Source organism: Nelumbo nucifera, chromosome 1 (genome assembly GCF_055504915.1).
Source record: "Nelumbo nucifera cultivar China Antique chromosome 1, China Antique-T2T, whole genome shotgun sequence".
NCBI classification, from domain to species: Eukaryota; Viridiplantae; Streptophyta; class Magnoliopsida; order Proteales; family Nelumbonaceae; genus Nelumbo; species Nelumbo nucifera.
The window spans coordinates 81,630,394-81,691,341 of record NC_142649.1 but is presented as its reverse complement, the minus strand read 5'-3'; the positions used below and the strand labels follow the sequence as shown (position 1 = coordinate 81,691,341).

The window sequence follows — 60,948 nt, the reverse complement described above, 5'->3', positions numbered from 1 at the left end:
CTAAAGGGTCAACATTCAACCTATAAGTTATGATAGAGGGGTCTATTCCAGGCATTTCTGTTGTCGACCAAGTGAAAACATCTTAATTCTGAATTAAAAAACTTACCAATTCATATCATAGTGGCTCCTTGAGGTAGTTTCTGATCTACACTGTCTTCATGGGGTTGGTGTCTGAGACCAGCACCAGGATGGTGTCCTCCATGGGGCAAGCTTTCTCGTCACCATTCTCTGGGGGCGGCTCCAAGTCAACGTCAACAGCCTGCTTACCTTTCCCTTTCAGCGCTGCAACGTAGCACTTACGAGACTCGAGCTAGTCACCTCACACCACTCCAACTCCATAATCTATCAGAAATTTCGTCAACATATGGTAGGTTGGCACTACTGCTCTGAGGGAGTGTAGGATCAATCAGACCAAGATGGCATTGTAGGGCGAGGGAGTTGTGACCACTAAGAAGTCATAGTCAAAGTGCACCTAGTTCGGAGTTGAGCCTGCTGTCACTAGAAACTTAATTTGGCCTGAGAGTAGGTCCTTCCTCTCCAGCCCCATCTGCTCGAATGCCTCCAGAAAGATGATGTCTACCGAGATGTCAAAGTCAACCAGAATCCACTTTACCTCGAAGTCGTTTATCATTAATTTGACCACGAGGGTGTCACCATGCGGGCGCTTCGATGGTGAAGTAGATAACTTCCTCCACACGAGGACGCTTTGACAGGTTCTCCCGTGATCATGTTGATTACACCACAGATAGGCCACTCTGATGTTGGTGGGTCTCGTGGAGGCTGGTCCCTGTTCTGGTCCCTGCTCAACTATGGCACTTCTCGTAGCTGTTTAGAAGGTCAATTTCAATCTTCCTGCTTGATGAATTTCAAGTAACCTCGGTGGATCAACTCATTGATCTCATCCTTGAGGTTACGAAAATTCTTTGTATCGTGGCTGATGTCCCAGTGGAAGTGGTAGTACTTGTTTAAGGTTCCTATTGGCGGGGTTCCCTCTCATCCAAGGTGACCATCTGACGTACTCGGTTGTCTTTATCTGCATTAGGATTTTCCCTCTCTTCGCATTTAGTGTGGTGTAGCTCCGGTTCTAAACGGGAGGGGTGTGAGAACGTCAGCCTGAAGATCTACTACTCCGGTATGGGGAACTTTGTCGATTGCATGGGGACTTGCTATGCCTCAGCGATCTACTCTTCTTTCTCTGTTTGTTGTTCCCCAACTCATCCTCTGATCTTTTCTACTTTCCGCTCATCTCTAACTAAGACCCAAGCACTTCTTCGACCTTTGTGAACTTAGCAGCTTGGTTGAGGAACTCCTCCATAGAGACTGGAGGGTTCAACTTGACCTCCCAACACAAGTTAGGGTGTTGGCGACGTTAACTGCCACGGTGAGTTGGACGGTCGGGTCGAGGTTCGAGATCTATAATCGCTCCAGGTTGAAACTCTTGATGAAATCCCAAAGCTTCTTATCAGGTCGCTATACCACATTTAGGAGGTAGGTCGCTGACTTCGGACACTGCTTTCTCATCTCGAAGTGGGTGGTGAGGAGATCGGCAAACTGGCTCCAACTCTTCATTGAGTCCACGACCAATCCCAAATACCACATCCGAGTTTTGCCCCAGAAAGTGGTCAAAAAGGCCATGCATAGGCTCATGTCACTGTTCCCATGAAGCTACATCAAGGCCTAGAATCTATCGAGGTGGTCAACCGGGTCAATTGTTCTGTCATAGGACTCCAAGCTAGGGGCCTTGAAATTCTTAAGCCATGGAGCCATGAAGATCTCGGGGGCCAGTGGTGAAGTGTGGATCATTGGCTGTGTTGACGAGGTGGCAATCTAGCTCGCTTCCTTTTCTTCTTCCTTCTTTGCCTTCTCATTCTCATTCAGGATGAGGTGGCTCCTTCCTACATGGTGGCGTGTATGTCTGCGATGTCTTCTCCTAGACCCCTCAGTGGAGTTGGTGGCCTCAGACGTCACAACTTGAGTTGATTCCATGGCGGGAACCTGACTTTGATCATCGTAACGGCAAGGTGGGTTTAGTACCTAGTTCTGGTTCTAGTCATCGGGTTGCTGATTTTGGTTCACGTTCTATATGATGGCTTGTTGTTGTTGTTGTTGCATCCCGACCATTGCTGCGAAACGGCCCTCCCATGTTCTCATCTATAGGTCTACCCTGCGAACAAACTACACCAGCTCGTGAAACTGGCAGCCACCAATCCCAATGGGAACCACAAAAAACTCAACCACTAGAAGAGGCGCATTCATGGTAGGCAGAGGGAGGTTGGGATTTTGCATGATAGGAACGCATGGTAGGGTTAGGGCACAGTGAACGAGGGGAACTCAATGTGCATGGCGGACTAGTCCTGTCCCTTGTGACTGCTATGTCAACACATGCATTGTTGTTGTTAGCGTTATTGATAGGGTTGTTGCATGTGGATGCCATTAGGTCGAAATCTTAGTAAGAAGGTGAAAACTCAGCTTTGTGTAATGTGTTCCCACATATGGTGCCAATTGATGTAGCGTGATTTGACACTCCCTACAGGTGGGCAGCTCGGACGTCGGATTAGGTAGGTCGTGTAGCCGAACTACAAGAAGATAGATATCAGAGTGTCTGGGTTTCTTGACCCGAGGTGGGCACTCCAATGCTTAAGTTAGTGAACCGGTATTCAATTGTAATAAAGCAAGAGAGCTAGAGTGCTAGAGAGCTAAATCGTGAATACCTTTTCTGGTTGTTGGGACGCCTTTATATAGGCAAGCTGTCGTGAGCTCCACAAAACGTGTCTGAGATCTCCGACCCATTAGATTTGGAGGTGGTTCCACGCCCAAAGACGGACTTTGTGTAAGCTGACAATGCTTATCTGGTCTTGTCTGAGGTGGGCAGGACTGAGATCAGCCCCGTCAACGTGTCCTCTTGATCCCTAGGGAATCGGAGAAAGTTACCTACTTGAGAAGGAATTTGCTCGCGACATCGGGCAAGTCACTAATTAGATCTGGGCTAGGTCAGCGGAGGCAGATTGCCTCTTTATGCTGACTTGACATCTCCCGAGCTGTCCATAGGCCATCCTACCGAGGTGGGGATGAGGACATTGAAGCAAATGGCAGGTGTCCGAGCTCTGTTTGCATGGCACCGAGATGTCGGTGGATAGTTCTATAGTACCACCATGTGTCGTGATATCATTAAAAGACCAAATCACCACTCATCAATTATGATCAAGTGATTTTTGTTTGACAATAGGAGTGTAAGCCATTTGTCATACATTTTTTTGTTCGATAGGGATTCTAATCCCCGTCTCTACTGGCATGAACCAGCTAACGTACCAAGTGAACCATCCCCCAATTGGCTCGTTTGTCATAAATAGATACATCTAAATAACCCCCTTCCCAACCCACCCAAAAGATTTCTAGGGACTCATTGTCCAAGTAAATCCCTAAACCAAAGTCCCGATTGGTTGCTATGTAGATTTGGGATTGATGGATGTCATACAATACACAAGTTTTTGAACCTAGCAAAATGCTAAATACCAAGAGTTAGAACTTCGGAATGTTTTTAACCATTGCTCACGCGTGGTAAATGTGAGCCATTCGCATCCTACTCCTACAGTCCTACCCTATCACAAGAGATGGAACTCATCCATGTAAACACTTCTAAACCTAAATATAGTTTTCGCTCTTTGAAATATTGAATATATAACGAATTTTCAGATGCATTGATTTTAAAGCAAGACTAATCTACTTACATCATAATAGTTATCTATTCCATAGGCCTGGAGAGAAGTTGCAGACTTGCAGTAGATCATAAGCGGAAGACCAATCGAATAAAACACAGACTTGCAGTAGATCATAAGCGGAAGACCAATCGAATAAAACTACTCCCCAGTGAGTTGTATTCTTCAGTTGGGAGTCTCGGAGATTAAAAAAACTAGGGTTAGACAGAAAGTAGTAACAAATGATTTAAGCACCCGTAATTAACAATTGGATATGGCACTAAATAAAATGGGATTACAAAACAGGATTCATGCAGCCGACCCCATATAGTTGGGACAAGGCTTAAATGATGATGATGAATGGCATTTATATTGCCATTCTTGATATCAATATTTTCAAAAAGTGACCATGTTCAGTTTGGAGTAAGAAATTGTTTATGCAAGTTAGCTGCGGTTTAAACTAATTAGGGCAACTGCCAAAGCTAATACTCATCAGTGTGAGGTATGAATAGAATTTTTCTTCCTTTTTTCCATTTTATTTGGGTATATCCAAGGATCTGCTCATAGCAATTCAGGGGAGGGCCAAAGCCCCCGATGACAAGACTCACCGGAGCATCAACCCAATTGAATCATCCCTTAGATGGCGGTTACAGCCAATCTGCTATCTGATATTGCTGTTGTGCCTATCTTTACGAGTAATGGACCTGCCCATACGAAGACGCCGAGTTGTAAGGGCTTCCAATAAGACCTCCAAGGCATCCTCAAGTGCTGCTGCCTGTTTGTCTAGGCCATGTGAACTAAACTGATTAAGCAAGTGCAATTCTGATAGAAGGCCGATGGCTGCTGCTGCTGTACAGGTACGATCCCATGATGGTTGGGGCCTGCTTCATAATGTTTTAAGTTGTAAGAAAAAAAAAAAAACATGAAGACAGAAATTTGCAGGAGAGAGAGAGGGATTTCGACTTGCAACTTACCGAAGTTTATGCATCGCAGACACGCCTGGCAAGGCCAGAGAAATGCAGGGGATGTCTTCCTCTTCCCAGATTAACTTCGCATGCTCCTGTGTGCAAACTACTTCTGTGGGTAAATCTTGTCACTAGCAGCATTTCTCTGTAGCAAAATGTGGCAGGTTGTCTGAAACAATCAACTGAAAAAACTATTGACTGTTCTTCCTCATTTTAGTATTGCAGGGATCTATCATGTTATGTTTTTTCTCAGGTCCCTGTGCAACTTGACTGCATATGGAGACACGTAGACCAATATACAAAAGATTGGACAAGACCCTATTTTCGGATTAACTAAGACAAGACCCTGAGACCTTTAGTTTGGGAAGAGAAATATAAGAGATTATATAAGAGAAAGGGGAGAAAATTGAAGAATTCATGTCAAAGGGGTGAGGCTGAGGAGGAGCTAGCCTCGCATGGAAATAGCGACAAGAAAGCGTGTGCTAAGAATCAATTTGAAGAGGAGGGGTAAAGGAGTTTGGTTTCTGGGGACAAGGAAAAGGAGGGAACGAATGAGGCTTTGGGAAGAGATGGCTGTTTGGTTCAAGGAATGGGAGAAAGGAAGTCAGGTGGTGTGAGCATTAATTTTATTGTGGACGAGGGAGTGGAGGTTGGCTAGCTTTTGGAAGGAAAACGTGAAGGAGGTTTGGATGTGAAGATACTTGCAGATGGGGATGTGGAGATTGGTAAGAGTTTGGGATTATTTTGGGAAGTGAGGCCTTTGCTAAAAGAGCCTTCGAAGAATTTGAGAAAAGAAGTAGGGAGGAGACATGTAAAAAGTCCATTCTAAGGAAGAGGGAGAGAAGTGGACCAAAGGAGGTCAGGAAGAGCTCAACGGGGAGGAATTATCCTGTCTTTGAGTGGTCTTGTTGGAGTTGATTTGTTTGCTTTCTGTGTTAGTGTGGATGAGAGTTGTTTCTCCAAGTCATGTCTGTTTATGTGAGTCTTGTGTTCAACTTGTGTATTGCATCTGTTGTTGGGTTGTTCTTTCTTCTCTCGGGGGATTTCTCATCACCTTCCCCCTTTACTTTCTTTTTCGTTTTTAATGAATTTTTATTTTATTATCAAAAAATTAATAAAAGCCACCATGTAAAAATTAGTTCAAAGCCCAAATAAGTCCTTTTATTGGGGATGGACATTTTTTATGAATAAAGAATAAGAATGTGATGAGGATCTAGAATCAGGATGCAGGATCCAAAAAATCCTTTCTCCTGCCATTACTGCCTAGCCATGGAGTTTCTCTTTGATGTATATTAGGTTCCTCAGCATTTTAATAGGTATCCAAGGCTTGCCTCATGGTGAGGGGCAAGAAAAATGTCATAAGGTACACCATTAGAAATCCATGCCCCATGTGAAGTTTGGTGAACTACACATGAAAGAGGCCTTCATGTCAGGCTTTTCTTTTCTGACATTTATTTCTCTAGCATTTTTTCCTTGATAGACAATGTACTTCTATTACATAATCAAATAAGATGGACGAAAATCCCATTTACAAGGCCTACATGGTCCACCCTTTGTATGTATGATGTATAAATAGCATATACAGCCCATAGAGCATCTTTAGATTGGAAATTAATACCTTGTCAATCCTTATAAAGGTTTGAGAGATTTTCAAAGACCTGGTTTGGAACTTAAAACTTTTCTTGAGTAATCCAGGACTTTCAAGAGTAGGTGGTGTTTTCAGGACTATGAAGAAAGGTTTTACAGGTTTGCCTTGGTCCTGCTGGTAATGGTGATTCCATTAAAGTTGAGTGGATGTCAATTTTAGTGGTTCACATCTCCATCTTGGATTTTATAGTGTCTAGGGGGAGGGAGAGAGATCTACAAGTGGTTGCAAGTTGGTTGAGGAGTACAATTGGCTGGTGGGAACACCTCATTCTGCTTGATCTTGAGATCAGCCAATCAGCTAGCTGATGGTCTGTTAGCCAGGAAGGAGCACATTGGGGCTCCATCCTTGTTGCAGTTTGGGGGCTAAGTATTTCAGTGGAGAGTTTTTCTTTCTTTTCGTGAGTATTTTCTATTCAAATTTTTCCTCTCCTTCACTTACTTGTTTGAATTACTTCAATTGTCATGTATAAAAACAAAAAGTTCGACTCTTTTAGACTGTACTTTACCTTATTTCAAGGCCTTGAAGCTGAAGAGTTGCTGATCTGCCATATGGTTTTCTATGGCTTTTCCACAACAGCTTGTTTATAATTTATATCAACATAATGATATGTGATTATCATTTGATATTTATTAATGACCTGCAATTCTTCAAAATTTTCTACAATGTCCTTTTTTAAATAAATATTTGCATTGGAAAATAAGTGATGCATTTCTTCAAGCATGCACAAAGAAATATATGTAATAGAATATTTCAGTAACTTCTTCAAGCTTTCTCTACGCCTTTTCAGCTTATCCCATTGGAATAAAATGTTTATTTTGATAATTGACATATGAGGAAATGATGCATCAAGGTTTATTATTTTTTATGAATATAAGAAATATTAAATGAATTTATTGCATCAAGGTTTATTCTTGATGCTGGGCCTAATGACTTTGCCTTTTAATACACTAGCAGAAGTGTTTACATCGTACCTTCAAACGGCTGAACATTGCAGCTGAGTTGCTCCATGTACCATCTATAAGCACAAAGTTCAAAGGCTCATCTTCTTTCATCTGTGCTTGGAACCAACATGAAAGTTACTATGCCATGGAACTGAAAGAAGTAAGAGATTTCGAAGTAAGAAAAGGCAAAGGCACTTGCACAAAGAGATTTCATGAATTCAAAACAAAGGTTCATTTCACTTTTTATTTATGCTGTTAAGGTGACCTACTAAGGTTAACTTCAGATCCTAGCAGGAATAACAAATCACTGTATCCTAGGCCAAGGACCCATTGTCGGGCCTATTAATTTATGTCCATATCAACCAAAGAAGAAAGGGTTTTATGCGGGACAAAGGGTCTAAAAGAGATAGAGGCATGCCCAAAGAACATGGGTTGAGGTTGTAAGAAATGATTTCAGGGCTCACAATTTAACAACGGATACGGCCCTAGAAAAAGTGTGATGGTAAAACAGGATCCATGTGGCTGACCCCATATGGTTGAGATTAGGCTTTATTTAGTTAAGTTGAGCATCAGAAGAAATGCCATCATACATTACTTCCCAAAAACCTTCTGTTAAGATAAAATATGCACATTCATACATAATCATTTTAATATCCAGTGATGTATACAACTCATAAAGACTACCCTGCCTCAACAAACACTGATATAAAAAACAAATTTTTCATCTCCAGGATCTAGAGTGCAGCAGTAAGACTGTTATGCATTGATGTATTCAGTTCTCAATCTTATGCTATGCTCTTTCTTTCCCCACAAAAAAAAAATACAAAATTTACAAGTTCAAATAATATATCACTAAAAACATGGAAGTTGAAAAAAATGGCATTCGGTACCATGACTTTATGATGAGAAAACTAGCATGACTCAACATATCATAACGTACCAGTGGTGACTGGCCTTCTAAATTTGCTGAACTATGAGAAAAGATATCATGAACTGATTTGGTAGCTGCATTCTTGTTAGGATAAAGACACCAAACCCTTCTTTTACCTGAAGAATAATCAGTTGTCAATCAAGGTCTCCCAATGTAGACTTTTAGTATGGAAAACATAAAATTATAAAGAAACTAAATTAAATGACAAAAACCATAAAGTGAACAACAATAAAGCCACACCGACTTGAAAGCTCCAGAAAGAAAATCAAAATAATCAATTTGCTAAATTGCCAACTTGCATTTTAAATTGTATTAACCAGCAATAGTAATTTAAGAAACAAAAGGACATTCTCATATGTTAGTGAAGGGGTATTTCGGTCTTTGTACCTGTTGAGAATGCTGATGTGTACTATTATGTTAGTTCGAGTGCCTCTTACTTAAATAAGGGCACTTATGTCTTTTCCAATTATATTAATAATATAATAACAGGTCTGGCCGAAACTAGGGTTGACTTTTTCCTAATTCGAACCAGACCTTTTCTCTTCTTCCTCTTTCTTCCTTCTTGCTGTTTACTTTACTTTTCAGCTAACAAACAAAACAGACTTCTAGGACAGGCCGAACTTCAACATGGTATCAGAGCCACATTAAACAAATCAGACTTGCTAGAATTCTGTTTTCTGCGCATTCGAACTAGGGTTTCTCTTGGATTTCTCAGTCGTTGGTTGGAGACTGGGAAAAGGAGTGATCACCCTCTTCCCTTGGAGGTTTCTATGCCTCCGGTGGTGTCGTTGGTGATTGGTTGTTGTGGTTTCTAAGCCCTCCCCTAATTAATGTAGGGCTGGTGCGTGTGGTGCAGTGGTGTTTCATTCCTTCGTGTGGTTGGCCTTCAGGCGATGAGGTAACGAGTTTTTTTTATGCATAATTTCTGTTATGGAACACATGAGAGGTGTGGTACAGATCGTATGATGGGTTTTCAAATTGCAGTATGCTAGGGTTTATGCTGGTTTGTGTGTGATTCGAAGGGAAGTAGTGTTTACTTAATGGTGAAACTTCCGGTAGCTGTAGAGTAGGGTTTGTGGTGTTACAAGTACGGCTTTCAGCCTTTATTATTGCTGAAATCAGTGTGCAGATTTCGGTGAAGTGTCTGTGTGCAGTGTGCAGTGTGTAGTGCTCAGGATTCAATGATAAGGGAATTCGACAATGGTAGATAACAGTGATAGTAAACCTAGTGTGATGATATCTACTGACTACCTAAATGTCCAAATGACCTCCATTAAACTAAATGGAGAGAATTATGTCCCTTGGGCCAAGTCTGTAGAGGTTTTTCTGAAGGCGAAGAAGAAGGTAAAACACATGAGAGGAGAAACCCCCCACTAATTCTCAGGAGTACAAAGACTGGGAACAGGAAGATGCACAAATCATCACATGGTTGTGGAACAGTATGGAACCCAGAATCAGTGTGAACTTCATGTTTCTTGACATAGCCAAAGAGGTGTGGGATCATGCTAAGAAATTGTATTCTGGTCAGGATAATACAACTAGGGTATATCAACTGTATCAAGAATACTTCAATCTGCAGCAGGGAAATCAGAGCCTTGAGGAGTACTATGCCGGTATGAGAAATATTCGTAATGAGTTAAATGTCTATCATCCTCTCACCTCTGATGTCAAGGTTCAACAGCAACAGAGAGAGCAGCTTGATGTGACTCGATTTCTGGTGGGGCTGAAGTCTGAGTATGAACCAGTATGAGCCCAGATACTAGGAGGATCTGCCCTTCCATCTTTAGAGGAGGTGTTTGCTCGTCTTTGGAGGACTTCCATTGGATCTATGGAAAACTCTAATATCTCAAATAAATCAGCATTTGCAGTGTCGAGAGGTCGAGGTGGCAGAAGTGGGGCTCGAGGAGCCCGGCCTAGCCGTGGTGGCAGTAGTGGTCCAGTGTATGGCCGGAGTGGTAGTGGTGGATCTACACATATCTGTGGTGGTGGTCGTACTAGAGGCAGAGATTCAGGGGGAGCTCGTGGTAGAGGACGTGGCTCGGGTCCACGGAGGTGTACTCATTGTGGTTTGGATGGACATACTATTAACTACTACTATGACTTACATGGTCCACCCTCGACGTGGGCCAACCATGCCATGACTAGTGACACCAGTTCCAGCTTTAGACAGGAGAACCGATCAACTGACCAGATGCCTTCTACCTCTTCAGATGGTCCAAGCAAGGAGATGGTAAGTGTTCCTCGTGATGAGTATGAAAGGTTTGTTCAATCCACGTTGCAGCAGAACACAACTACCTCTGCACACTCAGGTATGGCTTGTTTGGCATCCACACCCAACCCCTGGATTATTGACTCTGGAGCCTCCGATCACATGACGGGAACTCCAGGTGTGTTTTCATCTCTCACTCATTGCTCAACATCACAATCTGTTACCCTTGCTAATGGCTCCACATCATCTATTTGTGGTGTTGGTAATGTTGACCTAGACCCTGTATCCCTATCCTCTGTTTTATATGTACCTAAGCTTCCATTTAATCTTATGTCTGTTAGTAAGCTGACCAAGTCCCTTAATTGCTCCATTACATTTTACCCCTCTATGTGTGTTTTTCAGGATCTCAAGACGGGGATGAAGATTGGTGGAGGGCATGAAGCCGATGGACTGTATTATCTTGATGGTGGTGGAAGAACGTCAACAGCCCTCCAGTCATCTATTTCTCCTCTCTAGTGGCATTGTAGATTTGGTCATCCTTCGCTGAAAGTGTTGAAGTCCTTGGTCCCTTCATTGAGTCAACTTTCTGTTCTAGATTGAGTCGTGTCAATTTGGGAAACACCATCGTGTTCCCTTTAGTTCTAGGGTTGATAACCATGTGTCGAGTCCTTTTTCTTTAATTCATTCAGATGTTTGGGGTCCTTATAAAGTGATGTCATATAATGGATACAGATATTTTGTTATTTTTGTTGACGACTTTTCAAGAATGACGTGGCTCTATTTAATGAAAGAAAGAAGTGAATTATTTGTCATCTTCCAGAAATTTTATGCTGAGATCCGCAATCAATTTGGCGTTCACATCAAAATTTTCCGTTCTGATAATGGCCGTGAATACTTGTCTTCATCTTTTCAGGAATACTTGGACCAACATGGCATTATATACCAAACTTCATGTACCTACACCCCACAACAAAATGGGGTTGCTGAGAGAAAGAACCGACATCTTGTAGAAACGACACGCTCACTCATGCACCGCATGAATGTTCCCAAACCCTTTTGGGGTGATGCAATGTTCACCTCTTGTTTCTTAATTAATCGGATGCCCAGTCTATTCTTGATGGCCATTCTCCTTTTAGTGTCTTGTTCCCCAACATGTCTCCGTTTCCGCTTCCTTCTCGGGTATTTGGGTGTGTCTGCTTCATCCATAATCTGGGTTCCGAGACTAACAAGTTAGATGCACGATCCCTTAAGTGTATCTTTCTTGGCTATTCACGAACTCAGAAAGGGTACAAGTGTTACCACCCCAGTTCTCGTCGTTCCTTGATATGTGTTGATGTTACTTTCTTCGAGTCTACTCAGTTCTTCGTGGGGTCTGGTGATGTTGCTTCCTCCATATCACCTCCTCCTCTTCCCCTTCTTGTGGCTGATCCTCCTGCTTTGGTTCTAGTCGTGCATACGTCCTTGCCTCCGGTGCCACCGTCCACCTATCCATCACGTGTATACACATCGCCCACGTGTACCGACTACGACTCCTCCGGCTTCATCACCGTTGACAGATCCAGCTCCAGATCCGACACCAGCCTCCGACTTTGATCTTCCTATTGCCTTACGGAAAGGTAAACGCACCTGCACCCTTCACCCTATTTCCAATTTTGTTTCCCTTGCTCACCTCTCCGCCTCTCATCGCCAGTTCATCTCTTTGTTATCCTCAGTGGTTGTTCCTAAGGATGTCCAAGAAGCCCTTACCTCTCCAAAGTGGTGTCGTGCTATGGAAGAAGAGCTCTCTGCCCTCCATCATAATCACACTTGGGACCTCACCGCTCTTCCTCCTGGGAAGCAGGTTGTCAATTGTAAGTGGGTGTATACCGTTAAGTACTTGCCAGATGGTCGTGTTGAGCGCCTGAAGGCGCGGCTGGTTGCAAAAGGGTACTCCCAAACCTATGGCATTGACTACACAGAGACATTCTCCCCAGTTGCTAAGATAGGGTCAGTTCATGTTGTCATCTCCCTTGCAGCTATGTATGATTGGCCTCTATATCAGCTAGATATCAAAAATGCCTTTTTGCATGGTGATTTGCTCGAGGTCTACATGGAGCAACCACCAAGGTTTGTTGCTCAGGGGGAGGATGGTAAGGTATGCAAACTTAAGAAGGCTATATATGGACTTAAACAGTCCCCTCAAGCATGGTTTGGTAGGTTCAATGAGGTGGTTAAGAAGTTTGGTATGAAACAGTGCCAAGTTGATCACTTTGTCTTCAGTCATGACTCTCCGACAGGCAAAATACTACTGGTGGTGTATGTAGATGATATCATTGTGACTGGAATGATAAAATGGGCATTGACAGATTGAAGGCATTCCTACAGGAACACTTTCAGACAAAGGACCTTGGCAAATTGAAATACTTTTTGGGCATAGAGGTAGCAAGATCTAAGCATGGCATTAATTTGTGTCCAAGGAAATATGTGCTTGATTTACTGGAATAAACAGGTTTGTTGGGTACTTTGTTGGGTACTAAACCGACTGAGACACCTATGGAAACAAATACAAGGCTGAGCAGTGATATAAGTGAAGTATTTGAAGACCCTGGCAGATACCGACGACTTGTAGGCAAACTAAACTACCTAACCATTACTCGCCCAGATATTTCATTTGCGGTTAGTGTGGTGAGTCAGTTAATGTAGAAACCTTTGGTCCCACATTGGAATGCAGTGCTAAGGATTGTGAGGTACTTGAAAGGAGCTCCTGGTCGTGGTTTGCTGTACAAAAGTGGCGAAAAACTGGAAGTAGAAGGATACACCGATGCTGATTGGGCAGGTTCTATGTCTGATAGACGGTCTACCACAGGCTATTGCACCTTTCTGGGGAGTAACCTGGTAACATGGAAAAGTAAGAAGCAAACAGTTGTGGCAAGAAGCAGTGCAGAAGTAGAATATAGGGCCATGGCACATACTGCTTGTGAATTAGTGTGGTTAAGGAACCTTCTACAGGAGATAGGATATGACATCAGTACTCCAATGAAACTCTATTGTGACGATCAGGCAGCGGTTCATATCTCTTTCAATCCAGTGTTTCATGAAAGAACCAAGCACATCGAAGTTGACTGTCATTTTGTGAGAGAGAAGGTGCTGAATGGAGTGATAGAGACTGCATATGTTAATACGGGAAACCAGTGGGCAGACTTGTTTATAAAAGGTTTGAGTCGAGGGAGAGTGGACTACATATGTAACAAGCTGGGATTATATGATATATACTCACCAGCTTGAAGGGGAGTGTTAGTGAAGGGGTATTTCGGTCTTTATACCTGTTGAGAATGTTGATGTGTACTATTATGTTAGTTCGAGTGCCTCTTACTTAAATAAGGGCACTTATGTCTTTTCCAATTATATTAATAATATAATAACAGGTCTGGCCGAAATTAGGGTTGACTTTTTCCTAATTCGAACCAGACATTTTCTCTTCTTCCTCTTTCTTCCTTCTTCTTTCCTCTCTTCCTTCTTGATGTTTACTTTACTTTTCAGCTAACAAACAAAACAAACTTCTAGGACAGGCCGAACTTCAACATCATACTAAGGGATTTGACAAGTGCCATTCCCAAAACGAAGATTTCCTTTACTGGAGTAGAAAAGCAAAAACTTCTTCTGAAAGAAAGGATATTCACTTGGAATATCCTTATAAAGTTACCATTTGGTCTGCAATCCTAAAGTTACCACTTCGAATATCCTATAAAGTTACCAAATGGTCCTCTGCACAAAGAGATTCTATAGATCAGACACATGTTAGGGACCCCCAAAAAAGCCTAATTCTCAAAAAAAAAGAAGAAATTCCTTCCCTCTAAAGCAGTTTAGAGTGGAAAACCAGTTCTTAAGCAATGTTCAAAAGTCCAACCATTCCTCAATTGCCAAATAGCCCATAAGCCTACAAGAGGCATTGTTGCCCAGCTTTTTTTTAGATCAATAATTGTTGCCAGTTGCCCAACTATTCACTTTATGATTTTTAATTAATGAAAACTAATGAAGGATTAGATGCAAAATTAAGTTTAAGGACAAATACCTTAGAAACAAGAGGTTTTAAAATAATTAGGACTAAAACAGAATATGTGATACGTAAAAGAACAACCCAGTAGATGATCAAAAAAAAAAAGAGCATCCCAGTGCATGAGGCTCCCACCAATGCGAGGTCTAGGGAGGGACAGATGTATGCAGCCTTACCCCTGCACATACAGAGAGGTTATTTCCAAGATTTGCAGGTCACCCAGGTCGCAATGGAGCAGCTCAGCCTTTGTGCCAAGGCCCACCCTCAGAATATGTGATATGTAAATTTAATAATAATAGAAGTGGAAATCATGATACATTTAGGATTGGAGACCAAGAGATAATTCAATGTCTTTTTCTGCTACCTTAGTTCATTAATTCATAACAAGGGAGAGAATGAGGAGGATGTTGCCCATAATAGAGCAGGATGGGCAAAATAGAGGAGTGCATCCTGAACCTTATGTGATAGCCAAATACTACTTAGATTAAAAAGGAAAATGCTATTAAACAGTTGTAAAGCCAGCTATGCTGTATGGAGCAATGCTGGGCAGTCAAGAAACTACATGTCCAAAAAAATAGTGCAGCAGAAATGCATATTCTGAGATGAATGAATGGAAAAGCCAGAAAGGACAGCTAGTGATATGATCATTTGAAAGAATCTGTGAGTAGCTCCAATAGGTGATAATATAAGAGAAGCTAGACTAAGATGGTTCAATAACATGCAAAGAAGACCTTTGACAGGACCCTATAAGAAGAATGATCTGTTGCAAGTTAAAGTGACTAGAAGGGGTAGAAGTAGACCAAAAAGGACATGGGTAAAAGTAGCAAGAAATGATTTAAGCACTAATAATTTAACAATGGATATGGCATATGATGAAAGGAATTTCACGATTTCACATGGACATAAAATGTATCTTGATTTGCAACAATGTAGATTGATTTTACCAAGAAGTACCCAAGTATTGGTATTGTATCATTTTCACCACTAATATATACATTTTACACTTGACATTCTAACCTATAATATTGTTGACAAATGACATTTGACCAAGAGAACCTCCAAAAGTTACATCAGATTTAACTGGAAATTGAATTATTTATGTGCATATCTCTACAAATGAGGATTGAAATACAAAAAGGAAATAATTTTTTTTATTGGAAATGGAAACTTCATTAAAGAAAATTCAAGTTACAACTGTCAACCCCTAGAGTAGGGTGTTGAACCCAAGAAAAGAGGATTGAAATACAAAAAGGAAATAATTTTTTTTATTGGAAATGGAAACTTCATTAAAGAAAATTCAAGTTACAACTGTCAACCCCTAGAGTAGGGTGTTGAACCCAAGAAAACAATTTAATTATAAACAAAGCTCAAAACATGTTCTCCCTAACAGTCCCTTGTTTTTCTCATGTATCTGCTAACCCCATTAGCAGACCTTCTTGTCCACTTGAAACAAGCACCAATCTCCCTTGTTATGCTGAGTATTTCCCTTTTTTTTTGATAGATAAAAATTCATTAGATTTCATTAGAAGCAAAGGATAAAGAGTTTGTTACAAGCATCCCAGTATGAGGCATGAGGTACAGCCTCACTCATTAATACAGAAACAACATAAAGTTACAAATGGTCCCAGTACAACTGATCCCTAGTTACTCCTTGCTTAGCTAGAGAATCAGCAAAAGCATTTGCCTCCCTTCCCACCCATTGTATAATTACATTCATCTGCTCAGTTATCCGTTTGAATTTCTTCATTGTATTTTCTAAATTCAGCTTTTGAAAAACCTCACCTTAAAATATCAAATGAATGCATCATAAAAATTATTCAGATAGTAAATGAAGGCATGAAGATTAGTTGCATCATGCATCCAAGTTCAAGCCAGAGCAGCATGAACATGTTGAAGAGTGGCTGAAGGACATTTAATTCATGATAAACATGAGTAGGACAACTCTTCGAGTGAACAAATACCAGTAGAAAAGGAGGATTTCCATTTAAATTAGGTCCACAGAACAAGTATCTGTGAAACAGTAATATCATTGCATTGTTGTGTTTTCCTTCTATAAAGTATATCATTTTAACATGACAAATATAGCATATAACTAGATTCATCAAACCTGCAACTTTGAATGCATTCCACATCACTTCTTCCTGTTCAGCAATGCCAAATAGGCAAAGTGTTGCAGCATGAACACCAAATATTTGCCACAACAGCTTTCCAGTATTGTTTTGCCGTAGAAAATCCTGTAGGACAGTTGATGTTACCTGAAAATTATATGCATATATGGAACATGTTTAAGAAATGGGTAAAAGATTCAAACCTTTGGATGCATATACAACCAGAACCGAATTCCATTACACAGAGAGCAGGGTGTGACTTTTGAACACATACAATCTTCCATAGCAAGCCAACACTACAACATAGTTAATATAACTAAAGTCAATAACAACACTACTGGTATTAATATTACTATTATTTTTCATATAATGACACTTCAACACCAATTCTTCATTATGTTAGCAAGAAACACTTAACCAAGGATAAAAAAAATAAGAGGCCCATTATATATTTTATCTTAATATTAGAATAGATGTATACCTTCTGACAAAGATAACCCCTACTTCCAAGCAAACGACATGCTATCTGTCGAGCTGTGAAGAATTGGAGCTTTTTTTCAGGATCAGCAAGAGCCTGATATGTTGCTCTATGTTTTTTATCCTCTTTAACTTTGAAATCTCCCTGAAATTACACTGTAAGATCAGACGAAGAATATTTTCTGGCCAAGAGTACCATACCTATATGATCTAGAATTGTTAACATTTAACACGCGTGTGTGTTATAATAAATGCATTTACACTCTTTTTCTTTCACACACATACACAAAAAAGAGTGAAAGAAAAGAGGTTAATAAACTGTAAAATAATTTACAATAAATGCGATTACTTGGAACAACCATATGCTACCAAACTATTCTACGTGTAGCTCTCCTTATCCTAAGACTTGACAACATGCATAGTGACCCTCCATACAAACTCCCTAACTCAATCCTAGGCCAGATGTCATTCTTATATGTACTATAAAGCAAGCATGCACAATCATCTCCAATCTGGACAAACTTCCCAAGACAATTTTGGGCCCAATGCAATCCTTAGATGTAAGACTTGACCAAATCAAAATTCTGTAAGTCAGGCATGACATGCTGTGTCAATGCAACATTGCAACATTTGTATAATGTTTTCCATGAATCGTGATAATATATATGATAGGAGAGCCAAAATCTGCTACTAAAAGGAGGATTCTGCTGTGGGCTTCATGTCATTCATAGGATTAACAGGCTCATAAATCTCATATATGTCATAAAAAACCTTAGAAATGTAAAAGTCTAGCCCTCTCCTAATCTTTTTTCCATTGTCACTTCGAAATAACTGAATCATAGCAGGCAATCGTCTATTAACTTTAACTTCATCAACACAGGCATTCAGTCACACCATGGTATTCAAGAAATCAGAATAAATTAAATGTCCTTTGACACTCTATAAACTGAACGCCAAATAATTATTTAAACGAGCGCCATAGGAGACACCTACCCACTAAATGAAAGAAACAGTAATAAATACCTCCAGAAAAGAAACCCTTTACATGAAAAGTTTTTTGAAGTAAAACAAACCCTAAATCTAAGGAATGGCATTCACTCATTTTATACAATGCATGGCATTCCCTAATACTAGCAAGAAAAATAACATCAAAGATAATGACAATTCCTCCATTAACCCTTCCCCCAGTCTAGGAAAAACAAATCACATCAACACCCATCTCAAATTTCGTATTGAAATATCGGAGAAAGAGAGTGGGGATGGGAAATAAGAAACAACTTAAAAATCGAACAAAGCGCGTACTGTTTTATTTTCCACTCTTTTACCTGAAGCTTCCCTCCATTGCCACCGAAGCTCATCCGAGCATCCATGTCCTTCTCTAAGGCCTTCAAGTCCTCAACCACCTCCTTGACCTTCATGGGTATCTGAGAATACGTACCCCAACCTTGCCATTCTTCCTGGGTAATAGTGGCGTCATGGCTGTCTCCTTTCAAAGTTTCCCCGGGAGGCGAAGAAGAAGAAGACCTCGAAGAGGAACCACGAACTACCCTAGGTCGACAATCCATCTTCGTTCTGTTTCCAGCTACTAAGGGTGATGCAGAACCCTTCAAGCTAAAGGCGCGAGCTGCGGAGAGCATCTCACCCTGCGCCTTTGCGACGGTGCAGATCGCCCTTTGTGTTAGGAATTAGGACAATGAGAGCATCCGCCGCGACCCGCGAGTGACTCATTCTGTGACAAGACCCCCTGTACTATGTTTTGCGACAAAAACCCCCTTCCATTAACCTTCTGTCCAAAAAGATGAGAAATTTGTCATTACAATATTTTTAATTCCCATACTATCCTTATAATAATTATTTAGACAATTTTAATCCTCTTTTCGTGTTTTATACGTTTTCTCACCTTATTTCTCCTCCATTACCGAGCCGGGAGTTACAATAGCAAAGGATATCTCCTTCACGAGTTTCAGCCACACGGATTTCTCCTTCACGAGTTTCAGTCGCAAATTCCGAATTACAGTAGCAAGGGTCGTCTCCCTCACAAGTTTCAGTCGCACGAGATTTCTCCCTCACGAGTTTCAGTTGCAAGGGAGATGTACAGATCAATATGTTATTGTTGAGTGTAGTGTGTACTGTGTACAAATCAATATCTTGAAATTAATTAGTTACCATTCTTCCTTCCCTCCAATGGGCAGCTTTAGACTCAACTAGTTTTGCGCTTTCATGGGGGTTTTCGCCCATTGAGAAGGATTAGAATCCTCAGCATTGATTGAAACTCCGAATCCCGTAATGGGTTCTCGGTTTCAGCTTCTGGTTGGTTTTTTGTATTTACAGTTCGATAACAGTGGTGTCATAGAATGTATCAGGAGGTGGAACTATTGAAGGTAGTGTCTTAATTAATGGAAGCGCTTCCATTGGGAGGATAGACAATGTTTTTATTTGTGCCACAATGGACTGGTGACCACCAGAGAAATGTGACTATGGGACTTGCAGTTGGAGTCATGCTTCTATGCTAAATCCGGCAAGTTCTATCTACTGGCTATCAATTTCATTTTCCATCTAAATTTCATGATATCGTTTAACTGGAATTGGGCTAGAAATTTCATTAATCTATAGTTCCTGTTATCAAATCCCATACCCTGTTTAATATGGGTTTCTCAATCCGTTTTTCTCTCCCCTCTTTGGTTTTTATTCCTGGTAAGATTGTTCTTTTCTACCTCATTTTTCTGGTTTTATGGATCAGGATGTTAGAAATCATAATATTTGACTTGGGTTTGGTTTTCAAAATATGATGATCTGCTCTTTTTCCTTTCGTGAAAGTAAAAAAAAAAAAAAAAAAAAAAAAAAAAAAAAAAAAAAGTTGATATAAGTTATTAAATGAATTCTGAGTTTGATGGTTTTCTGAAATCTGCATATTTCTTCTGCTCTTTACAGGATCTTAACAACACAGTTTTGTTAAATGCAGTGAAAGGTACAGAATTCTGATAGTACTTAAGAAACACTTTCTGATGATTGAATTTATTAATTTTGTTCCTCGTTCTTTATGAAAATCTGAAGTAGAACTCTTCCAATCTTTTTGCAGCCTTTTCACATTTGAAACTTAGATTAGGAGGCACCTTGCAAGATAAGGTCATATATGACACAGGAAGCCCTCCACAACCCTGCACCCAGTTCGTTAAAAACAGTTCTGAGTTGTTTGGCTTCATGGGATGAACTGAACAATTTCTTCAAAAAGGCTGGGTAAGACGATTTACCTTACTGTTTTATTATTCCTAGACCATAGATCCATTTTCTTCTATAATTATCTTTACAATGCACTTCTGTTTTTTTTCATAAACAATTTCTTTTGCAGGACCAGATATCCATTTCCTAGGTTAAATAGGTTTTAAGAAAAAAAAAAGGGCAAAAAAAAAAGAAATTTGAAAAAGTTTAGTGAGGTATTTTAGTAATTTAACGCTTTTCGTCATTTGACTTAACGGCCAAGGGGATCTTTGTTTAATGGCTAAAGTTCAGGGGGGTCTTTGTTGCAAAAAAAAATGTACAGGGGGACTTTGTCACTAGCCCCATAGTACAAGGGGTCTTTATAATTTTTAGTTTTTAAAATTCACATCATTTTCGAAAAAAAAAAAAGAAAATTCTGAATTTCTGATCAGCAACTTCTACTGCTATGTTTGATTGCAATACAAACGCAAATTTGTACATTACATATTTACCCTTTTTTCGGTTCATGAATGCAAATAAGGTTCAGATTTTAAACTGTTTTTATACTCATCTTGTTTGTTTGAAATCAGTGCTAAGTGTGAACGTCATCATTAAATGCTCCAATGCCTTAACTTCAGTTAAAAAATTGATTATCAAAAGAATACAAAATTGTATCCAAAAAAATAGATACAGTAATTCTCTCTTTTCAGAGTATAGAAATGTCAAAAAATACATTTTTAGTATGATAATCATTACTTTTTTACATGTCAAGCAAATGCAAACTGCAGTACATAAATACCCCTAAACTCCATTTGTTTGCGATGCAAAAACCGAATCAGGGCATTTATGTATACCCCAATTCAGATTTGTGAGCATTTGCTTGCCATACACAAACGTGTCAGTTCAGATAGCAAAAATGTTTTTCTGACATGTTTGTGTCGTGAAGATAGTATATTTCTGTATCCATTTTTTGGATACAAACTTATGCTCTTGAAAACCAAAGTAAACAGACTTATTCATTGTATCAATCGAGCAATAGGAGAGACGCCGCTCCCAGGGTTCCACCAACGGTAACTTCTCTTCTTCTCCGACAGATGCATGGTCATCACCATCCATGGCCGATCTCTCTTCTCTTCCGCTCAGCTGGTGTGGTATTTTTTATTTTGCAGACTTCCTCCAGTAGAGACACAGTCGATCTCTTTCTATGGCTCAACCACTACTATCAAATCCAACCTCATTTTTTTCTTTATATAGATCTGCAAACAAAGACATTGCAGATGTATGTTTGCCAATACATAATATGCAAACCATATGCATTTGCCGATAGATATAGACGGTGGGTTGGCATATCAGTGATTTAGTTTTTCTTTTCTTTTTTATTATTTTGTTGATTATGTGCGGAGACGCAGATCAGTGGTTTTCCCTCTATCTTTCATGATCTGGAACTTAGACAACCGACGTTTGCCCAACTCATCTGTAGTCGTTTGTGTGTTTGAGTTGTAGAATAATGGTGTTTGTCTTTTGCAGGGTTTAGATATGGTTTCTATATAATCCTATTTCAGATGTTTGTCGCGTTTGACCAAATTTCAATGCACCAAGCCATCGTTAATTGGTGCACTTAATGTTTGCTCACATAATTCTACCAAACACTAACAATTTTGTATAAGTATTTGCCTCAAATGATACAAACGGCAAGAGTATAAAACAGGTGAACCCAAATTGCATTCATGAACCGGAATGAGTGTATTTATGCACACTACAAATTTGTATTTGCATCGCTTTCAAATGGAGACTTAGGAGGTGTGTCAAGTTAGTCCCCAAACTTCAAAATGTGTCCCTGCAATATCCTAAACTTTCAAATTGTATCTAACAGGTCCCTATCCGTTATAAGTGAAATTATAGAAATACCCATTAGGTGCCATCTAATTTTCTTTATTTGCCGCTTCCACATAAATCAATTCAAGAGCTGAGTAGCTTGAAATGGTAGCGCTTCAGGTGCAGCGACTATAGCGGAGAATTGTTGCTTTCATTAATGTTGAGTTCCTGCAAACTCAATGACTTATTATGTGGATGACAAAAATACACAAACCTTCACTCTTGATTTCTCGACTGAGCTTACCAAGTTATCATATTTCTTTCTTGTCTCCACGTTATGACTTTTGAAAAGCTCGTTAGTGATTAGTAAGGTATGGATAGTCATCAACTCATGTCCCAATGTGCTTGGTCCCATAAATGACCTTAACACTTATATGAAATGGGTAAAATGGTAAAAAAAATATCATAAAGGGTAATTTTGTTATTTTAAAATTATTTAATGTGCACCTATGTCACTGACGATGTTGATTGACAGTCAACTAACAATGGGGACCTATTAGACACAATTTGAAAGTTCTATAGAGACATGTTTTGAAGTTCGGGGACTAACTTGACACAACCCCCAAAGTACAGGGTACTGATCAGGAGCATCATTAATTCACCATTAAAATGTGCATGACGGTGTTGATTGACAATCAACTAACAATAGGGACCAATTAGACACAATTTGAAAATTTATGGTACTTTAGAGACATGTTTTCAAGTTTGGGGACTGACTTGACACAACCCCAAAAAAACACCAAAAATAAGAGTGAGCATCATTAATTCACAATTAAAATTATCTCCTATTTCTCAAATTAACTCATCCAAGCATCTCTCTTCACTAATCATATCATTAACTCTCCACTAATAATTCATGCCACTAATTCTCTCTATTCTCAATTACTCTATTAAATTTTCTAAAATTTATCAAGTGTATTTATATTCTATATCTATATTCATTAGATATATTTACATTTAATTATAATTATTAATAACAATTTAAATTCAATCAAAATACAATTTAAACATAACTAGCTTAATTAAATTAAATTAGTTATTATATACTTTATAATAAAAATTGTCATTTCATTCGAAAATAAAATTATTAATGTTTGAAATTTAAAATTGCATTTAATTACACTTATAACACAATTAAATTCCATTTCAGACTTAAAATCTTGTTACGCTTCCATTTAATTATCAATAAGGTAAATTGCATATTAGTACCATGTACTTTTGGCCTAGTCTCACTTTTGCACTTGCATTTCAAAACGTGTTAATCCAGTATTTGAACTCTCAAAACATCTCAATTTAGTCCAAAATCGTTAACTGTCATTAAGCGGTACACAAAATGACTCAAATAACCTTCAGGTGTCATCTAGTTTTATTTATCAACCATCCAAATGCCTAAATCTCTTAGAAGCTGATAGAGAAAAGCAATTTACCAAAAACTGGTTTGATAAAGCCCACGATCTACCCATGGTTTTTAAAACCAGACCGGACCGGATGGTTGGACTAGAAAAACCAGGACCGGTTCTGTTTTCCCCAAAAACCGGATTTTTCCCCAAAACCGTTGATTTTGGTCAGCGAACCGCTGAACTGGGTAATTAACTATTCGAACGGTTTTGATCATTTTTTATTTTATTTTTATTTTTTGTCAGAATGGGCTGAATGTTCGGTTTGAACGGTCAGACCGTTCGACCCGGTAACCAGACTGCTGACCGGTTCGGTTTCAAAAACCATGAATCCACCTACTGTGGACCTGGCTTGTACTGTGGCAACTGTGGAATTGTATTGGGGAAAAAAATCGATACAATTGCCCTCAGTCCATGGCCCACTGAACATATTGTTTTCTTCCTCCGAAATCTGGGTAGTTGTTCACCAAGCTCAGAATCAGACAAATCTCATGGCTTCGGAAATCACCAAGTCCAACCCCTGAAAGCCAATCACAAATTATATCCTGTATAGTAAAGTGGTTGAGGTTGATTATATTGGGTAGCTAATAATCCTCCACACATGAATGTACCTTGAACATCTCCTTGTTACAAGTATTATTGAAGGATTGCAATGGACTTGAACCTCCATCGCTGAAAGCTCAGGTTCTCTTTGCTTTCATTCCATAGTTTGTGGCTTCTTGGAAAACAGAGGTGACATTAATTTCCCCTCTCCAGAGGATTCGATGTCATTAACACATCATCCAGTAAGCGTGAAGCCACTAAAATATAAAGGATTCTCGTTTTTTAGGAAATGGATATTGTTCCTTCTTGCAAAACCGGTGACATCATCCTCTCTAACCCGGTTTCCTTATTCACCATTGCTTTGGATTGGTGGTGATTTTGGGGTTGTTTATCATTGTTTTGGTTCAATATTGATTGTTTAGAAAAATAATGATGAACAATGCCTTATTTCGTAGGGTCATTTTGATATTTTCAAAAATTTTAAGCCATACATGATATCACGTAATACAGATAACTGACGGAGTGCTAACAGTAGGAGCTAAATTGGGACGTTTTAGGAGGTTCAGGCATTGGATTGGCATGTTTTGAAATTCGGGTACTAAAGTGAGACTAGGCAAAGTACATGGTAATAATTTGTAATTTACTCTTATAATTATTAATAAAAATGTATAATTATTAAAAATTATTTTTTTAAAGATGGCATTATTATTAACAAATTCAATTTATAAACAATAGAAAGCATTAATAACAAAAATCCATTTTAATATTATTTAATAAGAAAAATTAAATTTAATTAGTACAAATAAAATATCATAAAAATTATAATTTATTTACATTTGTTTTGAAAAATAAAAGTTAATCAATAATATTTAAAACAATTTAGTAATTTATTTATATAACATACAAAGCAATTATTAATTGTTACCATTGATAAAATTAAAATTTTTATCATAGAATAAATACATTAATAAACTGTAATAAACTGAATAAATTTAACAAAAAATAGTTTCTACTAATAGAAATTCTGAAATTAATAAAACTATATTTTTTTAAATTATTAAAATTTGTTTATCTTAATAAAATAGTAAATAAATTAAATCCTAATATCCATTAAAAGTACTTTAAAATTATTATAAAATTAATACAAAATTATCTAACAATAATAAAGCTATTACTTTTATTTAATTTAAATCTCACAAATGTTAGTAAATCTAAACATTAATAAATTTATTGTTGGGGTTGGACCGTTGGAGTTGAAATGAGTAGGCCTACTTAGAATGTTACAAAAATCGAATTTAAGTTATGAATTGACAAAGTTTGATGAGAACAAAATGACTATGGAGTTCACGGACAATTAAGGAGAGAGAATGAAGTATGGTTAATCATGGGTCGAGATGGGCTTAACACTCGTGATAAGCCTTGGTCCAAGCTTGATTATGGCATATGACATATATATATATATATATATATATATATATATATATATATATATATATATATATATATATATATATATATATATATATATATATATATATATTATGAGTAATATGTATTATAGGTGTCAACTAAAATATTTAAATATACAATATAAAAAAAATATATGCATATTTATGAATAATTTATACATAAATATGTGTGGGTCATGCTTGAAGTATTGAACCCAAGCCCAACTCAGGGCCATGCCTTTGTTGGGCCAAGCTGAAAATGATCATCCCTTAGATAAAGGAGACAATCATTTTGCTAAAGCAAATAAGAGAACCTAGAACTAGGGCAATGTTTTAAAGTTAGTTAGTCTTGCCTTAGTTTGTTCGTTTTTTGGCTAATCAAAGTTGTAATAATTTCATAATTTAAATTTATTTTTTATTTTGTTGATTGACTGATTAATATTGTCATAAGGTTAGTTAAACATAACCAAAACATGACACTTTTGGACTTAGGTGGCATTTGATAATACTTTTTTCTAAAAAACTTGCTTTTCAGACACTAAACCCGTTTAATGTTGTCTGAAAATCGATCTGAAATCTGTTTATTGAATTATTAAATTTAATAAATAATTAATATTTTCAAATTTAAATAATGAGATTATTTAAATAACTAAATAATATTGCAAAATGACTAATTTCACTTATATTAATTAACAATTCTAGAAAATAACTTCCAAAAAAATTAATGTTTATTGATAATAATTTTAAAATCATAATCTATATTTATTATATATTAATATATACTAAAATTAACATTTACTATATTTTAATTATTTATTTATTTTTGTGATAAATTTATTTTAAATAATTATGTATAAATCTATTTTGTTTTTTATTTAATAGAATTTTTTCAATAATTTTATGAGATTAAACTACCGTGTTTAACTTTTTAAGTTTAATTTATTGTACTTATTGTATTTATTGTACTTATTGTATTTATTGTAATTTTGTTATAATTTATTGATTAATATTTATTATATATTAAACTATTATTTGATATTACATTATTTATTGACTAATTTAATATATTTTTAGTATTTATTGTATTTTTGTAATTATTGTATTTTCATTATCAATATATTTTCAATAATTATGTATTTTTGAAATAAATTTTCAATTATTATTGTAGATTAAACTATTATTATTTATTAGATACATATTAAACTATTAATTTAGCTAAAATTATGAGTGTTCATGGGTTGGTTTTGTTTGGTTGTAGGCTGGTTGGCCAACCAAATCAACCTAGTCAAGTTGGGGAGTTGGTCACCCGAAGTTGACTGACAATTAGTGAAAACCAGACTAACTTGGGTTGTACCAGTTTGGGTCGTTTTTCGGTTTGGTTGATCAGTTCAAAAGATTTAAACTTAAAAAAATAAATTTAAATTTAAAAAGTTACAATGTCATTATTAAAAAAAATAAATTTATAAATTAAATTTATGATATAAAATATTTTAGACTAAGAAATATGAGAATTTTTCCACTATATATATATGGCCATGTCATTTGATATAAATGGCCAAAGTGAAACTGATCCAACCTGGTTAGGTTAGAAAATTGTTGAATTAAAGCTAACAAGAAATACTAGAAAATCAACCAACTTGGTTCAAGTTGGTTAGGTTGGTTGGTTTCATCAGTTTGGTGAACAACCCTAGCTGAAATTAATTATTATTATTTTTGTATTGTAAAATGATTACTAAAAGTAGTACATAAAATATAAAGGAAAATCTATGATGCGGGAAAGATATGGTATAAGAAGAGTTTTGATTAATCAAAATCCACCCATGAATTTTGATAAATAACACCTGATTGGCTACCACGTTTATGATACCTGTTGATTGGTCAAAAAATTTTTAGATATCATATCTTTCCCATATCGTAGTCGAACACAGAATATAAATAATTATTAATTATTTAAAAATTAAAAGTATGTGTTTCTATTGTTTAACCTTCGCTTAATAAATCTCGTGCATTGCACGGGTCCCTGGTAGTAAAAATATAAAATATATAAAGTATATAACTATATACTTGAATAGAATATCCAAATTCAATCCATTATTATATTCGAATTATTAGAATTAAGTTCATACATCGTAAGGGTCTATATTCAATATCTTCTATAGTCGCTACATCGTTGTACTTGCCTTAGTGTTAGGTAAGGATACAAACGGATTGGATCATATTCGAATCAGGTATACTCGAATCAGATTTGGCATTGTTCATGTCGAATCGGATCCGATCGGATTTGATAAGACTCGATTTGAATTTGAATTCTATCACTAAGTCAAATTTGATCCAATCCGACTTGTTTTCTTTAAAAATTAATAAATTATTTAAAGAAAAATAAAATATACTAATTTAAATAAAATAAAAACAAAAAAAAAAATAAATATTTTTTTAATTATTTTCATGATATATACATGTTTTTTATAAAAAAAATAAATAATATAACAAATTTATAAAAAATATATTTATAAATAAATAAACAACATATATGTATTATATATTTATATTTATAAATATAATATATATCGGATCAAATAAGGTAGTGATCTGAATCCGATCAAATTTCTGATCGGATGCTATTATCCTATTCGATCCGAAGATCCGTATAGGGGTGATCGACCAAATAGGATGGGATTAGACTTGTTCATGGGCTGGACTGGGCCGGGCTCGGGCTGGGCTTTTACTCTTCATAAACATGACTTTGTAAGGCCCGAGCCCGGCCCTAATAAAAAGCCTGAAGCTCAACCTAACAAAAGAAAGAACTAATTGCTGGTGACTGTGTTCGCCGGTGCTGAGTTCACATTAGAGAGAGAGAGAGAGAGAGAAGACTCACCATCGGTCTGCCGGAGTTGTTGCACCGGTGAATGTTCGTCGATTCTGTGGCTGCTTGAGAGTGTGAGGAGGATGTGAAGAGAAGAGAGGTTTGACACTAGGCAGTTCGGCTAACTGGAAAAGTGGAAAGAGATGAATAAGAAGGGTTACTTAGGATATTAGGGTTTTTGGGTTTAGTATATAGGTCGGGCCGGGTCGGGCTAATTTGGCAAATTCCGAGCCAGCTTGAATTTATTGTGGGTCGGGCTTTTTGGCCCAAGGTGAAGCCCGCGGGCTCATTTGCGTGTTCAAGCCGGGCCAGGCCGGGCCGACCCGTAGGGCCACCCGGCCCATGAACAGGTCTAGATGAGATCTCAAATCTCAGATCGGATCGAATCCATTTGCATCCGTAGTGTTAGGCCGAATTATATGCACTTGGTGGTTGTATTTAGTGGTTGTTTAAGCAATAATAACACCCCACATCAGTTATACAGCCCAGTGAGAGATTAACTTGATGGATGACGTGGTGTCACGGGGCTAGTCGTTGGGACCCCGTGCGGCACTCGAATGCGACGAGTAAGCCTAAACAACAAGCAACAACACACGAAAAGGCAACAGAGATGGCACACGAATTAGAAAAATGCTACTTGTATTGCATTAATGGATGGCAAGCATAAGCACACAGTTCGGTGTCGAGGGGATCTCACGCTTAACCATTACATGCTCATGACTCACTCGACTATCTACCTCCCCTCAAAGAGTATGTTAAGCTTTTGGGAGAGTGACAATAAGAAACATCAAAATGATGAAAATTCATACTAAGTAATTACAATAACACCACTGGCGGTCCCCCCTTACAAAATACATGCAAAGCCGACCCATGAAACACATGTTGACACCATGAAGGCACGCGGTTGGCACTCTGATGGCTCACGGTAGGTGCTTGATGGCACGACGAAAGAGTGACCTGTGACATTCTCCCCCACTCAATTCGATCTACGACCTTGGAGATCGGGTTCGGCTGGTCCCTTAGAGTCACTGTTGCGGAAGGAAGGTTCTTCTGCTGCTCCCCGAACCGGCTGTCGTCCAAGGCCGAGGTGTATATTTTGGTGGCATGGCTGGGTTGGCTCATTCTGTTGGGGTTTCCTATGGCTAAGTCCTTTCCTGGCAGCCTCAAGGTATGTTAGTGGCTGGTTCAGTTTGGCTAAGGGGTAGGTTTGGGCCAGGTAAGGATCAAAATGGTGTTTTAGATTATTAAGGTGTGGGTTCCCATACATTTTTCCCCAAGGGTAACTCACAGGGCTACTGCGGGAATTAGCCTGAGGGATGATGTGAATATGGTCCCTAGATGGCTTGGGTGACACTCGCTCTCCCCGGGGGTTGTGGTAGTAGATGTGGGCAAGGTTTGATACGGCCTTGGGTCTTCTGTTGGGCCCATCACTTGCGGGTGCTTGCAGCTTTTGTTGCGAAGTCGACTTCTGCTGATGTGGTTGGTGTTGAAGCTGATGTTGGTGCTGACTTGGGTGCTGGCATTGGCGTTGGCGCTGAAAATGGAACAGTCTTGGGGGTGACTTCTTCCTGGTGACGACTTCCCAACCAGTTCCAGTGTCACTGTGAGGTACTTGACAGGGGTTCTTCCTTGTTGATGCGGCGCTGTCTTCATGGTTGCTGGTTTCTTGGTACAACTGTAAGGCTAAAAGCTGCTTCCCGAGTATCTGCAAGGATGATGAGACAGGAATCATGCAAGGGGAGTGTTCATCCAGAATAAGCAAGCTGTTGATGTGTGGCATAAGTGCTGCTTCCGCCTGCGTGAGGAACTCCACTCCAAGAACAACCTGAAAATCATCCAAGGGAACCACAGATAGATTGATGGGTCCTTTCCATGGTCTAACTCGGAGTTCTACTCCACGGGCCATGCCCTCTACTGCTTTGGCCCCGGAGTTGACAGCCTTGACCCACCCAGTTTGTTTGGTGGTGGTTAAGCCAAGTCACTTTACCTCTGCAAGCGAAATGAAGTTGTGGGTGGCCCCAGTGTCCACCAAGGCTTGGGTGGGCCTCCCGCCGAGGGTGATGTCTACATAATTCAGCCCCTTGTGGGCTTTGGTGGGCCGCTTGGATGTGGCATCTTTCTTGACCATGGCGTTGATGAGCTGGAGGGCACCTACTCTTGGCACCGCTGTGGGTTTCTCCTCATCGCTCTCTTCACTATCGCTGAGTTTGGCAATGAGGGCAGTTATTTTCTTTCGGGTTGGACAGTCACTCACCCAATGCTTCCCATTGCAAAGGTAACAAGGTGCAAAAGGAGGTCTCCTAGTGACTTGGTGGCCCTAATAGCTTGGGCCTCCTTGTGGCTTCTTCCCTTGTTGGTAATTGTAGGGCTTGTCTGCAGGCACTGGCTTCTCCTTTATAGAGGTTGATTGTGGATCTCCCCCACTCAGACTCATGGTACCTGGGCTGGATGGTCTTTGCACATCTTCCTTAGGTGTTCTCAGATCAACAAGCTGCTCAGCTACAACCATAGCGGTGGCGAGGTCCTCAACCACGCGTCGCTGGAGTTCGAGCTCAGCCCATGGCTTGAGACCATCCATGAAATTGAACAGGAGATCCTTGTCCGACATGTCAGAGATCTCCAATGTCAAGGCCGAAAACTCCTTGACATAGTCATGCAGTGATTCTTGATGTCTAAGATTCTTCATTCTTCGGCGCACCATGTACTCAATATTTTATGGGTAGAATTGCCGCTTGATCTCACGCTTGAATCCAACCCAGGTGTCGATGATGCGGGTTCCACATTCAATGTCTTGGCAACACCTACGCCACCATAACATTGCGATATCAGTCAAATACATAGCAGTTGTACGTACCTGAGTTTGGTTGTCAATGATGCTAGTGGCGGAGAAATATTGCTCCAATTGCCACAAGGAATTGTCAAGCTCCCTAGCATCCCGAGCACCCGAGTAAGGTGTTGGCTCTTGGATCTTGATGTTCATGGAAGCTAGGGTGGACATAGTGCTAGGTGCGTTGGCCACCGCCCTCTTTAGGAGTGTCATCTCATCTCTCATCTCATCCAATTGCGCTTGAAATCTGTCTAGCAAGCCCTGTTGGCTACTTTGGGAAGGCCCAACTCCCGAATCCTGTATGGTGGTGTGCATGTCTCTGAAGGCGCCATTGAAACGTCCTTCTAGTTCCACCACTACATTCTCAACCGTCTCTAGGTTGAGGTGGAGTTCATCAACCCGATCTCGGGTTTCTCCCACTGTCACCTCACAACGTAGGAGGCACATGTCCACGGTAGCTAGTTGGTCGACTGGTTTGTTGTGCTTGCTAGCTTTAGTTGTGCGGCCCTTCGGGGCTTGTGTCTTGGTAGGTTCGTCAAGTGGAGCTTCATCAGTGTCGTGGGCTTGGAGCTGCCCATGTGGTGTGTCATTGACAATGCCACGGTTGCTCTTCATTGTGTTGATGTAGGGACAAAGACAAGGTCCAGAGTGTGTGTAGGAACTCCTGCTCTGATACCAACTGTCACGGGGCTAGTCGTTGGGACCCCGTGCGGCACTTGAATGCGACGAGTAAACCTAAACAAGCAACAGCACAAGAAAAGGCAATAGAGATGGCACATGAATTAGAAAAAAGCTACTTGTATTGCATTAATAGATGGCAAGCATAAGCACACAATTCGGTGTCGAGGGGATCTCATGCTTAACCTTTACATGCTCATGACTCACTCGACTACCTACCTCCCCTCAAAGAGTACGCTAAGCTTTTGGGGGAATGACAATAGAAAACATCAAAATAATAAAAATTTATACTAAAAAATTATAATAACGCCATTGGCGATCCCCTTACAAAATACATGCAAAGCCCACCCATGACACGCATGTTGACACCGTATTAAGGCACGGGGTCCCCCTTAATGGCGCGACGAACGAGTCACCTGTGACAGTGGGCGTGGGGCGTTATTATTGGTTGAATAGCCTACAACATAGCCATATGTTCTGTGTCTTCTGGCTCTCACAAAATTCTCTCTCGGTGCGACTCTGCGAGTTGCTCGTCTATTTAGACTGATTGTACTCTCTTCTGAGACATCTCCAAATCTCTTAGATCTATCCTTATCCGGTGACGCTTCTGTAAATCTTTCTCTTTCTGATTCTATTCAACCAATTCGATATTCTCTTTTATTCTATATCCATGACTACGGTACTGGAATCGATGACTATTCCTCGTTGCTCCGGCTTCCTTTCAACCCTTTCGCCGTCACCGACGGTTCCATCGGTTTCGTCTACTTCTAGCAGTCCTAAAGTCGGTATTCTGCCGGAATTTAAAGGCTTGAGGATTCAATCGCGTCCTCTGAGGAGCACGTCAGCCTCGGTAAGCACGACGAGTGGGGGGATTACACGATGCAGAGGAAGAGTCGTCTGCGAGGCTCAGAACACAATTCTACACGGTTGGTCTCTACCTTTCCCGCCATTTTTGTGCTCACTTGAATTGATAGCTTAACTTCGTGATTGGTTTCTTATAAAGATAGTTAACTTCAGGAGTTTGGGTGATTCTGTTCTGATGGTTGTCTGTTGTCACGATTACTGAAAATCCATTTGGTTTATAATTTACAGTTATGGGTCCTTCAGATGAAGCTAATATTGTTTGAGCGCGAAGGAGCTTGTGTTTTGGTTATAAACTGAAAACAGTTCAGAGGTATTAGTTAATCATTGTTTAGTAGCTTCATTGAGTTTTTGAAAGCGAATGGAGTTTTACTATTTGGTCAAATGCCATAGTGAGGATATGCTTTTTATTTGTATCTTAGATTAGTCATTGAGATAACTCAATTGAGTAATCAACGACCTCATTTAAGTAAATCTTGAAACAATTCATGGATTACTCACAAAAATGAAAGTCAGAACGTAGCCTTAGCTGTTGAACCTCAAACAGCTAGGTTTAGTAGCACACTAGCACTGTATTTGTGGTTTGTTTAGTTTAACTAGAGCTTAAGCTCTTGTTTAGTTTTGAGCTATTTCCTAGAGCATAATCCAAACTGAGGATTTTGCATGACTCGTTATGTGATATTTTGGGATTTAGAAGCTCTGCCTGATTCTGGCTTTTGCCCCCGTTTCTTCTACATTCTCATGTTTGCCATTTTTAGTTTCTGTCTTTTCTATCGTCTTTACTTGAGCTCCAATTTGATTGTAAAGATCAGAACAACACAGACAAGGAAGTGAGAAAATATGGACATGAAGACTCTAAAATAGCAGGGCATAAACTATTAATCATTTTTGTCACCCTGGACAAGCTTTTGAGGTGAAGATCTTTTCCAAATCTCCTTTTGCTGTTTTTTAATGATTTTTGTATTTCTCAACTTCTATTATAGCTAACATAATTAAATTACAATTAGCTTCCTGGGTTCCATTTAACCATTACCTTTTTCTCATAATTGTTAGGGAAACCAAAGTGTAATAAGTAAAATCAAGATGCTGTACAATATTACATTATTACCAATGCCAACACTATTAACACTGAAAAGCTGAGGACTTTTTGGTAGCTGACCAACAAGCATATCCTTTTTTTTTTATTTTCAAGTGAATTTGAATATCTTTTAAGCAATCAACATAAATTAAGAGGAAATTGTTGAAATTTGTCAAGCTTATCTCTAGATGAGTTCTCCATTGCATAAGAACTAGAGAACACTTTATGATATTTAGCATTTATGACTTGTAGAGAGACTGGGCCGAATGGGCCCTAGTCTCTTATTATCTTGACTTCTTTTATTTGTTATGCTTATGTTTATGGGCCTTGTCCATATGGACATGTTAACCATTTTTTTATTATTTTAAGTTATGTTTATGAGCTGGCCACCCCATTAAGGGCATCATTGTAATTATTCCATTGAGATTAGATTAATAAAATTGATTGGCAGAAAGGAGAAAGAACTGATCGAACTCTCTTCTCCTCCTCCCTTCTTCTTCTTCTTCTTTTCCTCGATGAGGACCTTTTCTCTCTTCCTCTTTGCGTTTTTGGGATGTACTTGCTATATTCATATTCATAGCCACCAAAGGCATAAGTTTGAACCTAAGGTTCATAAGTGTATTTTTCTAGGATATACCTCCACACAAAAGAGATATTGCTGGTTTGATCCGGTTCGTGGCACCCGCTTTGTTTCTAGGGATGTCACATTTGCAAAGTCCATGCATTTCTTTTGCACTTTTTTCGAGGGTGAGCATTTAGTGGAAATATTTGTAGAGTCCCCAACTATTCTTTTTCCCATTCCTATTTAGACCTCAGTTGAGTCACTTGCTTCTTCTGTTGAGTCTTCTTCACATATTCTTGCTCCTCCTCCTTCTCATCCTCATACTTTGATCTCTCATCCCATTGTTCAAAGGTGGTACCAAAGGCAGCTCAAACATGAACAAGTTGTTTCCACACCTTTAGTTGAGCCTCTTCACCTCCCATCACTAATGAGATAATAGGTTATCCCTCTTTTGCTCTCACCGACAACTTCCCAAACCTATACCTTCCTATTGCCCTTAGAAAAGGGAAACAAAAGTGTACAATCCATTGCATCTCCAAACACCTGTCCTACAACTTTCTTTTTCCAACATACTATTCCTTCTTAGCCTTTGTTTCTACACAAGCTATCCCAAATCTGTCTCAGAAGCTTTATCTAAACCAGAATGAAGGGATGCTATGATGACTGAGATAGATGCTTTGCATAAGAATATTACTTGCGAAATTATGGATTTACCTAAGGGGAAGGAACCTGTCGGTTGTAAATGGGTATTTACCATTAAGTACCATGCTGATGGTACTATTGAGAGGTTTAAGGCCCGTTTGGTTGCTAAAGGTTACACTCAAATGTATGGTATTGATTACTTGGAGAACTTTGCTCCTGTGGCTAAAATGTTTTCAGTTCAGGTTCTCATATCCTTGGCTACTAGTTTTGACTAGGCACTCTATCAATTTGATGTCAAAAATGCCTTCTTAAATGGAGATTTGCATGAGGAGGTTTATATGTCTTTGCTTCCATGAGTGTATGGGAGAGAAATGCAAGGGAACATGTGTAAATTGAACAAGTCTGTTTTGGTCTCAAACAATCTCCTAGAGCTTAGTTTGAAGGGTTTTGTATTACTCTTGTTACCTTTGGATACACACAAACTCAATAGGATCATACTCTCTCTGTCAAGAGGAGAGCCTCTTTGGTGACCTTTCTTATTGTTTGTGTGGATGAGATTGTAGTTACTGGTGATGATGCACAGGAAGTTCTCCCACGAAAAGTTTCTTAACATTGAGTTTATCAAAGATTTAGGGAATTTAGATATTTTTTAGGAATAAAAGTTGCTCAGTCTAAGGAAGGTATATTCATTTCTTAGCGCAAGTATGTCCTTGATCTTCTTACCAAGATTGGCAAACTTGGTATTAAGCCTGCTTCTACACCTATAGACTTAAATCACAAGCTCTCGACCATTGATGGTGAATTGTTGGTTGATAAGGGAGTGTTCTAGAGATTGCTTGGGAAGTTATTGTATTGCTGTATAACTCGACCGAGTATTTCTTGTGTAGTGAGTGTCATTAGTTAGTTCACACATTCTCCTAGAGACATATGGCAGTCACTAAGAGGGTCTTCTGTTACCTAAAGGGGACTTTAGGGAAAGGCGTTCTTTTTACTAAACATGGACATATGAAACTAGAGGCATATATGGATGCAAACTGGGTTGGATGTATTGCTGACAGGAGATCTATCTCGGATTACTGTGCTATGGTGGCAGGGAACATTGTTCACGGAGGAGTAAGAAGTAGTTTGTGGTCGCTAGATTTTTTGCTGAGGCAAAGTACAAGGCGGTGGCCCATGGAGTTTCACGGGAAGTTTGCTTGTCATTTATTGCTTCTGAAGAATAGTTAGCTGATGTCTTGACGAAGGAAGTTCCAAAAGGAAAGCTACTACATTATATAAGCAAGTTGGGCATGATTGACATCTATGCTCAGCTTGAGGGGGAGTGTAGAGAGGTTGGGTTTGTTAACTATTTTGTTTTATTGTTTTGAGTTATGTTTATGAGCTGGATGCTCCATTAAGGGCATCATTGTAATTATTCCATTGAGATTAGATTAATACAACTGATTAGGAGAAAGAATAGAGAACTGATCGAACTCTCTTCTCCTCCTCTCTTCTTCTCTCATCATCTTCTTCCCTGTCCGATTCACATCTTGACGTTTTTGAGAGGATGACAAACTGTAGGTTGTAGTTTCATCTTTTACAAGAAGAAATGAGGATTCGGCCTTCAGGCATAGCTCCCTCTACAAATGTACTCATAATTCTAATTTCTACTAGTAAACTTTGATGGTTGCACTCTTAAATAATCCTGGTGACTCGGATTTTTGGGGCTGGATGGCTTTTGGACCTAGATCAACTAGCAGGAAGAGGGCTTTATGGGACAATTATATTGGCTCTGTCTGAGGTAAACTATTAGGTTCTTAGTACAGTATGTTTGTATACTGGGGGAGAATGGAAAGACCACTTGAGGACTCTCTCTCTCTCTCTCTCTCTCTCACACACACACACACACATTCAGAAATATGCAAATAATGACCTTGAAGAAACAACTCGCAAGTCACAACAAGCCAAACAACTAGTTGGGAAAGAAGAAAGAGTTAATAGCTTAAAGTAAAGGGAGAGAAACACTAATAGATGGAACATCTATCACAAGGCACCTATATGTTGCAGTTGTGGTGACAACCATAAGATCACTTAAAGATTTTGAGCAAGCTTGGTTGCACCCACTTAAGCCTTACTGGTTCTCTATTAAAATTATGCAACTTATCTCATGTCCATCAGGCCTTATCAAGATCCATTAATTAATGACCTTGATCTTATTCCTTTATATGAAAAAGGATAGAAATATGAATTTTTCCACTTGTATTGCTATTTTGTTTTCTTTTTCCTTTTTATGTAAAGAAGGGAATTATGACTAGTTAGGTGTTTCAGTTGGTTAGGATTGGTTAAATCAAGATCTTCTTGCCATGTTTAGGCATTTGGCTTCCAAGGGTAATCCTCATGGGTATTGTTAACAATTAAGAAGTTTATTAAAAAAACCTAAGACATTGAGATCCATTGATTTACTATCACATTTTTATTGTTGAAAATAAGAAATAAATTGTTCTTGCCACAATAATGTTTACTAGCCCTTCCCCCATAAAAAAATATGAAAAAGAAATCTTTTAAGGGAACAAAAAGCATGGGAGGATTTGAAACAAATGCCCAAGTACAGGATAAAGGCAATGACATGAAGAAGCAAAAGAAGTTTAGTATCAAGTTACAACATATAAGATTTCATAAGTTCAGAAACCACAGAAACAGTCAAGTCAATTTTTTGAAGGAAAACCCCTGTTTTCCTGGATGCTCTGCCCCTGTCTTCACTTCCTATATGCATGCACAATAGTCATCATCAGCAGCAGAAGCACTGTCAAGTTAGCGTATTTGTCTATGTTGTCTTCATTTATCAGGGGTAGTAAATATCCCTTTGGTAACAAGAAAACTTCACAAAGATTCTGCAAAGTGCCGTTTGCACATTTTTTTTCATGTGTGTTTTAATACCCTTTGAGGACATCCTGTAATTTCTTCATTTTTTTTTTACTAGGAAAGTAGGAATCTAATTCCAATGGCAGACTACCATTTGTCCTTAGATTTAATTCATTGAATTGGCATGGCAAGGTTTCTGAAAATAGATGGTATTTACATCTTGCACCTTAATGTATATACCTTTTGTCATGAGATAATAGATAATTGCTGAAGCGGAATGCAGATAAAGGAAATCTGCCTACCCAAGACATCAAAAGATTCAAAACAAAAACAAACTAAAAGAAAAGGTCTCAAAATAAACAGTGAGGAATAGAGTAAGAGCACAGGTGGATGGCAAAGGTGTGAACATCCATTTAGTTTTGGACTTTCTATTCTTAAAGGCTGTAAGGACGTCAAATTTCATGACTTTACTTAATTCATTCACTAATTTATTGGGGGGTTGATTGATGCTTGTTCAAGTAAATGTCCACTGTCAATCTGTGACATCAACAGTATTGACATTTTGCAACATATCACATACATGTTCACTTACTGATCTTGATGTATTTCAGTTAGAAACTTTGGTTATTTATATACATCATTTTACTACTCAACTCAACTCAATCCCATCTTAATCCAAACTATTTATGCACATCTTTTAGTGTAATTCTTTTAATATATGAAATGAATGAACCCCCTCTGGGTGATGCAGTGCCTGCCGTGACAGATTCAACGTGGCAGCCACTTATCCATGAAACTGACCAAGCTGTGTTGGTTGAGTTTTGGGCGCCGTGGTGTGGGCCATGCCGCATGATCCACCCCATAATAGGTGAGATATCAAAGCAATATGCTGGGAGATTGAAATGCTTTCAATTGAACACCGACGAGTGCCATTCACTTGCAACTCAATATGGGATCCGAAGCATCCCAACCATCATGATCTTCAAGAATGGGGAGAAGAAAGACATGATTATTGGTGTTGTGCCCAAAAGTTCTCTGATTGCTAGCATCGAGAAATTCTTGTAGAGGTTGGTAAATAAATTGGCAAGAAACTAGTGCTTCTAGTTGTTTGATGACACTACTAAGGCTTTAGGCTTTTATGTTGAGAATCTAGTTTCCATGCTGCCAAAATGAATATAATAGCGTGAGGTATGTGGTTATAGAGGCTGCTGTATGTTTTGTTCTCTTGTACAAGACATTTCTCCTCATTTGTTTCCTTACAAATTTCAGAAGATGCATTTCTTTGGAGATTTTTTAAAGGTTAATCTTCTTTTGTATTCTTTACTGACTCTACCCGTGGATGAGTAAGCAAACATGAACTCAAATTCAACAGTGAATTCAGCTGCAGTGCTTTCAACTTGTCACCACTCAAATGCAGGGCAAATGCCTGCCTGTTAGCAGGCCCTATATATGATTTTAATAAGTTCAATGAGTAATCACTATATAAACACTTGTAGCTGATTTACTCATAATTTTCTGTTCATCTTTATATATGGCCGATCACCTTGTCTCCTGGGTCTCACCTATTGCCATTTCAACAATACAGGTTGGTGGTTGGGCAAACATACAATAAAATGATTAAAACTTCCTGATGCACCTTTACTGAAGACCTTGCATCCGTTTTCTTTGACATCTTGGTACAGGGCTGACTTAGGCACTTGAAATGGCTTTTCTGAACTTTGTTTTGTTTATTTATTTATTGGTAGAATGAAAAGGAATTAAACCAGCGTGGGGAGGGATCTCTTCATAGCATCCAAAAAGGCTATAAAATCCAGCTCCCAAGATCTCAAACTGCCTGAAGCTTCTTCACTCTGGTGACCTCAATTATCCAGCTAATTTGCAGCTTGATTTCCCTTTCTGTGAACATGCCTGTATTCCACATTTAGGTTGAACTCTTGAACCAGCCTCTTGCACTCCTCCAGCATTGTTTTGCATCTCCATGATGGCTTGATTTTGTCTTGCAACACTTTAAATGGTGATGAAAGTGCAACATCTCTAACCTGTAAAGCAAGTTTGTGAGCTTCTAATGCAGCCAACCTCTTGTCACTGCAATAGAAGAATTACCAATTAAACCCATCTTTGTTGTGATGACCTCGCCTTTATGATTTCTTATTAGGCAGCCAAATGCACAACTCCCATCTTGTAATAGAAGAATTACCAATTGAACCCATTTTTGTTGTGAGGACCTCACCTTTATGTTTTGTCTTAGTTTTTGGTTTGCTGAAAATAACAGTTTTTTTTTTTTCGGAAATACACAACGCAAAAGAGGTTGCTCCGTTCGTGGTTCATTTTTTGAACAATGACATGTGAACATTGATCATATGATTCATATGTACATGTACTTTGAAAATAGAGACATTATGACTTGAGCCATATATTTTGTCTTATTTTTTGTTGGTGGTATGGTTCTAGAACCATACCAATCATATGATTCATATGTACATAACATTTTTGGAATCACACAACGCAAAAGAGGTTCTGTTCATGATTCATTTTTTGAACAATGACATGTGAACATTGATCATATGACTCATATGTTCATGTACTTTCACTCTAGCATCTAATCAAATAAGAGACATTATGACTGGCCATATTGGTGTGTGAAACACTTAGACACACCATATGTAACTGCCATTTCATGCTTACATGAAAAATCATATTTCATTGTTGAAAAAGCTACAAAGCAAAATCATACAAATAACACATAGGAGCAGGTTGTGTTCATGAATTAGATGAAACACAAACCGAACTTTTTTTTGGTAGTAGTGACCTGTCTCCCTGGGGAAGCACTTTCATGTTTGTGTTTGCTTATAAATCTATAAATATTTGGTTTATCATTAGAGGGAGAGGAGAATATAGTAAAGCTATAATTGATTCATTGGTATTAGGGCCATCAACTATTAAAAGTTTTTATCTAGCAACTATATTAATAAAAGTTTTTATTTAGCAAGATTTTATCTAGCAACTATTAAAAGTTAAGAAATTAATAAAAAATAGTAGTTCATAAGTTAAAAAATTAAAATAAAATTTAATTTTATTTAATATAATTAATATTAATAGGGTAATTAAAATCAATAATAAAAAATAAAGATTATGAAAATAATAAAATAAACCATTTGCATTGCATATAAAAATTATAAAATTTAATTAAAATATTGTCATAAGACTCCTACTTAGGAATGATCATTTATAACTTCCCAACTTTGGGCTTAAGCAAAAATTTTCTTTTAAGATAGGTCTAGCTCAGATCTTCATCAAGCCTATACATAATGTGGGCAACAGGGCTTTAAAATTAATAAAAAATACTAAAGTCAAATAATATAAATAGGTTGAGGTTAAACAATCAAACATAAAACAACAAAAACAAAAATATTATTTTAAAAATTATTAATTTAAAAATCCACTACAATCCCACTTAAAACTAATAAATATTAACAAAACTTAATAAAAATTAAAAATACTTCAATTTCACTCTTAAAATTCAAACTTAGTAAGCACTAATAAAAATAAGAAATTTAAATACAAATAATATTAATTGATAGTTTTAATAAAATATGATTTAATATGGGTTTGATATATTGCAAATAGAACCCATGTTCTAATGTATTAATGCATTTTTAATTAATTAATTAATTTTATAATTTTGTATTAATGCATTTTTTGTATTAATGCATTTTTAATTAATTAATTAATAATATTATAAAAATTAATAATTTTTATGAATTGAGACCTTATTGTGCATAGTTCCCATAATACACAAGAGACTTATATAGAATAGAAGACCCATTAAAAATGATATATATATAGTTGGATTCTTCAACAAGAAGGAAAAAAAAAAACAAAATGTTAGGTTTTAAAATTAAAAGTAATTGTTTGGGCCCAAACAACACCATAGTTGTAAAACACTTCAGCCATATGAATTATGAATCCAGGATAGGAGAACTTTAGGGTCCATTTAGTTCAATGTTGGAATTGAAATCCTTGGAATTGGAATCAAAATGATCTATTCCCCTCACCTGTTTGGTTCAGATTGAAATCTGAATCAAAATTGAAATCAGAATTGACTGTCCAACCAAACAGTTGGAATCAGAATGGACAATTTTGATTCCAATTCTAAACCCCTATTCTCACAAACCAAAGGGACCCTTAATCATGTGACAAGACTAAAAGGTAGAAACAGATGCAACAGGGGAGCCCCGTGGGTTGTGATGAAATAAATGAGAAACTAGTTAAGATGGTTTTGGCAATTTACGAAGAAGACAAATGAATAACTTCATGATGCTATTGGCAAGTGGCAATTTGGCATTGATTTCCAGTTTTCCCTTCTCTTTCTTTCTTTTTCCTATAGAGATCACGTAGCCCTATTTACCAGTCAGAAAGTATATATTCTTAGATGAGGGACCCCTTCACCTTGTATAAGAGTTTTCAAATGCTAGCCTAAAGGCTTTCAATCCCCTGTTTCTGTTTTGTCCTAGTGTGATTTAAAAGGTCCACGAAGAACAAGATCTATCTAGCACATATAGCCAAACAAAGAGATAGAACACACACATAGAGAGAATACTTAGAAGCAAGGATTAAAATATCGTAGTTCCTGTATTGGGTATATTATATTGGTATTAGTATATCCAAATATACTTGGATACACGATGCACATTTTTTTTAAAATATTTTAAAGGTCTCAGACCTCTTTCCTAACCCTTAATTATTATAAAATAAAAATAAAAATAAAAAATAAAAAACATAGGTATCAACCATATGATATGTATCGATACCCATATTTGGATATTGAATGTATCAATATTTTAATAATTGCTTAGAAGACATTTTAGTCTACTTTATCACTGCTCATGATACTAAGAACAATATTAACAGGTCCACAGTAAAGACTAGACCCAAACAATTAAAATAAATGCTGATTGGTTCAACTACACCCAACCAACATGCCCAAAGTTTGGTGGACAATGATGTTCCTGGTTATGTATTATTTATGAGGGTGGGTGATGAATTATGAGGATATCCATCTATTCAGAGACATGAGAGAATAGAATTAAGTTTTCTAGGATTCAAATTGAGTGTTCTTTGAAAGTAAAAACAGGGTATAAACCTATCAACTCGGACAGCTTTCTACTTTACCATTATGTTTGTTTTATTTATTTTCTCTCCCTCTCCCTCTATCAGGAAAACCTTTCTTTCTTTCTTTTTTTTTTAAATCCCTGCAAAAGTCCAACTATTACTGGACATTGGGCTATGGTAGGCCCAACCAAAAAGGATTGCCAAGGCAAGGAAATAAGTTCACAGATCTGTGTCTCTGTGCTGCAGAACTCCAGCTATTCTATCCCTAACAAAGATAAGTGAAGAAACTCAAATGGTTGTCAGTTTCCAATGCAGTCTGACACCTATCTAATGGAATTGTTTCAATAAGAATACTTTATTTCTACGGTTGAGCTGTGACTTATGCATCCCAATAAGTGCAAACAGCACTGACTTATATCCAATTATCCATGCAATCATGAATTTCTATTACTTAATTCCCTTCTAGTTCTAGCTGATAGATGTAGGCTGATAGCTGCATATTCTTATATGTTATGGGGGCTGCTGCTTTTGTTGAATATTAACTTTGCGACAAGTTAAATAAATAAATAAAACTTTGGGACAAGTTACATTTCTATCCAAACTTATCTAACAGTGATGTGGTGTCTCTTATCCACCGTCCTTCATTCTTCAGCCGAGCAAGGTTTAGTAGGTGGTCTCATGTATTTTATTAATGGTGTGGAACTTTATCATTGATTCTATAACCCGTTAAACGATTAAAACATTCAGCTAATTCTGCAACCATCGAGTTATAAACGATAATTGAGAAGTTTTGTTTTTATATGCATATGAATTGAAGAGTACGGAATCCTTTATTACCATTAAATCAGAAATTCAAGAATAATTTTTTTGTTTAATTTTTTTTAAATATATGTCAAATCATCAAATACATAGTTTTCATGTTTATGTTTGAAGAACCAATTTGATTTCAAATCAGATCGGCTTTATTTGTTCTTCAAACTCGAAAAACAATTGACATTGGACACAAGTCACAGCCCCTTTGTTTATAAGAACAATATTTCATGTTTTCTAATACATTAAAAAAATATATTTACATATATTTGGAACCAATAATTGATGAACAAGGTATCGTAGTTAGGGTTTACTCATTGAGATCGTGTTCATTGAATCACCACTTATTGTTTATTTAGGCCATGTTTGGGAATGCTTAAGTTAAAAAATAAGCATTTGTGACTATTTTGTCCTTCATTTTTTTTCAAATTTTCAAAATATACCCTTTGAAAGTACTTTTATTAAATTACTTATATAAAACACTTATATGAAAATAATTTTATGAAAACACTTATACGAAAGTACTTTATAAAAGTACTTTTACAAAAGCACTTTTATAAAATTATTTTCTTAAAAGTACTTTTATAAAAATGCTTTTATAAAAGTGCTTTCATAAAGTACTTTTGTAAAAGTGCTTTCATGAAAGTACATTTATAAAATTCAACTAGAGATAATTTTATAAGTGGTATTTTAAAATTCAACTAGGGATAATTTTGGAAGAAAAAAGTTGAATAAGTGCTTATATAATAAGCACTTAAAAAAAGTTGGAAATTTGGACTTAAAAAAAATAAGCACTTATTTCAAGCTGATTTCCAAAATACCAATAAGTGCTTAATGATCCAAATAAGCGCTTATTTTGAATAAACACTTATTTTTAAGCACTCCCATTCCCAAACATGGTCTTAATATATTGAAGGCAATTTGATTGAAGGGAAAATGACATTCATGCTAACCTTTCTACAGATGGTGGATAGGAACAACCCACGTCTTCATATATGAAATGTGGGGCCATGGACAGGTGGGGTCCAAATTTCCAATGAACATTATAGGGGTTGTATGAATATCTCGTGGGCAGGACCGTTTTGGGTCTGCCCACAAGTAGACCTGTTCATGGGTTGGGTAACCCGATGGGCCAGCCCGGTCCGGCCTAACCCCCAGACGGGCATGCGCATGACCTTTAGCCCGTGGACTTGACCTCAGGCCTAAAATCGACTATTTTACGGGTTGGGCTCAGGATTTGTCACAAAAGCCCGGCCTGACCCAACATTTTATATTTTATTGTAAACCCTACCCAATTAACCTTTCCTATTCCCTCTTTTCATCTTTTATCTTTCTCTTCTCATTCTCACTCTCAATAATCGACGCGAATCCAAGCAAGCAGCCACTGTTCTCAGTCACAGAGGTGACAGGCAAGCTCAGGCACCGGTCGTCTCTCTCTCTCTCTCTCTCTCTCTTTCTCGTCTCTCTCATAGTTCTCACTTGCACGCACTCGCATATTCTCAGGATTCAGGAACCGGCGAACTCAGGCACCGGCGCCAACCGTGCCACTAGTGAACTCAGTCGCCCCTCTCTCCGACGGTGAATCTTCTCTCTCTCTCTCCACTATTCCTCTCTCTCTTGTCTCTCTCGTAGTTCTCATTCTCATGCATTGTTGCATATTCTCAGGAACCAGTGAACTCAAGCATCGGTGATGGCGAACTCAGGCACCGGTGCCAGCCGCACTACCAATAAACTCAGTCGCCCTGCATTTCAGCCTCTATTAGGTTGGGCTTCGGGCTTTTTATGAGGGCCGGGCTTGGGCCTGAAAAAATCTTGTTAATGAAGAGCAAAAGCCCGGCCCGGCCCATGAATAGGTCTACCCAGAAGACATATGTGGTTCTTCAGTGATGGATGATCTCCTCCAACATAATATATCATGAATTGGGACCGTCCATTCCCCATTATACCACACACAAGTAAAATTCGTTGATGAATCTCCATCCACGGTGAGACTATATTTTTTATTCATCATAGTTACTTTTTTAGTTTATTTTCCTTCTAATTTTATTTTATCTTTATATCATTTAATTTTATTCTTATTTTTTTTAACAATTGTTAATATTTGAAGGTGATATTATGATAATTTTTTAACATTGAACCATTTCCATTATTTTTGTTAATGAAAAATATTTGAAGATAAAAAGTAATTGTTTTTAAATTATTTTTATTATCTTTTTTGTTAATAAAAAATATTTTTCATTATTAGATAAATTCATATTCTATATATTTTATCCTCTAATTAAGGTTCAAAGTATTAATATGATATGCCCCATATCAGACATGTCGTATTGTATCTTTTAGTCCTTGATACACCTGTTTAGAGATGTTTTCAGGAATATTTTTTAAATAATATATATAAAAATATGTTTAAAATAAAACTATAAAAAACTAAAGAAAAAAATAAAAGGAATATAGTTTAAACTTTATAGTACCAATACATCTTTGTCGAAACTTTAAACCATGCTTCTAATATTTAACATTTATTTGGCGTATTCAATAATTACATATTGGTGTTTTATTTTATTTATTATTATTTTGTATTCTTTTTTCAATTTATTTTAGGCTTAAAATATACAAAATTTTTATTAATGATCAACTATATAAATTATCTCACAAGTTGTATGTATAACTGGAAAATGCCTCTTTAGTTATGGACCGTTTCACTCTACACATTTTATCCAAAGTGCAAAACAATTGCAGACACCGGTGTGGATTGATCATCCACATTACAAAATGCTCCTAATCATTTATACAAAGAGCTGACACGTGGCAACACTATTGCCAATTGATAGAGTCCCTCTCAATGCTGATAAGCCACATAACATACATTCACGCAATGACATTCGCTCCTTATATTTCAAAGTTTTTTTTTTTTTTTTTTTTCATTTATCACAAGGAGTTTACTTTGACTGTTACTCTTGGAGTAGTTCCTCATGAGTCATGCCGACCGATCAGGTGGTCCCAACTTCCACGTCAAAGAATCGTCCATGTCAGATAAAGAGGAAAATACATTCTTTTTGTCTTATTTTTTGGAATGTAAAAGAAAATACATTCTTGAACAAGAAACAATACGTCCCACGAAAATTAATGATTTCCAATTTAACCTTGACTTAGGCTCTAACTTGACGTGATTAAGTTTTTCTTTAATCTGACAGGGACTAGTACTCTTTGACGTGGAATCATCTGATTGGTCACCATGTGATTCAAAGTAAACTTGATTTTCATGCAGGCAAATTAGTATCAGAAAAGACTCATGCAAGTGTTAAACTTTAAGTTTACAAGACAAAAGTAGAAATGATTTTTTTTTTTTCTTCCAAGATTTCATCCAAAGAACTTAGGGCAAATTTCTTAAACTATCCTTATGGTTTAGTTAATTGACTAATTCTATCCTTATTGTTTACATATTGTCTTAGAGTACTTCTAAGTTTTTTAACAATTGTCTAAAACCTTCTTTACCATTAACTTTCCATCTAGTTCCATCACATGTGACATCATATGACTGATATATTTTTCAAAAATTTCTAAAATACCCTTTCAACTAAATCCACTCCATCTACGAGGAATCTGCCCAGAACGACTTCTTCCTTCCACTCTCTTCTCTCTCTATCTCTCTTATTTATATTTTATTTATATCTATATTTTTTAGTCCATTGCTTCCCTTCACATGTCTATCTGCTTCTGCTCCTCTTCACATGTCCAAAGTCCAAAGAAACACTAGTTCCTCTACACCCAACTACCATGTCCTTCTTATTCTTCCTCGCTCTCCCTCTTCTCCTCTTCCCCTTAACCCATATCCCCTGCCATGTCCACATCCAACTGCCATGTTCAGCTAGTGGTCGCCGTGAAGGGACCATGTGAGCAAGACCAAGGCTTACTCTGATCTGTTAGCTTTCGTTAAGGACGGCGAAGCGGATATCTATTTTTACAACACTGCCACTGATCCTCCAGTGATTGAATCTTTTGAGGTTGTTCAGATCGATCCCTTGTCACTGATCCTCATTAGAGATTAAATCCAATGGGGTTTGATTGATCAATTACATGGAAAATACACTTGCACACATGTCTTGAAAAATAACTTTTTTCTCTTACTAAAGCCAGTTTTTAACTTGTCCCACATTGGAAAATTACAAAACTTGTTTTGGTTTTTTAAATAGGAGCTTATTTACACTCCTTAGATATAAAGAAGAGAGTATGAAGGCTTGCTACCGCGTAACATGCGTGCACGCGTGTGTGCGCGTGAGTGTAACGCAATGAGACGTTTTAGAGGCGCACTTTGCTCGCACTTCGTGTGGCTCACGAAAAGCGGCTTTGACTTATGATGCGAGGTTGATCGTTGATGTTTTCAATTGCCACGATTCGATTAGGTGTAATCAAGAGGCACTATTCAAAGTTAACAGTCATTAACCGTTAACTACCTTTTAACAGTCAGAATTTTCACAAGTTTTGAAATTGTAACTGTTCAATGAGCCTTTTCTGAACTAGCACCTTCGTCTGCTTCATGACTCTTCATAAATTATTTAAGGAGCGTGAATCAAGCAATTGCACACACAAGTTTCGAAAACCACTCCTATGTCTCTCAGTCGGATCTGCTAGTTGTAGATTCTTTAACTTTGCTGGTTGCAGATTCCTGCCCAAGGCTCTATTGTATCATGGGAACGAATTTACCTGTAACCCAACAACAAATTCAGTGGAACTGAGTGGGGGCAAACAACGTTATAAAGACGGTGTCTTCAGACGCAACTCAGTGCTTCTCCTCCAAGTTTCAGTGACTCCAATTACCAACTGTTTAGATCGATCCTTTGTCCTACGATCCTTTGACCACTAGCAATAATCTTATTCTGATCAATTATGGGCAGTTGACTTGTGGTTCTGATCTGCTGGGGTGCGGGGTTTACCAATGACACATATTTGTTTAGGCGTACTTGGCAATTTGATGAGGAATTCTACACTAGAAACTGGAATTCAGTTAGGGTTATTCAAACAAGGAAAAAATGCTTGGGACGAACCAACGGCCTAAATTACTTTCCTATGCATTGTACCAGACAAGTGATATAGTTGCGGGTGGTGGAGCATTGGAGTATTAACTGCCTGTTGATGCCAAATTGGATCACTTGGATTGGTTTCATTTTGTAGAGATAGATAGAGCGACAGGGCAGCATGTTTTTTATGTGCTCATCAGTCATCAATCAGAGGAATGTGAGTAGGATTGATATTTTTAAGCATGTTAAGACTTGGGAGTTTTGTCGCTTTCAATTGGTCTTGAAGAAATGGTCGAAACAAAGCCTCAAGGGCTCAGAATATCTCCGCACTTATAACCCCTGCATCAATGGGAACATCAGGCAGCACATTCGGTGTTGGGGACGATGGAGTTCATAGCTCTCTCTCCCTTATTCCTGTTTTATTTTGAAAATTAAAAAAAAAAATAAAGAGTAAAATAGTCATTTTTGTCTTTCTTAAGGGACGTAATGGCAAGGAGAGTTTAGACAATTGTCAAAAAACTTACAGATAATGTAAGACAATAGTAAAGATAGAGTTAATCAATTAGCCAAAGCATAAGGGTAATTTAATAAATTTGACCAAAAACTTTCTCTTGGTTTAGAAGCGTAAATGAGTCATTCATTCTATACTTGTGTCGTTTTCATTGAAAAATTAATTCTACTGATCGTTGTCACCCAGACAGAATAACCATTTAAGTTTGGAAGCTAATATCGTGAATCCGCAAAACTTTATTATCTGCCGAAGTTATTCTACCAAACTCTCAAAGAAGTCAGCTAGAAAAAAAAAGGAGTCTTTGGCTCAAAATTCGTCCTCTAACTATGGCAGTTTCAGCTTAGTTGGTATCACTGATACAAGTTATTTTTGTTTGGTGTTGTTCGGTCCAATCAAGATCTTTCATGGAAGTCTAGAAGTAGAGTCGGTAGCAATAATTTTCTGCAATTTAGTTAACAAAGTCTAAAGGGTGGAAACTTTTGGTCATGGTGGTAGAATAATGAGATTGATTCATTGTTATTTATTTCTGCTTTGAATAGTTCAGAATCTTCTGTTCTTGGATTGTTAAACCCTCCAAACGGATCCTAAGTGGACCAAAGTTTGGAGGGTTTTACTTTGACTCTTCATACAAGCCTCTTCTTGAAAGCAGCTGCTGGACCAAAGTTAAACCCTCCAAACGGATCCTAAATGGGTCAAATCAACCCTTAACTTCCCACCCCACCAATTAAAAAAAAGTAATAAAGTTGATACGTACACTCCCCAAACAAAGAAAAAGATAAGACATAACAATGACATGTCAACCAAAAAGGGGAAACAAGATAGTCTATTTTATAATAATGGTTTCCCTGCATCAAATCATTTAAGCTATAAGAAATTGTTAAATATTTTATTAACAAGAATATAACCTTTTAAGAAAAGGAAGATTGTTTCTTACTTTCTTTAATCAAGTGATGTAGGGAGCTTCACTACACCACCTTATGCAATCATTCAGTCTGCATTATACAAATACATATATGTAATGGTCACTTGTCTCACTGAAACTTATTATATACTATTGTGAGATTACCTAACCATCAGCAACAATAGTTTTTGGGCCCAACTTTGTCCTGTTGATGAGGGAATAACGAGAGGAACTATGGACAAGTGGTTCCATACACATTTTGACATCTAGAAGATTCTTTATTTTGGTCTTAAGGGCTTGACTATAGAAGCTAAGTTGTCAATAGGAGAGAACATATTTTATACTGCTTACATGAATTTAATTTTATTACTATTTAATATAAATTAGAGGTATAAGGTGCATTATTGAAGCATTACTTGTGCATGCACCACGTTTTTGGGCTAAAAATAACAAGGGTGACGAGGGGAAGACATTAATTAAAGCATGGTCCAAAGTATGTTGGGCTCCAGGAAGAGTGCAAATGCGGGGTGGATGTATTTATGCATTCTAGTTCATTATTTACATCTATACGAATGCATTTAAATTTGTGTATTGAATATGATAGTAGTAGGGGTGTTTATGGGTCGGGTTGGGTTGGTTTGACTCATCTTCTTCAATCGATTTGACCTACTTATTTTACTTATTGATTAAATCGAAATCGATCGATCCTAAAGTAAAACCGATCCAGACATAAAGGGTTGGTTTGGGTCGGTTTATCGGTTTAGTCGATTTTTATATATAGTTTAAACTATATTTATTTCTAAATATCTATTTATATTGAAGTTTATTTCTTTTTAGTTTTTATGTAAAATCAAAATATATATTTAAATGGATTAGTTTTTTATGCAAAACTGATTTTTTTTGTCAATATATATTTAAATTTATACAAAATGAATTAAATATTGTACCATTGTATTATATTTGTATTGGTTTTACTTTTTAGTTTTTATCATAAATAACCAATTTTTTTTCAAAGCTCAAACAAAACACAAATAAAATATATCAACATTTAACATATAAGGTAGGGACTAATTAATAATTATTTAAACATATATGATCGGTTCGGTTCGGTTTGGTTTCGGTTTTCATACATAAAAACTGACGAACCGAATTATCAGTTTATTTTTTCATACAAACCAAAACCGACCGGTGGTTTTGAAAAAACCGACCAACTCGAATTGGGTTGGGCTGATTTGACATTTAATGTGAACACCCCTAGATAGTAGTCATAAATTTTAAGGCATGTTTGCATCGACTTCGACTTTGGTCGGTGTAACGCCCGCTCGAACAGTCTTTACAGTTTTGCATTAGGAATATCTCCGTACTTATGAGCTTTATTTCATGAGAGATATTCCCAATGCAGGATTGCAAGAGGTTGTTCGAACAAGCTACTGACCAAAGCCGAATTTGTTTGCATCTAAAACATGGATGCAATCTTTTGTATTCAAAGTTGGTCAGTGTAAAAATAGTGGATTTTAGTTTTGAAATTCGTGTTTAAAAACATAGCCTTGGTGTTTAAAAATATTCCTGTCTCTCTTCAATAGATTCTTTATCTCTAATCCTGGAATTGAATGGACCTTTAACTGCATCTCTTTATACTTAAAAAGAGTGTTTTGTGCAGCTAAGTATTCCTCCTCTTTTAACCAAGTGAGGTTATGGTAACTTATGATGAGGGTATAATTCAGGGGCAGGGATTTTTTTTGGCATTTGTCTCATTTCGAGCTGAACCAAGCTAAATACTTGTCTATTTGAGCTTGGCTTGCTGAAATTATATTAGGCTCAAGCTCGACTATAAGCCAATTTAAAATAAAAAAAAAAAAAAAAAATATATATATATATATATATTTTATTTTACATACAAAAAAAATAAGAATTGTAAAAATTATTTACTATTATACATAAAAAATAAAAATATTATTATATAAAATAAAAATTATTTATTATATATATTTATATGTATGTATGTATGTATGTATGTATGTATATAATAAAAAAATGTTTATTTATTATACTAGGCTTGCAAGCCTCTCGAGCTAAGCTTCATTGGGCTCGATCTTGGCTTGATTAGCAAATGAGCCTATATATCAAGTTCGAGCTCGACTCGAAGCTCAGTTTAAATCAAACCGAGCCTAGCTTTTCACGAATCGAGCTCAAATAGCTCGTGAGAAGCTCAACTCATGGCCACCCCTAATTCAAATAAATCTTTTGTCTTAGGCTTTTGAAGGGGGAAAGTTTTGGGGAGCATGGTTTAAACTATTGATAAGCTTGATATGAACAAATAGTCACATCAAGTGTTTCGATACTTCATAACTTTTTATTAAGTTTTCTTTTTCAAAATTGTTTCAGGAGTTGATTTTAGGCATGCCTATCTCATGAAAGTGATCAAATTCCAAAATACCCCTTATTTGGTTTAAGGGAATTAAAGAATTTTTTGTAAGCTATTCTATGCTAGGTTTTGGCAAAAGATAGGCACTAGAAGATTCTCATTTTGGTTGTATTTGGTACCATTGTCACTTTTGCTTATGATGCTTTACTAAGTCAATACAATTTTTTGAATTGTTTTATCATATCACATCATATAACCACTTCCACTAAAAAAATATAAACATTATATTATTAAATCTACTATACAATTTTTGAGCAAGGGATTTTCTTATTTTATCTCGGGGAAATGGGCTTATAGGATCAAATCCCTAAATTTAATTATATTCATATATAATACAAATTTACATTGGTTAATACAAATTTAAAAAAAATTGTCTTATCACATCACATCACATCAGATAACCATTACAACTAAAAAAAAGATAATGAAAAATATATTTCACTCTACCTCTAGCCATACCTACAACAATTCAAAATTATAAATATTTCACCTATAACACTCATACGCGCCTGTGAATTAGCATCAATTTCAAACTAACACCTACCTCAATTCTACGATGAAACTACGATTTATTGGAATAGACTGAACAATAAAAACCTCAAAAATATAAGCATTGAATTACCAAATCTACTATAAAATTTTTTAATACAGGTTTTTCTTATTTTATCATGAAATGGGCTTATAGCATCAAATCCCTTTATAACTAGTTTTCCTTTGTGCAATTTAATTATATTCATAGATCCGGGGAGACATGGGCTTATAGCTCAGATTTCTAAAAAAAACTTTCCATAAACGTCTGTTTTACCTGGAGCACATGATTTTCAAATTCCCAACTAACCAAAAACCATTTACCTCGAACTAACCCGGCCGGTAAAAGCCAACAGTTTTTCATTTTTTTTCAATCCTGTGGATTTGCAGCACACCGTAAATCTGTAATTTCCTTGTAATCTTTGTTTATGATATTCTAATCTAACTGTTTTAGTTAAAAGTTATCATACTTCGGTCAATCCCAGCTCCAGCTGTTCCCTTTCAAGGATTTCGATATGCCCGAATCCAATTATCTGGGAAAATCCAATAGCAATGAACCAGACCCATCCACGTAAGGCCCCAATAAGTGTGCCACGTTCACATTTTTCAAGGAAACAGTGCCAGCTACGGTTGCTTTTATCGTGACTCTGGCATAATAACATTTCCTCCCTCCTCCACTCATGGAGAAAGGCGGTGGTGGACCTGGTGGCTGGTGGGTTTCACTTTCTGTCAGGATCAGAATGATCACGTAAGTCTCGAGTCACAAAAGTCACTGACGGCCCACAGCAAGAGACGCCATCCATTGGAAAATCTTGATCTCCTGACTATGATACACGTGTCTCTAATTTGTCGTCTACATGAGGAAACATCGATGTCTATGGACTGAGACCCACCGGTTGAGTGGATCTCGGTTTCAGCGTTTCAGGTTCCAACCCCACATCTTTTGCTATCTTTGACCCGGTCCGTTTGATTTCTAATTTCTAATCTGTCACCTTCATCTGGACGGTCAAATACGTGGCTGCGACTATTTAAATTATTTTTTGGTTCTCAATTTTGGACTAAAAGACCACCCAAATACGTGGGCCGGGCCTCTGCCCACACTATTGATAATTGGAAATCTAAAGTTCGAAAACCACAGATTGGCGTTTCTACAATCAGATTTCCCATGGACTTTAATTGGATTTTATGAGCAATGAAATGATTTAGAGAAAAGCGGGTCTCTCTCTTTATTTGATGGCGGAGTTAATATGAAACTTATTATAACGATTCATTAAATACTATTAAAAGAAATAACAGTAACACTTTTAGGCCCCTTTTCCTTTTATTTTGCAGGAAAATAAGAGGATGACTGTTTTAGCCATAAAATTTTACAATTAATAGAGACATTTGTCTCAACCAATTATTACAACTTTCTCCCAGGTGAAAAAGTTATTTATGCACATGGGAGATGGATTGATACTTAAGAATATCAACTTTTTCTAGTCTTTATGTAAATCAGAAAAATGAACACAAGTTTCTTGGTCAATGGGATTGTGCCATTGACCAACTTTCCCCCTCTCAATCCAAAAAATGAAGGGAGAATAACCGTTCAGCCCAGGGTCAGAATTCATAGGCCCAAAGTACAGTTGGGGTAGGTGCCAGCTCGGAATTGATGCCAATTCATGGACAAGTATGGATGCATAGAGTGTGGGTTTTTGAACTTTTGAATATTTATACATTTACAGCAGAATTCAGAATTCTGCATTAGGCATATTTGCACTTCTCCAAAAAATGAAAGCCCCCTTATATTCTGGGGCATTGATAAATCACTACCCTTGAAAATAGCAACTCAAATCCAAATTGGGATTATTCCTCACAAGGTGCTCCTTGCACCGACCTCACAGCCATATCACGAGCATCTCCCATGAATAATAGCATATAAGTATGGGAGATGTTCCCAATGCGCAACTGGAACATACTGTGAGTTCGGTGTAAGGAGCGTTCTATGAGGTTAGACTCCTCAAATCCTTCCTTTGCCATTGGGGACCCAAATCTCTCTCTCTCTCTCTCATCTTCATACCACCTTCGATATTGTACGTGAGAATGACAACTTTGTAGGTTAGGGGTGAGGACCATACTTCCCATTCCTAATCTTGATTTCTAAGTAATTCCTCATCCTCAAACTTGGTCTCCATTAGTGAGAAAAATCAACCTCCAATATTTATCCCTAACAAAGACACGTTCTCCAATGGGGACCCAAATCCCTAGAATCTTTTTTATTAAAGACTTTTTATAAAAAGATTTACTTAAAAGAAAGAAAGAAAAAATCACTAATCTAAATTGGTTTATCACTTAATTAATATCATTAATCACCAAGATAAAATAGAAATTGAAATTTGTCCGACTATTTGGTTGGGAGATTTTGATTCATGGAAATAGGGGGTCTAGAATCAGAATTGGAATGGCCCATTTTGATTCTAACTATTTGGTTAGGCGAAATTGAAATCTGATTCCCATTACCATTAGAATGGCATTCCCCCATTTGAGTGAATGGTCATTCCCTATCCTTCTCTTGGGAATGAGAATCCCATTCCAACTAATTCTGATTCCCATCTAAACCAAACAAGTGGGGGGAATAGACCATTCTGATTCTGATGGATTTCAATTCCAATTCTGACTGCAAATTAAATAGAATATTTTAAAAATATTTATATAATTGCATTTGGGTAAGGTCGAGGCCATGACTTCACACCCCATCCTTGTCCTTTATCAACAATTGAATATCCCAATTGGTCCACATACCTCATACCTACCCCTAGAGCAGTCTCCGTCCCATACACCATCGGGTTGGGGAGGCCACGTATCCAATGGGGATAAGAAAATTACCATCCTTAGTTGTAACTACCAAATCATAAATTGCAATTCTCATTGGGTCACAATTGCACCAGTTTACCTAATAATTTGTCACTAGGCCACTATCTTGCATAGGTAGTTTTAGTTTTTCTTTTCTTTTCATTTCTTTTTTTACATCTTTTAGGAGGATTCAATGGAGTTGTACAAGGTTTCAGCCCCAAGTCCCCACTTCAACTGACTACTGACCATATCAAGGTATTTTGTGGCACCACCTTGAATTGGATGAAGTGATTTTAAAGTGGGGCACACAAGATTTCACAGTTTTAGCCCAAGGCTACCCAGGTGGATTTCACCTCGCTCAGTTTGGAAAGAGTACAAATACAAATATCACAATGCAAATGCATGCAAAATAATACAAAATGTAAGGTTTTGCACTTGTACTCATTTCAAATTGAGCCTTAATGGCTGAAGCTGAATATTGCCCTGATTACTGTATCGGTAAATTTTTTTATTATTAAATAATTTTAATAACTATAATAAATCATTCAGTTTAGCCCTTTCAACAAATAGAGGTGTAAATTGGGCTGTGCCACGGGCATGGTACGACAGCTCACAGGCTGTGCTAGGCCCGATCCGATGGTCTGTACCGTAATGGGCCTGGGGTTTTAGGTCTATGGGTCGGTTCGACACGACCCATATATATATATATTACATATAATAATATAAATTATTATATATAATATTATATAAATTATCATTATATAATAATATATAGTATATAATATATTAATAAAATAAATAATTTTTATTTTATTATACTAGTTTATTTAATTATTGTATATATAAGCAACTGTATACACAAAATTCATATAAAATTAAAATTTTAAGTTTTTTGCCAATTTTTTTAAATAAATAGCTTTGGCCCGATACTCGGCCCATGGCCCGGGCCCGTGCTGTATTGTGTGGTGCCACAGATTAACCCTCAAAATTTTCACCGAGAAGGACGACATGGCCTGTGACGGCCTGCGGGCCGGCACGACACGGCCTGCACTTTGCATAGACCACCCACGGGCCATGCTATATCAGCCCAGCACAGCCCACTTTACACCTCTATCAACAAACAATCATTTCTTTTGTATGCAAAATTGGATGCAATATTTATAAAGAGATTTTTTTATAGCTATTAGAGATTACCATGCCATTAAATAGCTTGGTGTTTTTTTGAAAATGTTGAATTTTTATCACATAGTTAGAATTTGTAACGGGGAAGCTCATAACATATGGTTTGGTGGAACAACCCAGCTGAATGATTGTACAGATCTCAATTCTGCTTGTGTTTTTAAGCTGCATTTGGCATTGCTTATTTTAAGTATTTATCTCCTTTTTCCTTGATGTATCTAATTATCACAAAGGTGAAAGCTTGGAAGATCAAGAGGAGGAGCACAATATGCAACGTTTTTATTTCACCTGCTCTCTATTTTGCATGTACCCCATACGGTTCCCATACTGAAAAAAATACCTAGCTCTTACCATGTGGGTTTAGGATTAGGGTTTAAAGTATAAATTTTGGTGTTTTAAGATTTAAAGATAGAGTTTAAGATTTAGAGTTTAGATTTTAATGAAGTTTAGAATTTAGATAAAAAAAAAAGAGGAGGTGGTCGGATGCATGTCCCCACATTAAATTAAATTTGCTCCTCACACCAATCTCATAGTAGTTGCAGCCACACATACACAACATTTATATTAATCAATATGGTCAATATAGATTTCTATTCTATTTGGATTTTTTTCTTTTTAATTTATGATGATCAAATCTGAATTCGTGTGCATTGCTCTATGACGAGCAAATTTGAATAGGTCAGCATGGTCAATGTAGATTTCTGCTGGTCTATTTGGATCTTTTTAATTCTATATATTTTATTTTTATAATTTGGTTATAAGTTACATTTCTTGAATTTTTTTATAAATCTCAACATTGAATAATTATATTTTAATATTCCAATTAGTTGAGCTGGCTACATCTCTACTGATCCACTCAACTCGCGGTAATCTGAAGAACCTGTTGACTGTTGAGTTATCAACTTTCAAAACCATGCATATTAGGTGAATGGAGGTGGGGGTTCTCCACTTCTCTAACTTCCTTATAGTTTATACGAAAAAAAGATTCAACACGTAGATAAGTTAGATGCCGCACTTTTGCCACCTCAGAATCTACGTGTCTAATAAGTTTCATCCTGTAAAGCATGCTGAAACATGACGACAAGATATCCATTTATTCTAACACCTGATAATTAAAAGATCCAGATTTCAATGGCCGTTATCCAAACGGATTTGCAAATGATGACGTCATCGTTCGCACTTGGCTCCATCTGGAATGCCCTTCCTAGGAGCAAGCATTTCCAATTTGCCGTGTCAGCGTCCATGTGGCTACAATGAAATGAACGGATGATTGCAAAGAATGAAAAAGCCTTGATTTTTAAAACAGAACCGGTCAGGGGTCCTGATGATGCACAATCTGGCCGGTCTTAGCTGTCGATGATCTTGCCTTTGAACTGAGTAACAGGGACCTGAAACGGGAGGAGAAGAGAAGCTCTGGGGAGAACCCGGCATAAGGGCTCCGAAGCTCAAGTTAGAATCCTTCAAAGGCAAGAATAACCAGATAGCGCGAAAGTTAGCATACCTCGTCCCTGGGGGGGGGTAGAAGCCTTTTATAACCACCTCGCGCACTCACTTCCAGGCCTCCATCAGGTCGGGCATGATTACTTCTGAACTCCTGCCAGTTCGGGTGTCATTTCCTCTGGTCGGACAGAACCACCACTGTTCCTTTTGTCGGAGCCGTCTCTGCGGCTAGTGACGACGGTTGCAGGTGGCGGTGGCAGGAAGCCGTTTGAAATGCGGCTGTCAGGCGTCAGATCCCAAATCAGTCAGGTACGTCGCCCTCGGATAAAGACGTCCTTGGTGTCGGGTACGTTTGGCTGGCCTGGTGCTTTGGAAGTGAAGTGTTGGAGTGGCGAGCGAGGTGCCTTGAGTTCGGTTTGGAGTGTTCCGAGTTGCCACGGGTCAGCTCGGGTCAGCTTTGTGAGGCTTGGGGCCCTAATATGGTTCGGGTTCCTTGCAGGGAGCTCGGGTTCTTCAGTAGGGAGCTCGCTCTTAATAGGGAGCTCGGGTTCTTACTTGGGGAGCTCGGACCCTTAACAGGGAGCTCGCTCTTAACAGGGAGCTCGGGCTCCTAGTAGGGAGCTCGGGTTCTTTAGGGAGCTCGGGCTCCTAATACCGAGCTCGGACATAGGGAGCTCGGGTTTTAGGGAGCTCGGACCTTTGACAGGGAGCTCGCTCTTAACAAGGAGCTCGGACTAAGTACAGCGGTCTGGAGTTCGGGCTCGGTAGTGAGTTTGGACTTGCTTCCGATGTTCGCTTTGGGTGCTCTACTGTCCCAAGCTGCTTGCCTTTGCCACGTGTCGGGCGATCGCGAGGTCGGGCCGAATTTCCCTTCATCAATTGCCCCCCACTCCCTGCGACAACGGTTCCGTCTTGGCGCAGGGAGTTTGCAAGGTAGCAGGAGGGTTTTGGTCCGTGCTGAGCGCGCTTGCTCTAATTTTGATTTTCAAAAAAGGGCGCGTGTTTGGGAGTTGTGACGGCAGTTGTTCGGGAGTTGCGCGGCAGACGCTTTTATTGCGAGGAGACGTGCGCCGCTACCCCGTCCGTTTCGGGAAGACGCGTGCCGACACCTGTCCTCTGACAAGATGTGCGCGATGTTCCGTCAATTTCAGAAAGACGTGCGCTGATTGGTCTTGGAAGACGTGCGGCTTAGCGCGGCTGTGGAACGTCGGATTGGCTTCGATCTGGGCCGTCGCTTTCCGTACGCTGTGGATATAAATAGTGCGTGGGGGGGGCCCGTCCTTGCTACTGTTGTACATCTTGAGCTCACGCCTTAAGTTTCAGCTCGCGTCCCAGGTTTTCTTGCTTGTTCGAGTTCTCGCGGTCTGCTTCAATCTTCTTCCCGGGTGAGTGTTTTTGGAATCCCGTTTTGTTTCACGATGTCTAGTTTGGAGGGTTCAGACTGTTCAAGCGGGTCTGATGTGGGTTCTACGAACCAGTTTGCGTCCCACGGCAGTTCAAGTGAGCCTGATGTAGGTTTTGAGGAAGGGGTCGGGCCTACCACCCGAGGTGCTTCGGGTAGGTCGGCATCCACCTCCCGTCGTGGCCGGGTTGTAGATCAGTTCGGCCCTTCGACTATGACGCTTGAGGAACTTCAAACCCTCGTAGACTACTACAATTTGCCCAGTGAGTATGGTTACTCTATCCCTACGGGCAGCTTTCCTTGGGAACACGGTCCGAATGAGATGGTGATTTTCCGGGAACAGTTCACCGCGGGGCTGCGACTACCCTTCCACCCTCTTCTTGTCGAGGTCCTAAACCACTTCGGTGTGACGGTTGGCCAGCTTCACCCGAACTCTATTAGGAACTTAGTGGGAACGATCTCTTTATTTTGCGACGAGAACTTCCCTTTGGATGTGGAGATTTTTTCTTCTATCTTAATGCTGAAAAAGCAAGTGGGTCCCCTTCCTGGGCGTAGGCGGGCATACTACCTGTCCCCTCGCCCGGGCTTCAAGCTCTTACACGGACTCCCCAATAAGGTCCCGGCGTGGAAGCGGGACTATTTCAGGGTGCGAAGTGCGATGGGGTGGCCGTTTCAGACCGGCTGGGGGGTGGCCGCTCCTGATTCCGACATCACACTTGATGAGGAGACGGCGAAGGGCCTCTGGCAATGGGTGCGGCTTGGGCTAGATTGCCAATGGTACCTGACGGAGGCCAAGCTTATTGCTGCGGGCCTGAGTTCGGGTAGGTTCTTTCCCTAGTGATCTTGTCTTGCTCTTCTTTTACGTCTTACTGATGCCGAACTCCTTTTCGCAGGTACAATGGATTCTCGAGGGTTCCGAGGTGCGCACTTGTTCGAGGGGATGAAGAGGAGAAAGTGAGTGGCCAAGCAA

At 38.0% G+C, this 60,948-nt stretch overlaps 2 protein-coding genes across 4 annotated transcripts; one reads left to right on the top strand and one right to left on the bottom strand.

Moving 5' to 3' along the window:
* Positions 1–3,941: 3,941 nt before the first annotated feature.
* On the bottom strand, positions 3,942–18,777 carry LOC104587147 (DTW domain-containing protein). Of its 2 annotated transcripts, none has more exons than XM_010244623.3 (8): positions 18,333–18,772; positions 17,012–17,152; positions 16,734–16,826; positions 16,530–16,656; positions 8,190–8,296; positions 7,280–7,360; positions 4,670–4,755; positions 3,942–4,576 (listed from the first exon to the last, which is right to left on the bottom strand). In XM_010244623.3, the coding sequence occupies exons 1-8, from the start codon at positions 18,642–18,644 to the stop codon at positions 4,357–4,359; spliced, it is 1,167 nt and encodes a 388-aa protein (XP_010242925.1). In that variant the 5' UTR covers positions 18,645–18,772; the 3' UTR covers positions 3,942–4,356. The 2 variants fall into 2 exon arrangements, 1 of the variants encoding a protein (XP_010242925.1); XR_733553.3 differs by having other exon boundaries at positions 4,513–4,576; positions 4,670–4,805; positions 18,333–18,777.
* A 13,523-nt stretch (positions 18,778–32,300) lies between these two features.
* On the top strand, positions 32,301–39,192 carry LOC104587148 (uncharacterized). 2 transcript variants are annotated; one of them, XR_733554.3, is made up of 3 exons: positions 32,622–32,762; positions 32,929–33,010; positions 38,572–38,710. XR_733554.3 is itself a non-coding variant. In XM_010244625.3 (2 exons), exons 1-2 carry the CDS (start codon positions 32,507–32,509, stop codon positions 38,883–38,885), a joined length of 570 nt encoding a protein of 189 aa, XP_010242927.1. In that variant the 5' UTR covers positions 32,301–32,506; the 3' UTR covers positions 38,886–39,192. The 2 variants fall into 2 exon arrangements, 1 of the variants encoding a protein (XP_010242927.1); XM_010244625.3 differs by lacking the exon at positions 32,929–33,010 and having other exon boundaries at positions 32,301–32,762; positions 38,572–39,192.
* The last annotated feature ends 21,756 nt before the right edge of the window (positions 39,193–60,948 follow it).

Bases quoted from the DNA above. Each gene is read 5' to 3' on its own strand.
- LOC104587147 (XM_010244623.3), bottom strand. From the start codon at position 18,644: ATGCTCTCCGCAGCTCGCGCCTTTAGCTTGAAGGGTTCTGCATCACCC. The intron at 16,657-16,733 runs GTTTGAATCTTT...ACTGTCCTACAG, and splicing joins GGTTGTATATGCATCCAAAG to GATTTTCTACGGCAAAACAA. The intron at 4,577-4,669 runs GTAAGTTGCAAG...ATTATGAAGCAG, and splicing joins TCTGCGATGCATAAACTTCG to GCCCCAACCATCATGGGATC.
- LOC104587148 (XM_010244625.3), top strand. From the start codon at position 32,507: ATGACTACGGTACTGGAATCGATGACTATTCCTCGTTGCTCCGGCTTC. The intron at 32,763-38,571 runs GTTGGTCTCTAC...TGGGTGATGCAG, and splicing joins TCAGAACACAATTCTACACG to TGCCTGCCGTGACAGATTCA.